This window comes from Cyclopterus lumpus, chromosome 9 (genome assembly GCF_009769545.1).
Source record: "Cyclopterus lumpus isolate fCycLum1 chromosome 9, fCycLum1.pri, whole genome shotgun sequence".
In the NCBI taxonomy this organism is placed as follows: domain Eukaryota; kingdom Metazoa; phylum Chordata; class Actinopteri; order Perciformes; family Cyclopteridae; genus Cyclopterus; species Cyclopterus lumpus.
In genome coordinates this window covers 26,530,366-26,594,806 of record NC_046974.1, presented here as the reverse complement: position 1 = coordinate 26,594,806, position 64,441 = coordinate 26,530,366, and the positions used below count along the sequence as shown (strand labels likewise).

Below are 64,441 nucleotides of genomic sequence, written 5' to 3'. Positions count from 1 at the left end.
TCCTGACCAAAGTCGATCTGAATCAGAAACAAAGCGACGGTACCCACCGAGCTGTTCGCCACACAGACCTCTCGTGCTTCATCTGGAGAAGTCATGCTCTACTTTGTGCCAACACGTTAACCTCAGAGAATGATCCGTATCATAGCAACCAGACACAAGCACAGCTCAGCTGCGCCTCCAAAGCACTCCCAGCTGGCAGTTTTCTGAAGAGAGTCTGCTGTTTACAGCTGGGAAAACAATACTCCTGTGGACACGGCCCTTTCAGCTCGGGATGTTGCTTCTTTGTTTGTTTGTTTGTTTTATCCAGGCAACCGATTTTTCATTTGCAGTAAAATGGAAAACAAATTCCAGAAAAGAGTCAAAGAAAATGTTGCTTAAATGGCTTTAGACATTTGTTTGATTAAAGGTAACTTTCATTGCATCTTGTTGATAGGCTGTTTCTCCTGACCCGTAACCAATCAGATAGCTCTGTGACTACAGACAGAGAGAGGCAGCTGCATTACCTCTATTTCTAAATATATCTGAATCAGCAATTGTAAATGTTTAATAATGTGAGATATTACAAAGGCTCAGTGTCATTTTGACTTTCTTTCCATAAAGAACATCAAATCTCGTCTTGCCTCTCTGCATCTCCTGGGCTCAGGAAGCAGCACTGAGAAGAGATCCTGCCCATCTGTGAATGAACATGAGTTGTATTGACTGAGATATCCATGAAATGGCAACAGACACATTTTACCACACAAACATAGTTGAGTATGCCAGTAACTACACCTACTAGTATTATTCCACTAGCACCCTCTGAAAACAGATGATATCAGTGGTGTTCATGTGAATACAGGAATAACCGACTGCCCAATAGAATGCATTGCAGATCGACAAAGAGAGGATCATGTGAACCTTCATTTCCAATTCCATCAAGGTATGTATTGACCTGAGGATCATGCAGGATAGTTTTTGCTCTCAGAGGGAAACAAAATCCATTCCAAATCAATATTCAATCGAAGAGAGTACAGAAGCACTTGTAATGCTCTTGGGACTTTGGGAACCCACGTGTGTTGCTGCAGCATCAGGCAGACAGACAGCACAGTGACAGACAGCACAGTGACAGACTGCACAGTGACAGACTGCACAGTGACAGACTGCACAGTGACAGACTGCACAGTGACAGACTGCGACTTCAATATGAACAAAAGCCCAGAGCGTGACTGGTCATTATGTCCATGGAACAGTGGGCTTTAGCCTCGGCGGTAGGGTCAATCAAGTCAGTGTAACACGAGCGAGGGATAAAGTCCAAAAGGGAATATACTGAACTGGAGTCTTTTACTTTAATTAATTTCCTGTTGCATTTTGCTGTTTCCTGCCTCTAGTGTGCTGTGTTTGGGCTTACTTCCTGCTGGTTTTACACCACACCTGTGTGTCATCAGTCGGTTAGCCCCTTGTGTATTCAGTGCTTCCCTGTTTCCCCGTGTCGGTGCCCGGCTGGCTGCTCCTGTTGGTGTCCACTGTTTGTCCCTCGTGGCCTTCGTTGGATACCCTGACCCTCCATCTGGTTCCTCTTCAGCTTGTACCAGCTTGTGCTCGTCAAGGCTCACTTTCCCTTCGATTCAAGCCGCCTGCCTCGAGTCCTGCGCCTCCTTTGATCGGACATACGGGACAACCAGGGTGAGGTAGGGTGGGGTCACATCTGGAAACCTTACCACCAAAATATGAATGAGCCGGGTCCAAGAGTTCAGGACATACTGTACGTTCTCATCGGCTTACAGAGTGCCGCACTTTGACTTAATATCCAAACTGCCGATGGTGAAAATAAAATTCAGCTCATTCATCTTCAAATATTCCCATTAAGACTCACATAAACTCCATATCCAACATGATGACAGACTGGGCTGTTAGTTGGTGCTAAAAGAGCTTTTGATGGTCCGTTGAGGTTTGGTTGGATCAATGTGATCTCACAGAAATGCTTTCAATGACCACGACGTCTGAACAGCGCAATCTAGGTTTAGGCAACACAACTACTTTATTAGGACTGCACCAGGAGGAGTCGCCCCCTGCCTGTCAGTAGTTCAGTAGTGCCTGTCACAAGTTCACGGACAGTCCAGCAGTCCATTCAGGATGTCCTTGTCAGATTTAATGTAGAAGCCCTTAATAAAATAAATAATACATTAATAAAAGCTTTAATTAATAAAAGCTTTAATTTTAATTAAAGCTGTACACGTACAGTGAAACCATTCTATTTTATTCGTGCCAAGGATTTGGACCACCTTCACAGGCTGCTGCATACAAATGTAACTGCTATGTTTTATTTGAGTGATAAATCACCGAAGTGCAGGGCCGTAGATTTGAGCTTTCTTCATCTCATTCACCAACGCTGCTGCCAGAAAGCCAACCGGATATAGTTCCAGACCAAAGTCAGAGGGGAGAGAGCTTCCCCCCCCCCCCCCCCCCCCCCCCCCCCCCCCTTTAAACGTGTTCATGCTGCTTGATGTGTACAACGTAGACCCATTCGTGGCTGGACTTTGAAGTGATGGGTTCTTCGTGAAGGTATGACTCCGATATCACTGTTTTCATTGTAAGTGAGACGTTTTTTTTTACTGCTGCTGTGGGGCTCCCACGCTCGTCCACGGTGACAGTTCCACACCACCCAGTGCCAACACAGTCACACGCAGGGATTTCAACGCAGAACACACAGAATCCACTATGCCGCTAAAAGGTGTGAGCAGCGCGCAGAAGAAACTCTGCAGAGGCGATGCAGGATTCCGCTCGTGTGGCTGCAGCTGAAGTCCTACACGCTCTGCAGGAACGGTCGCAGCACATTGATATGCCCCCAAGATCAATGTGATCTTTTCAGATCTTTATTAAAAGGTGGGATAGTTTTGTTTATGTCTGAGGATGCTAATGAGTGCCGCTTGTGATTTAGCAGTGGAGTGCACTTTTCAAATGCTGATGGACAGTAGCGTGATGCTGCTGATCAGCTGCTACTTAAGGAGTCCAGATCACCCACTCTCAGGAGAATAATGAGGAGATGGAGTTATAGCAGACAGACTGGGCACAGCAGGCAACTTAACACAGGTGTCCAGGGATGGAGAGGAGAGAAAAGGCCAACAGAAGCACTCCTTTGCACCTCCCAGGAAAGCTGCATACTTTTCCTCCACTGGCAGACGCTCATTCAAACCCTAACCCACCGGAGGAACTCCGTGCTATGATGCTAATTGTACATGTGGAATCGCAGCATCCGAGGTCCGTCACCGGAGGTCATTGACCTTCGGAAAGAGTGGCCTGTAAAACTGCAGATCATTATTCTGAATTGAACATTACTGCGACAACGCGTTCCTGTAGGTACATGCTGCACAACATCAGGAGAATGCGTCCTCTTCTTATGCTGCGTTCACACCAAAAGTGTTAAGAATTTTTCGCGCGAGTAGATCCCATGCAAAGTCAATGCACAGAGGTGAAGGGTTGCGAATTCTGCAAATTGTCATGCAGGATAGTTTTTGCTCTCAGAGGGAAACAAAATCCATTCCAAATCAATATGCAATCGAAGAGAGTACAGAAGCACTTGTAATGCTCTTGGGACTTTGGGAACCCACGTGTGTCTGACTGTCTTATCCATCTATTCCACTTCATCCTCTTCCAGTTCCTATGTACTGAACATGATTACTATGATATTGTGAAATATTAATTAGAGACTGTTCATTAAAACACTTATTTTTAATTAAAAATAACTGCAATTATTCTGCATATTTCCTGTCATTACTAATGTTGTCAGGTGGCACGTTTGATGTGCGACCGGGTAACATATGAATTTAAAGAAATGAATAACAGGTTAATGTGAACAAGTGGTTGATAACTGATACTGTGTGAAACAGGTAGAACAGGAGGTGTTCCTGTTCTTTCCATTCTGCACATGTTGTAGGAACAAATTACAACATCAGCATTGGAAACTACTCCAGCAAGAATCCCAGACAGGCAATAACAACGTGGATTAACCAGGGCACAATAATGATATACATGGAAATATGTGTATGTGTGTAGTGCAGGGGAGTAAGCATTGGCATGATGGTGCTCTGTGGCCATGAACAACTCTCCCATGATAAAACAAGTTTATGGCTGTAATCTACCATGCTGCTCTGGAAGTATGGGGCTGTAAAATGCAACGGGGCAGTAATGGAAAGCGCCTGTGAATGTACGGCTGAGTGTGCCTTCGAAATCAGGCCGGAACATACTGGAATAAGACTGGGGAAGCATTCCATTCTGCAACAATATGGCATGTTGCCATTTGACCAATGATTGGCGTAATTCTAAAAGTTTGAAGTTTCTGATGTAGGTTAACTAGTTCTAAGGGCAACGTAAACATATTTCATTAAGGGCAGCATTAAGGGCCTTCCCTTCTCTGCTTTCTGTTCAGGTACTGACATTAGTTTCTGATAAATTCTTTGAAAATATATTTTATTTGGAGTTTTTCTCCATATGCAAAATAAAAGAAGAGAACAACAAAGACCCGAAGCCCCTCCACGCAAACTAAGCCATAATATATGAAGTACTTTACAATAATGTAATGCACCAGAAAATAAAGGAAGAGAGAAACACCTCGAGTCCGTTAGCGGTAGATGGATGAAGCAAGTGTGTGTTACTCAACGACATAGACATGCATGTTTTAACACCCCACCGAGTATAAATCTGCAGAGGGTTTTCACATCCTCACGGACTCAGAGTGAGACAGAGAGTACCTTATCTTTTCCAGAAAATCATTTCATGCAGCCATATTTTTACACTCGGAGGTGATGAATATTATTTCCATTCCCTCAAAATCACCCAGTAGAGAGAATGCACTTCCACTTTGGCGTCACTGGGGTTGTCTGCGCCTGCTCGGTGCCCTCGTCACCACTGCTATTGGTGGAGTGTAACCCCTGCACGGGTTGGTCCAAAAGGCCGAGCTGAAGCCTGAACCACGGTACTGCCGGAGAGGCTGCAGCATGTCCCCTGTTTGGTACTCCACCGTGATCCAGCCCCGCGTCTCAATGTTCCAGAAGCATTCCAATAAACTGGGCTGACCGATCTGTGCTCTCGATGTAACACCGTCCCTGCCGACATGCATTCACTGTCATTCTGAGTTTGGTAATGTTAACACTCCTGTGCTTGTTGGACTGAGAGCACAGCAAGCCCCAAGGGAAGTGCCCGCTATAGAGATGTGTCACACGGATATCTGTTATGGAAGCGCAGCACACTGGGTTGCTGCCAAAAAATTAAAAGCTTGTTCCCAAAAGGACTAGAGAGGCTGGAAAGCAATAAAGTGGCAAGTCTTGTGAAAACACAGCAGGAAACAATGATAGTTTAATGAAATATTGTAACTATACCTACATTATTACTTTGATACAATACCCTGCCTAAATAGCTAGTTACGGATACTAATATGACACTACGGCAAAAACCTAAAACATCAAAACAAATAATGAACTAATAGAATAACTGACACTGACATTTATTTTATGAATTAAAAGTTTAATAAAATGTATTTATTTAAAAAGTATAACATTCTTTAAACAAGTGTCTCATTATAATTTAACCTGTTTTTGAAAAACTTGAATTATTTTATTTAATAATTTTTTTATTTACTTATCTTATACATGCTCACTGGATGATTGCTGGTCTTGATTATTCCGATTTGTTTTTTTTATGTCTCAATATGTGACTGTTTTAATTTGTGCTTTCTTATATCCAATGTTTTTTCTTAACACTATCAATAATGTTAAGACCTCAACCTTGTTGATTCCTCACCGGTTATGCAGCACGTTATGCTTCCAACTGGTATGAAATGTGCAATATCAATAAAGTTTGCTGTGCTTGTCTTTCTCCATGCCAACTGCACACCGCTGTGCTAAATATAAAACACTACTATTGACACTGGTTTTCATTTGGATCATGCTGTAAATAAAGAACACAAATGCAATGTGCTTGCTTTTTCTCAAAACTCATAACAGTGTCTGGCACACAAATATGATTTCAGGGTGTTCAATGCAAAGTGTTCTACCTGGAAAAGAACTCGCTGGTCCTTTCCTGGATCAGCTCGATTCAGCCTCCAGATTTATTTCATCCTCCGTTGACAAGGTCACTAGGGGTCGTCACTACAGTCACGTCATTCAAAGCTAAAAGCCTGTGCGTGTTGTGCATACATAGAACCACCATACTGCCCCCAGAACTACTGGAACCAATCACATCTCTTAGAGATCAGAGCGTGATCACTGTACGGGACTCGGGTTGCTCTTTGCAGGATTGCTTCTACTCTTCATCCCTGCAGTAAAAGTGGACTTGTTTTATTGAATAGCCGCTCACAAAAGTTTGAATAATTTGGTAATAACCAGGTTTCATTTAATTTATTCCCAATAAAAGTCCTCTGTCATTTTGTTATTACCAGTAATAGCGTTCCTTGTGAAGCAGCTAAAACAGGAGATATTGGGTATATTGAGCAGTAACTTACCCTGACTCCTTTACGGCTGAAAGACTAACAGTAAAATACAAGGTGATAACAGGGGCGCAGAGAGAAACTTCAAACCACAGAGATCCGGTCCGGAGCTACAAAAGTACTGAAGGCTGAACACACACACCTTCTGTCTTCCTGTTCTCCCACACAGACATGAGTCTCACGGCGCATGCTCCAATGGGGGTCGCCACGGGTCAGCCACGGACGCCACGGGTCTGGGGGGGCTGAGACTGGTACTGTAAACGCAAATCAGGACCCGTGGTTTGAGTGCCGATGGAAACTGTATCAGATTTGTGATTGCCTGGTGACCCGTACCCCCCAGCATGGGCCCCCTGTGACCCTGGAAAGGAAAAGCGTTTACGGATAATGGATTACAGATGGGTCATTTTACTTTTATCTATTCATTTCATACAGCCGTTTTTATATTTATCATCCACTTTGTCAAATAAGAATATCAATGTCAGAACTGATGTTTTAATCATTTAATGCACTCTGTTAAGTGTACTGTCTTGTACTACATTTTTCCCTCCATGCGGTTGGTCCCAAACGATCACTCATTCGCTCCAACACCCGGTGTTTTCTCAGGCCACACCATTTATCTGGCTCCACATCTCGCTGATGGATCCACGTCTTCTCATCTGCACATTAAAGCTGCTTTTATATTCTGGCTCATTACGATTCTGACCTTCCTCAAGGACAACACCGTCCAATCCAATCTCCATAACTCAGCGGCTTGGGAGTGTACACCACGGGCAACCATTTAAATACAACCTCACACCCCATCCCCTTCCTTGTCGAACCCCTCCCCCTTCTCATCCACCACCACCAACACCACTGAGCCAACCCCTCCCAGGTGATGGATTGGACCCCTACTGACTTTCCCGACGCTCCTAACACCCACAGTTTGTTGCCATTTGACAGTCACGGCGAGCGATGTGATTGGAGGGCGACCGGATGGGGAGGGGACCAAGGAGGACGGTTGGGGGGTGGGAGAGGATCATGAGTGGGCTGAAGAACAACACGTGCACAGGCGGATAGGAACTGAGATGCAGGATGCCACCAGTGTGTGCTGATGGTGTTCAGTGCTGTCTGGATAATTGGGAAAGCCTACTGGCATGCATGGAAGTCAGTGAGCCGTCAATGTCAACACAACAATCTCTCTGTCTCTCGCTCTCTCTCTGTGTGTTGAAGAATTCTTCAACAGTAATTACATTTAGCAGTGTGCCCTTCTCTTTAAGTTAACCATCGTGAGTCACAACGCTTAAAACTGCTAAGTTGAAGTACTCTACCTCCTCGGTTCCGAGTGTATCCAGAGACAGAACACGAGCACACGCTGAGTCCTCGTGATTGGGAATAATGACAGTTCGAATTCATTTACCAAACTTATTGATGTGATTTAAATTAGGTCCGTTATCTGTTTGATAAATGTTTAGTTAATTGCCCGGCCTACTTGTAAGTCTTGAACAAGGCTATGTTTCTCTACTTTTAGTGTAACATGACTCTAATAACTCTATAACTGCGGTGAACTTTCCGACGTGTTGTGGCTATTTCTTGCAGTGTCCCTGCCGTCTCCGTCAATCTCCCCGTATGACGGATATTTGCCAAGAGAATTAGGCAGGCCTCCCATTAGCAAGTGTTGAGTCTCCTCCTGCCTGTCTCTCAAGAGACACTCACTAGATCATGCTGACCTAAATATCCAGACATACTGAATAGCTGCCAGCAAACACAGCCAACAGAGCAGATGTGTGTACCGCCTGGGTTATACAGCAAGAAACAGGAGATGAAATTTGCACTTAATTCAATGCACAGAATCCAACCTTGGGACTTCGACAGGTGAAAAAAGGGTCAGAGGGAGAAGTGAAGAACCCATTATGTCATTGATAACCATTCAGGATTTGGTTGTGGCCTCTAAGGCTGCACATAAAGGCAAAATATGTAATTAAGTTTGTGGTTTATTCTCACTCCCAACTTGTCAAATACCGATGCTTTGCCAATGCCCCTCGGCATCTTGTATTGACACACCAAAGCCCCGTTCAGTGCCTGTATGAGACGCTGAACTCACTCCAATGTCAACCCATCCAACATAGTGTAAAGAGCGAGAAAGTCCTCTTTTGGATTGGTGAACGTGTTACTTTCAACCATAGACCGTATATATAAAGTGGACGTAGTCATAGTGATGTCACACATATTTAGAAGTGCTCCAGTCCTAAACACACTCAATATGTAATATACAAGATTTCATGTTTGCATGCCAAGGCAACAATTTGCACACAGATCACTGAGGTTTATATCGTTAACAATAAGGCCACTCCCTCAAACCCGACGTCTCGACTCGGCTTCTTTTCATTGCCATCCTGGTATCCAAGAAGAGGAGAAACTGTGTCCTGCTTTAATTCAGGTTCTCACTAACAGGCGCTGGATCAAGGGGGTCCTTCTAGGTCCACATGCAGACGTGAAGACAGGCTTCAGTTTGTTGCACACTGCATTGTTGGTGTTAATCATTCTTAAAGTCTTGCTATCAGCTTTTGGATGATTTGATTGTTGGTAATAGCACCTATGTTTTTTTCTTTACTTAAATCCCATAATCTTGATGTTGTGGTTGAGACGCTAGGTTAAACCAATCACCACACAGAAAATAAAAAAGCTGGCCGTCTCCTTTCATGCGAGATTGATATCTTATATTATATTAGATCAATTAAGTTACTGCTTGACATCTAAAGTTACATGACAGTTCACCCACAAAATCCAGAATATGTTTTTTTTTTTTTTTTACCCTCACCTGTAATACTATTCATTATCTGGATTGTGCTGGGTGGCTTTGAAGATACCGGCCATAGAGATGCCTGACTTCTCTAATTGGATAATACGGCACTCGTCTTGTGGTGCTCAAAGCAGCATAACAAATACATTTGAGAAAAAGAAATCACCACCCGGTTAGATAACCCACAGACCTCGTTGTGAGCAGTTTTTCTTTCAACCATAGTTCCTGCTTTCATAAAAAATAATAATTCTGGAATCAAAAGATTCTGGAAGGTAAATGACTTGTTTGAAGAGTTTTCTTCGCCTGCCAATCCGACCCAGGCGGCAACCTCCGGTTCTGACAACTGAGGCCAATGCCAAGTGTCTCAAAGCTGCATTCCCTCTACTGACCAGCAGGGCGAGACTCCTCTGGTTGTATAGAAGTCTATATAAATCTTAAAGTGGAATATGCTTTAGTGCGGGCTGACTGTGATTGACAGGCCGCTGCCGCCAACAGTCACTCTTCCGCATTCCAAATATTGGCACTTCTGATCACTGGTTGCAAAAAATCCAAGATGGCGACGGCCAAATTGCCAAACTAAAGGCTTCAAAACAGCAACCCACAAACCAAGACATGCAGTCTATAGTTCAAACCCCCTGATTTAGGTAAATGCACTGGAGTGTCAAACCGTGTTGAATGAATAAGTGCAGATTCATTCTATGTATCACTGGATAATTCTTAAATTGTGATTATTTACTGCTGCTCGGCGTTCGATAATGGTAATTTTTAGTGATTAAGCACCTGAAATCTGTTCGCCCTTCATTGATTTAAAAGAAATAATCCAACCTTGGATCCTCTCGTACTAATGCGTGTAGACATCAACTATATGTAATGTTGAATGCATGCCAGGAATGAAGTTGTGATTAAGTAATATCTGGTTTAATGGTGTACGCTTGAGCAGGTGCCTAAAGGTCCTAGTGACTTTAAACAACCTCTAAACAACTGCAGGGAAGTGGTTCACTTCAGCTGTTTGCTGTCTTTAATATTTAATAGAATTTAACAACAGTTCCTTATGCTTAATGACAACACAGGCCAGATGTCAGTGACATCCAAACAGGACTAAGAGTCTACCTCCAGGACCTGGACTCACAAAATCACTATGAACATTCAGTTCATTCATTTGCAATCACTGTCTATTGGAAATGAATGCAAATTTGTATTATTTCATTTTATATTGTATATATGTTTCATGTCTTAGATTTACTGTAAAGTCCTTGAAAATGCTTTGAAAGACCATTCCTTTCTCAAGTAAACCAGTGTGATTGGAAAGATACACAATTATTATTATTAATAAACAAACAGTGTCATTCTGATCAATAACAGTCAGTAATCGTTTACTATGCAGCGGCAGCCCTAAAGTTCACATGAACTCTCTCAGTCAGTTTTTTTTAGGTTAAATAACAAAAGCAGGTCAGAAAATAGAAATCTGTGTTCCTAAAAACCACTGGGGCAGAGTGACATCATGACATCAAATAACAATGTCTAACAATGTCTATTATCTCGGGTGTGATGTCTTGAGAGGTGGGGATCGGCTTGTGAGGCGTGGGTGAACAAAAGAGGACGACAAGCAGTGGTTTCCAACTCAAAATGATTTAGAAAAAGGATCAACTTAACTCGGAAAAGCCATACACAAAACACACATAAGTATTCTTTGTCTTCAACGTAACATAAAACACTCTCTTTCATCTCCTCTGCTCCTCTCCTTTGTTCTCCCTCATGTCAGCCCCTTCCGGGTAATCAGCCGCTCTCTTTCAGCTGGGCAGCAGCCTTGGCTCCGCCTGCCCTGCTGACTGGGAATTGTAGTTCATTACCCAGCTGCCATGATGGGTTGTAGTCTCTGCTGCAACCACAGGGAGGGTATATATCTCCCATTGATCACCCTTCCTCTCATGACATCACACGGAGCAGAAACTGATGACAGCGGGACTTCTCTGCTTCTCCACAATGAGAACGATGAGATGAGCGATGGAGGAAGGCAGACAGACGTACAGTAATATGGATGGATGTCACCTGATCTGAAAACACTGATTGGAACTTTACTGAATAAATTGTCTCTTCAACTTGTAAAGATGATAAAGTCAGTCTGTTCGCTACTGTACAAAACAGGGACATGAAGGTAGGTTGCATTTGGAGACATACCTAAGTGTTTAACGTATCCTTGTGTGTTCTTTTACAGACATTCAACAACAAGCTCCAATTCCAAATTTATTTTCAAAATAAAGTTTTGTCTTGACAAGAAACAACTTGGTTAGGTTTAGTAAATAATGCTAACAATCTCACTTATAATCAGAAGTTACGTGACAAATAGGTTGACTTCTGATTTCATGGGAGTCCCGTGTTATTGGACCCACCTGGACCTCGTTCCTATGCCAAGTTTGTCGCTTTATACTTCCTGGTTTGCAAATATGTGGATTACATGAATATTGGTTTGGTGGGATATACCGTACATACCAATTACATGACTTTATTTCGGTATTGCTACAAGCCCCTCAAAGTATTTCTTAATAGAATGAAGGGGGGGGAAAAGCACTAATCAAAGTTAAAAACATTTTCAGGTATATCTTTTTAACAGTAAATAATCCTAAACTCAGTGAATGTGCTTCACCAGGACTGTGTGGGTGTCGTATTTGACAGTTTGCGTTAACAGTCGCCTGGAAACATGAGCAAATACCCAAACAAATCTAAAAGGTTCCTTTTTCTCCAACAGCCCACTTCAACGCAGCGAGAGAAGCCGGCTGAGGTGTCGGGTGTTCGGACCGGACAGTCTCAGACCTACAGAACCCAAAGCTTCAGAGGCCAACGTCAAGATAAGCAGCGCACTTTCAAATCAATACTCTGGGACTTTTGGTAGGTGTACAACATCCCAGTTGGGAGGAGCTCAGTTTATACTACCGAGCACCTTGAATCCAAACTTGAATTCATCACAGCTGTCTGCGGCCATTCAAACAATCCGTCCTCCATCCTGAGGGCTCCGTGTGAAACCTGAACAACACTGAACATGTGAGGCGTTTCCATCGTGATGAGCTGGACTGCTGAGGGTGTCACTTCACGGGCGTCGTTCACGCGCTCGCAGGTTGCTGTTTTTAGACGTCTGACGAGACGGTGACGCACATGGAGAGCACCCCCCCACCCCCAGGCCCCTCCTCCACCCTCTCTCGACTCACCCTGCAAGCCCCGTTGAACTAAAATAGACTCAGATCTGTGCAGATGCTGCTATGAGTCAATAACTCTGATTTGGTTTTGATGTTTTCCCTATAATAGCATTGAAGTATCCCGATTCCCTGGTTATCTGAAATGCTCCCTGAGACAAAAGGAAATGCCCCAGCCCAAAAAATATGGATACAACCGCTTATAAAATCCAAGGCAATATTTACTAGTTTGAATTATTCTATTATTATTATTATTCTGTGCATGGAAAACAACTTCTTACAATCAAGGCTTTTAGTGTTTCCACAATATGTACAGTATGAGAGATCCAGTAAATGACAGCATCAGATTATCCATAACTCATAATCTCCAGAGGGATTATTCCTGTGAAAACTGTTTGTAGTTGTCACATCATTATTTCCCCTGGATTTAAAATTCAGGGCTCTGTTTAAAAAATGGTCGGACTTAAAATACTCTTATCATTTGACGTGATCCAGCTCCACAACCTCGATCAACAGGGGCTCAACTGTTTACTTCTCTTCCATCCACCTGTCAATCACTTGGCTGAACTGCCCTGGGGTCTAGAGAGGGAGGGTTGGCCTATTATTATGTAAATCATGCCAAATTACCATACATTCCCATCAGCGTGGTGCAGCTGGAACCTGCACCAATCACAGAGCTTCATATTCCACTGCGGCTTGCAGTTTATTATTTCCTTAAAAAAACAACTGAATGCTCCCAATGGATTCATACAGAGTTCTCTTCACTCTGTTGCTGCAATACATCAGAATTTACCATCAGAGGATTTGTACACTATTACAAAATTGAGTATTAGTAAGTATAACTGGTATAAGTGGATATCTTGAGTTGAGATGATTAAACTGTACCTACACACGGCAATGTTAAAGTCAAAGTTATGCTAGATTTTATTTTAGCATGAGGACTGGAAGCAGGGGAACACATATATGAATGCCAGCATCCCTGAAGCAAAGCCACTGTGCCTGGGAAGGAAAAAGCTCTAAACCCCTGTAAAACCAAGTTGTCATTCTGCAATTCGGGCTGTGCATCCATCCATCCATCTATATATCTATATATCCATCCATCCATATATCCATCCATCCGTATATCCATCCATCCGTATATCGATCCATCGATCCATCCGTATATCGATTCATCCATATATCCATCCATCCAACTATCCATATATCCATCCATCCATGCATCTATCTATCCATCCATCTATCCATATATCCATATATCCATCCATCCGTATATCCATCCATCGATCCATTCGTATATCGATCCATCCATCGATTTTTTTTTTCAATTTAGTTTATTTTGTATAGCCCAATATCACAAATTACAAATTTACCTCAGAGGGCTTTACAATCTGTACACATACGACATCCCTGACCTTTGACCTCACATCGGATCAGGAAAAACTCCCCAAAAATAACCTTTGACAGGGAAAAAAGTGAAGAAACCTTCAGGAGAGCAAAAGACGAGGATCCCTCTCCCCGGATGGACAGAAGCAATAGATGTCATGTGTACAGAATGAACAGCATTTACAAAGTTACATAAACACATTACATGAATATGACAATGTATGAATGGAACTCCAATCCATGAAACAGAAGGAGGTAGAGAGGAGGGGGGGCGGGGCGCATCAGCAGGGCCAACGCGAGACCGGCTCACCAGGCATCAGACACCTCCAGGTCCAATGGACCCTATGAGATGTGAAGTCACAACGACTCTGGGGAGGAAGCAGAGTTAATAAGGTGCAATGGAGAGATGTAAATTCATCCATAAGGAGAGAGAGAAGAGGAGATAGGTGCTCAGTGTATCCTAAAACATCCCCCAGCAGCCTATAAGCCTATAGCAGCATATCAAGGGGCTGGACCAGGGCAAACCTGATTCAGCCCTAACTATAAGCACTATCAAACAGGAAAGTCTTAAGTCTATTCTTGAATGAGGTGACTGTGTCTGCCTCCCGGACTGAAAGTGGAAGCTGGTTCCATAAAAGAGGAGCTTGATAACTGAAGGCTCTTGCTCCCATCCTACTTTTTAGGACTCTATGAACCACAAGTAGCCCCGCATTTAGTGAGCGCAGCTCTCTAGTGGGGAAATATGGTACTACAAGCTCCTTAAGATATGATGGTGCATCACCAATCAAGGCTTTGTAGGTGAGGAGAAGAATTTTAAATGTGATTCTTGATTTTACAGGGAGCCAGTGCAGAGCAGCTAATACAGGAGTAATGTGATCTCTTTTCTTAGTTTTTGTAAGTACACGAGCTGCAGCATTCTGGATCAACTGGAGGGATTTAAGAGACTTATTAGAGCAGCCTGATAATAAGGAGTTGCAGTAATCTAGTCTGGAAGGAACAAACGCGTGAACCAGCTTTTCTGCATCTTTTTGAGACAAGATGTGCCTGATTTTTGAAATGTTACGTAGTTGAAAAAATGCAATCCTTGAGATCTGCTTAACGTGGGAGTTAAAGGACAAGTCTCGGTCAGAGATAACTAGAGATTCTTTACAGTGGTGTTGGATGCCAGGGAAATGCCATCTACAGAAACCACATCACCAGATAATTGATCTCTGAGGTGTTCAGGGCCCAGTAAAATAACTTCAGTTTTGTCTGAGTTTAACATCAGGAAGTTGCAGGTCATCCATGTTTTTATGTCTTTAAGATATTCTTGAATTTTAGCGAGCTGGTTGGTCTCCTCTGGTTTGATCGATAGATATAATTGAGTATCGTCTGCATAGCAATGAAAGTTTATGCAGTGTTTCCTGATAATGTTGCCCAAAAGAAGCATATATAAGGTAAATAAAATTGGTCCAAGCACAGAACCTTGTGGAACTCCGTGATTAATGTTGGTGGTTGAGGCTTCATCGTTTACAAATACAAATTGAGATCGATCTGATAAATAGGATTTAAACCAACTTAGTGCGGTACCTGAAATGCCAATCGACTGATCCAGTCTCTGTAATAGGATGTCATGGTCAATGGTGTCGAACGCAGCACTAAGGTCTAACAAGACCAGTACAGAGATGAGTCCTTTATCTGATGCAATTAGGAGGTCATTTGTAATCCTCACCAGAGCTGTCTCTGTGCTGTGGTGTTTTCTAAATCCTGACTGAAACTCCTCAAATAAACTATTCTGATGTAGGAAGTCGCACAACTGATTTGCGACTACTTTCTCAAGGATCTTAGAGAGGAAGGGAAGGTTAGAGATCGGTCTGTAGTTAGCCAACACCTCTGGATTAAGAGTGGGCTTTTTCAGGAGAGGTTTAATTACAGCTACTTTGAAGGAATGTGGTACATGGCCTGTTAGCAAAGACACATTAACAATATCCAACAGAGAGGTGCCAATTAAAGGCAACACGTCTTTAAGCAGCCTCGTTGGGATGGGGTCTAAGAGACAGGTAGACGGTTTAGAAGTAGAAACCATTGAAGACGATTGGTCAAGGTTAATGGGAGAAAAGCTATCCAAATATACACCAGGGCATACAGCCGTTTCCAAGGCCACTCCTCTTGATGACAGATCGGCAGTAGTTGAGGGCAAGAGATCATCAATCTAGACTCTAATAGTTAAAATCTTTTCATTGAAGAAGTCCATGAAGTTCATGAAGTTATTACTACTGAGGTCTATTGGAATCCATCCCTCCATCCATCCATCTATCCATATATTCAACCATCCATATATTCAACCATCTATATATCCATCCATCCATCCATCCATCTATCCATCCATATATTCAACCATCCATATATCCATCCATCCATCCATCCATCCATCTATCCATATATCCATCCATCCATATATTCAACCATCCATATATCCATCGATCCATCTATCCATATATCCCTCTATCCATCCATACATTCAACCATCCATCCTTCCATCTATCCATATATCCATCCATCAGTCCATATAGCCATCCATCCATATAGTCAACCATCCACATATCCATCCATCCATCCATCTATCTATATATCCATCCATTCATATATCCCTCCATCCCTCCATCCACATTTTCTGCATCCAACTACTCAGCTGAACCGAGGATGCTTGGTTGTATAAACGCTGAGAGACCCACGTACTCCCTTCTTTGTCTTCCCAAGTAGAGCATTGAGACACCAAGACCACACAGGTCTCTTGTGCTCCAGCTTCAGCCTTTCTCCTCACACTTGTGTGAACTCGTGAAGCATCATGTATCTTCTGCTTTTGTATGGTTTTTGTGCTTGAGGTGAAAGGTCAAGGGACCCCTCTGAAAATCAACTTGGAGCTTTCCCTCGCCAAAAGGTGGTTTAACTTTAAAGCGTTATTCAGCCCCTTCCTAACAAATCAGCATGACATGGCTGGTCCTCAGGTTTCATACGGCACCATCACTCTAGCTTTAGAGACCGCATGTGGGCGGGTCTCAGATTGCAAATACACACTCTGGAAAGTACATACATAAACACTAATGAAAATACTGTGCAGCCTCTGCAGTTTGCAATGAAAGCAGCCAACGTGATTGAGACCAATGGAGCTAAGAGTGATGGCCAAGTAGAAGAAAGGTCTTACAGACGGGACTCGAGCAACGCAGCCAGATAAGTAATATAATGACATAAATGATTGATAGTAAAAAGTCCTCCATCAAGCGAGACACTATTTTTTTCCCTGTGACGATTGAATCATCAGGACGTGATGGTGGTGGAGAAAGAACAGGTCACTCGGCACACTGATCCTGTTTCCTGTTGAAGCAACGGGCCTCGTCTGCACATGCCTGACGTCTCAGAGGAGCGACTGGCAGGGCGGCAACATAACCAAACCATGAGGGACGCGCAGCTTCAGCTGTGCAATGACCTACTTACCTGTGTGTGACCCGCTTCACTTCAAGGCCCTGAGAAAGCTGGAGAGAAAGGAGGAGGAGGAGGAGTGCTGAGATGGAGATGAGCAACATAACTCACAGACAGAGGTCGGCCACTATTACGAATCAAATGGATGTGGTGTATGTGTGGTGGGCGTAGCTACAGCACTAAGTATCTGTCTGGCTTTCATCCGTCTTCATGTGCAGTGACAAGTAACACTGTGGACGTGTGATGTGAACACGCTGGCAAAAACAGTACCTTTCCATATGAGCATTACTTTACGTAAGCGCAGTAAATAATTAGCCCTGGTTTGAGTCATGGCCAAAGTTTGTTATGGGAAGATAAACAATGACACGTGTTAGCTTTGTGCTAACCGTTCCCTCTGTTTGGAGCTACACAGGGATGCGTGATGACATTGTGGTGACATTGTGGTGCCATTGTGATGATATTGTGATGACATTGTGGTGACATTGTGATGATATTGTGATGATATTGTGATGACATTGTGGTGACATTGTGATGATATTGTGATGATATTGTGATGACATTGTGGTGACATTGTGATGACATTGTGATGACATTGTGCTGGTTTTGTACTGGTTGGCAGGACCCAAGGTCTTTTAAAATACAAAACCCTGCCAGGTGGCAGCCACTCGCTGTCTTAAAAGCATCATTAAGGGACAGTTCACCCCGAAATTATTTTCACCTGTAAGACTATTTATCAATCGAGATTGATTTTGGTGTGAGTTGCCTAGTTTTGGAGATGTTGTCCCGGAGAGAGGTTCATCTTCTGTCCAATAAGATGGAAGTAGATCCAGAACGGACGACTTCTCCAAAACATCACACCAAAACGACCTAGATTGATAAATAGCACTACAGGTAAGTGGGAAAATATATATATTTTTTATTTGGGATTAACTGTTTGTTATTTAACTATGTTGACGTTGAAAATATATCCTCGAGCAAGCCAAAAAGCAAAACTTTATATACATCATCTCACTTATTGAGATATAGTTTTTGCAGTGTATATTGGTGTGAAATGAAAAGCATTTTTCTCCTTTTTAAACATTTGTCCTTGTGCTCTTTTCCACATGCCTGTTGGTCTCCCTCCACTCCACAGCCTCTCTCCTGGCAACGCCTCGTCTCCACAGAAAAGAAGTCACATCCTGCCCTAGATCCAGTCTGATGGCCGCAGTGCACACTGCATAACGTGTGTGTTCACCAGCATCCAAACCTCATTTCTCTAAAGTACATTATGTGTACACAACAAACCCAGTAAACTGAAGAGTCGTGTTTCTGCATTCAGGCCACCGCTAACACTTTGTTTCCCAGACTTACAGGAGTTTGCTGGGACTTCAATGGGACGCCACTGGTTTTAATTATTCACATGTTTTTAACAACCCAAACCCTGATTTCAGCCTCCCATGATTTCATGACTTTGTAGCTAGACAACAAAACGTCTCTGTGTCTGACAGTATCTCATATTTATTGGGATTCATCTTGTTTCAGGCAGCTCTTCATTAAAGTTAGGCTATTTGATGTCAATACGTTTTCATCATGGAGACCTTATTCTAGAGCCTTATTTTCCAGAAAAACATTCAAACCATCAAGCAAGTGGAGTGTGTCAGTGGTTTCTACAACCCAGCCGTAGTAGTTCTCTGCTGCAACTTGTTAACCTGACCCAGGTCTACTCCAGTCCTTCATCAGGTGGATGTAGTCATGGGTCAGCATGCAGAGGCTGAGAAATCACCACCACCAGCCAATCCATCACGTTTCTTTAAGGGAACTGTCTATCGATAAAAGTATTGCTGTATTGTCTTGAATAAAAGATAACTTTGTATTCACTGCCAAGTCAGAATGTAGGAATTACTGTGACGTCACGTCATCACCCATATACATGTAGCTCATATGCAGATGTGAGTGAAATACAGTTATCAGCCGTACAGCAGGTCCGGCCCAGACAACATCTGCTCAGCATGTTAATATGCTGGCTCCATCACCTCCAGTTCAGCTAGGAGTGAGTCCAGTCTAAGTCTTTCCCCCAGTTAGATAAACCTGCCTCTCTGAATGGGCAACACAATGCTCCCACCTAGCGGTCAGATAGCTGCTCTGCGCTTTTAAGGTCTTTGTGCCTTGCTTACAGCTATCCACATTGAGACTGTAAAACCAGAAATAATTTGCATTAATTTCAGTTTGATTGAATTCACTTTAAAAAACGAATCACTCTTTACAGAAAACACTGTTCCAGTTATTCAGTCTGGAATATATATATAGTCCAGAATGTCAGGATCTGTGTCTTGTTTCTGTTTTATTTTGAAGTCCTCTGTTTCCCTGCACTTCCTGTCCCTGTGATTGTCTGCCCTGTCCCTGATTGTTTCCTCCTGCGTCCAATGACCTGCACCTTCTCTGTGTATTTAAACCCTGTTTGTCTCCTTCCCCAGGGTTGGTTCCTACCTGGTTAGATCTCTAGAGACTGCTTGGTGCAGACCTGTTGTTATCTGGTTAAGTGAAGAATAAAGTTTCTTTTCAACGTTGTCGGTGTTTGGGTCCTGTCTCTCGGTGGCTACACGTGACACAGAAAATCAAACAACCAGTGAACCACAGCAGAGGCGTCCTGCTGCCCTCCTTTATTCCATTAGCCGGATCAAACCCGCTGTGAGGTCTCCCTCAAGGACTTCTTCTGCCGCTCACACTCGACCCGCCCGTCTGTGAGACAGAGACAATGCGTCAGGACGTGGGAACCATTCCCATAGCTTAAAATAAAGTAATTTCCAGTTTTAACCGCCCCCGCCTCTACTGTGCTCCATCAGCTGCTGAAGCATCGCCGAGGCCTTCACAGGGGGGATGCCCACCTGTGTGAACTTGCTAAACCACATGATTCACGGTTTACTACGCCTGCAGACGCGGTTCTACTGGGGTAGAAGCATGCGCCGACTGCCAGTTTCATATTTGTTCCCCTGGGGTGAAATCTAAATAATAAAGGCAAAGTGCCAGCTGGTAGGCAGGAGCACAGACTGTGGGCGTCTACCCTCAATATGTGCATCCAAGGTGAATATAGATCAGTGGGTGTTTTAATTATTTAATGCTCTCACATCGCTGGTGTCATAGCTCAGAAACAGCTGTTTCTATTACAGTTAAACCAGATGACGACAGCTCAGCAGATGGAAATTGTTTCTTGGTATTTTATAGCATTTCAGCATAGTTGCCTATTTATAGCGCCCTTTCCCTCTACCCTTGTGTTTTCCTCGGTCCTTACGACCAGATTAAGCAGAAAACAGGCCTTTTGGACGCACCTATAAAAAACAGTATTAATAACATGAAGAAAAATGGAACATATAATTTAAATATTTATATACATATTTTTTCTTCTTCTTATAGACAATGGACAGGGAATTTAAACCAAATTTGGTTTCCATCTTATGGGAGCGATCTGGAATACACACTTTTAAAAATACTGCAAATCAATCTTCTCATGTAACTGCGGTTCAGACAAAAAAAAAGATAAAGGTGAGAGTCCGTGCAAAATCTGGGTATTAGTTATTAATATTAGTGTTAGTGTTAAAGGACCGACCTGTGAAACACTATAACAGTAACATCAGCACACAATATCATATAGGACACAGTAAGCTGCCCCGCCCTTTAGGCTTTAGTTCAGGCCTAAATGAAAAGCGTAGGAAAGGCACCTTCTCCTGGTCCAGGCCGCTGCTCTCAGCTTCCTGCTCCGATGCTCTTCTCAGTAATGTTGGCATGCGCGCCCTGACGTCCCCCAGTCGGTCGGGGCAGTCCACGCTGGGCGCGCTGGGCAGCCCCTGAAGGAGTGTGACACAGATCTGTGAACAGAGTGGTGAACACTGCGCCTGCTCAAACATCAGCGCTGTGAACGGGTCCCGATGCGCGGGAATCGCACGCCGTTTGTAGCCGGCTCACGCCGAGAACGTGGCGAGTAAAGCGTTCTCTAACATTGCATTGTTTCATAAAGGATTATGTTATCTTATCTTCATGACTAGTGCATACGCCATGTGAGCCATCTGGATCGGTCCTTTCAAAGACATGAATACACCAAGAAGCACAGGACAGGACAGTGACGGGAAAGGTTTTAGTCCACACCTCCACGGAGACGCAGCTCATCCTGATGTAGAGGTTGTTGACCTGCAACTCCACAGTGTCCAACAGGTCCTGGGACTGCTTCAGCTCGGCCTGCAGTCGCTGAACACGGACCACTTCCTGCTTCAGCTCGGCCTGCATTTCAACCCTAAACAAAAACACAAGACTTTGAATCCACTGAATCTTTTTGATATTTTTGCTGAGAGAATTAGCTAAACAACGAATCCACTACCAAATCAAATCCACTACCAATTGCTTCAATATTCAAATTAATTTTCAGTCAATCCGATACTCAATCAATTTAGTCAGTCAACTAACTGATTCAGCTCAGTTTAAATTGCACTGTAATGGGATGGAAGGTGGGTTTCCAAGTTAAAACCGGATGTGTGATCCAACTGCGCTTCACATTTTTGGATCTCAACCAACACACATATCTTACGGTTATGGTGATTGAAGATTCAAGGCGACACTGAGGACCGTTGGACCAGGTGTCTGTGTAGATACCTTGTCGCTGCGGGTTGGGCACTGAACTGGAGTTCGGCGTACTGGAGCTCCAGCTCAGCCACGGTCTTGGCCTCCTGCCTGGAAAAGTCCTCGTACTGGGCTATCTCAGCGAAGAGCTGCTCCATGGAGGCTGTCTGTGACGGCACTTTGTCCACGAGTTCCTATTAAAGGAGCAGTGTGTAGAAATGAGTGTCATCTAGTGGTGAGCTTGCAGACTGCATCCAACTGAACACCCCAACGCTCACACCGCCCCTTCACCGCCCCTTTCGGAGAACTAAGGTGGCCTTCGGGTTAACGTGAAGAAGAAAAAAAACACTAGCTTTAGGCTCTACCTAGAGCTAGCAAATTACAAATGTTTGTTTTTGCCCTTTCTGGGCTACCGTAGGGAAACATGAATACATGAGGACATATTATGTTACATTTCTGCCAGTGATGGATGGATAGACTCATTTGCATAAATAGGAAATAAGATTATTATGCATATTTTCTTTTGCTAATAATGACCTGAAAATAAGAATCATTATGTTTTTGCTACCTTAGATGAAGCTGTTTCTATGTAGCCCAGAAGGAACAAACCGAACTCCTGACAGGACCATTCACATGTTCACGTCGGTCATCGTAGTTTCAGTTGGATGCGATCTGCCACCTTGCCAGCAGATCGCTCACACTAGAGGTCTTTGCTGTCATTTTGTGTGCATGTAGCGTACAACACTTTGATTAATAACACAATATGGGACTTGAATTGTCAACCTGCACTTCTTCAATGGAGCCCAGAGCTTCTTTCAGAGCCTCCATGTCCTCCACCAGCTTCACGTCAGACTGGGAAGCACCGCAGGCGTCAACGCACTGATGATCTGCAGAGGCACAGAGAGCACACGTCAACACTTGAGCTACTCAATGACATCACTTGATGCTCACAGTATTGTCATACCCGGTGGCTCATATTGCTCCATGACAGATGGACAAGGATTAGTGTTGATAATGTACTCTTATCAGGCGGCAACCTCCGCCGAGTAAAGCCTCTTGCATTCTCTCTAATAACCAGCAGGGGGCGACTCCTCCGGTTGCAAAAAGAAGTCTAATTGTATAGAAGTCTATATAAATGACTCTACTTCTCTTGATGTATTCCTTCAGTAAACATTGTAAACATGAGTTTATGGTCTCAATCTCTAGTTTCAAGTCTTCTTCAATACAGCGTGATGTTCATTTAGTAAATGATGGTCCATTTAGAGTCACACAGACCATAAAGCAGAGTATATTGACACATACATTGTGATTGACGGGTCGCTGCCTCTACCAGAGCCATCTATGGCATCTCTACGTCACCCCTCCACATTTCCAATACGCTAACTTGAGACCATGAATTATGGTTGCAAGTTCAGAAAAAAAGCTTGAAAATGGCTCTTCAAGTAAGAGTTTGAGTACTGATAATTATTTTGGAGATTTTCATCCCACTTGACGCCCATGTTCATGTTGTCACATTCCCATAATAACTTATACACGGTATCCAGATGCCGGCTGACATGTTTGTCCCACACATTTTCAGATTTAGTTGCATTGGCTCTTATAGTAAATTGCTCTGATGTCATTTAAGAGTGATATGATTGTCGATTGGAGATAAAAGGAGGTGAAGACACACATCCCTGTCTACATCTATGGATCTGAGGTGGAGCAGGTTGAATCAGCATCAACAAAACCTGACATCCTCACACATCTCCATCCTGGTGAAGAAAGATCATAACCGGCTGGATTTATTAGTATTATTAGTGCGCCAAGTTATTGTTAACTTCTACATTGGATGGATAGAAAGCATCCTGACTGGAAACATTACAAACTGACACCAGGACAGGAGGGATTCAAACCAGAACATCACTGGTACCCATCTACTGAGCATCAGTGATGCTGGCGAGAAGAGGAGCCTGAGAAGAACTCAAGGACACCAGAAGACTGAACCCACCACAGCTACAACCTGTTCACCTGCTGCCGTCTGGAAAGAGAGGCAGAAGTATGAGCTGCTGAACCAGCTTCTTCCCTCTGGCTGTGAGACTCCTTAATTGTACAATTAAAAACCTGTTTAACCGTTTAGATTCTTCTCAATGGCAGAGACCCTTAAACTGTGTAAGACACGACCGTTGCATAAAGGTGAGTTGTGTTGCTCTACAGTACACAGTACCTGTGACTGGAACTGAGTGTGGATCTCCTTCTTTAATTTGCTGCATGAGAAAAACAACAACACAAGAACCAGAAACAATGACTTCTTTTTCACAAATGGATTCATCTCATTTGAGTGTCTTTTCCCTTCTTACCCGCTCCTTCTGCCGGCTTTGCCCCGCTGGGTTGAGATGCTTGGATGACTCCATTTGCCTTTTCAGTTCCTTTTCTTCTGCACTCAGTTTGAAAAGCTCACTCTCCATTTCTCTTTTCCTCCTCATTGTCCCATCCTCCATGCTGCTCTGAAGGGTCAGAGAGAAAGATAAGAACAAAGAGGATCGCATTTTAAATCTTTGAAAGGGTTGATTTGAGGACATGACAGGTTGGCAGAACTGTCAGCTGGCTGGTTGGAAATGGCATCGAAATGTGCTGGACGGAAGAACCAGAGGATCCTGGGTAATAGAACAAATATTTTCTGTGTGGATCCGTCGCATCCTAATTCAATTCCTACAACGAAAAAACATCCTTTTGTTCAGCACGACATCAGTGCTAACAAGTATGTTGGATAGATTGCTTAGGGTAAATAATGTGACGTCATAAACCAGCATTAGTTTACCGCTGATTAGATCCTCATGTGAACATGTAGGGTTTCTTTTGTTTTTCCTGAGGCTTTAGGATGTGGTATTCCTGTCAACACGTGTCAGAAACAGGCTCTCAACTGTACTCCATGTCAACACACACACAAATAAACACACTTCTTAGGGCCAAACAGTGCTGGAGACCCAGTGGAGCTTCTGAAAGACTCCTGCCAGCAGTGGACCTCCCGTCAGACTTGCTGTAGGGAGGTCAAGCTGGGTCTTGTGGTGGTGAAGTCTTACCAGGGCGCTGTCAGCTGCTGCTGCTGCTGACCGGAACTGTTTGGTTGCTCTGTCCACCTCCGCCTGTCCAGCAGCAACGGCCTGCTGTTTCTGGTCCAGGACCATGAATGCCCCCCGGACCTCCTGACCACATGACAAACGAGAAGCATCGGCTGATGAAGCTGCTTCTGTTACGCAGCTGCTCGTCATGCGGCTGCCGTCTCTCGCGTGGAAGTAGACGACTCACGGCTGTGCTGTAGTTCGCATTCATGCGTCTTTCTTAAAGCTTCTCTCGTTTACTCATGAAGGTAAATTGTCTTATTTCGCAACATTAGATTAAATATTCTTTTTTTTTATGTCAAGTTTGACTTCATAATGGCTCCTTTTATTTCATGTTTTCATGACAGCGAGGTTGTCCCCACCCCCCTTAATTAAAGATGCTGCTAGATGATCGAACAAGTTGTACAATTATATGGTTACTCTCAGGTTGACACTTCAAATACACAACTAACGTGCATGTGCATAGAAGTTAAACGTTACCATGCCAACCCCACAAGACAGCATGGAAACAGCAGCAAATGTATTTCAGTTTAATGTATTTTTAATGTGCGTAGGATATATTTATTTTTGCTGTGCACTGGTTCGTTTAAATTTGTATGCCCTTTTTTGAATGATAGTTTTCAATGATGTATTATTGTTAGCTATAATGCAATCTCATTTCAGTTCAGTGTACTTGTAGTGAAGAAGCAATACAATGTTCCCAACATGATGTCCCCTCTTTTCAGTATATATTGAAAAAGAATCTGTATTGATAAGCTGCTATTGGTATAATCCTTCTACAACCTCCTGCTTGGTTGACAGTGGAGCTGCTCACCTGCTGCAGGCGTTCACGGATGTGTTGAAAGGCCATCTGGATCTCTGTAGCCGGTATGATCTTAATCTTCATCTTGTCTTTGTCGTTCTCCAGCTGCCGCATGCGCTGGCATAGAAAATGAAGCAAACAAAGTTATAGTATTTGATCAATGTCAGGATGATAGAAGATATGCTACATATTGAAATGTAAATGAATACATGCAGTTTTCCTCTGCAGTTTTAGTGGATGCATTTATTGACACATTTTCAACGGCTCGGGAAACATTTTTGTGTAAGAAAGAATATATATATATATATAATTACTGTACATCAAAGCCGGAGAGCGTAACTTTTGTCCCCGCCCTCAAACAGTGAGGGTAATTATGGCCGAGGCCATAGCGACGGAGCTGCAGCCATCTGGAGAGGATGCTCAAGATAAAAAAAGAAACCCCTGTACTCCAGCTTAAAGCGCCTCATTTAAACTGGCACACATGTATCAGTACCATTTACAAATACACTGGTAACTGGGAAATAACACTGGCACGACAATGAACACAAACATGTATTTTTGGGGAGTTTTTCCTGATCCGATGTGAGGTCAAAGGTCAGGGATGTCGTATGTGTACAGATTGTAAAGCCCTCTGAGGATCATTTGTAATTTGTGATATTGGGCTATACAAAATAAACTGAATTGAATTGAACTGAAATTGAACATACATGAAAGTGCATTTAGCTGACATTTGCCTGAGCCACGGTGAAGCGACTGCAGCCTCAGAGGGAGTGAGTGTGGGTGTCTGGGGTGCTGTCAGATGCAGTCATTATGTTGGACTATGTGTACGCACTCGAGAGTGCTAGTTGTTTGCATATATTTGTGATGGACCAAAAGAATGCTTTTCAAGTCCGCCACTTGTCAAATGTGTTTTCAGCAGCATGTCCTCCGCTGACCTGCTTGCGTGCGTCTTCATTGTTGTGGTTCGTCGGCTGGACGCTCATTGCTTTCAGGGACTCCTGCAGCTGCTTCAACTTGGCCTCCTCTTCATTCACAGCAAACGTGAGTCGGTTGTGCTCGTTGGCGAGGACGTGCCGCCTCCGCTCCTCTTGTTCCATTCTCTTCTTAACGACAGGAAAATAAACAGAATAACATGACATTCGACGTCCATGTTTGCCAGTTTGAAGAGCCTTCTTCACTAAAGGCAGTCTGCAGTATCGTTCAGCAAAAACGGGCAAACGACAAAGCAAGCTTCACCTCCAGAGACAGTCCAGGCTTGGACGGCGGCTGTTGTCCTGCAGGAGGTTGGCCATAGCTGGCCTTCGCCTGCTTTGCGGCACTTTCCTCAGTCCGTTTCTCTGGAAACGTAAACGGAGCTCTTTTGAAGATTAATGCTATTTAGTGTACTCATAAAGTGTGCTGCTGCAATTTGGCAACTATTAGCAAGACTTAACGTTCATGGCTCCATCTCAATATGTTTTTTTATGGAGGACTTTATTTTACTTGATGGTCATAGGATGGGATGATAGAGTAGTTTAAATGCGTATTATTATAATAGTGCAAAAAATATTTTCTGCAAAGACTGACCTCGTGGAAGATGAGCTAACATGTCATTTTGATAACGTTAACGTATAGTTAAGTTTGGTGAGCTAGAGTAACACAGCTAGCAACAGGAGCGTCAGCGACAAAGGGGGGCTTGTTTCTGATCTTTTGTGATAGGTTAACCAGCTAGGTTAGCCAAGTTAACGCTAACCTAGCTAACTAGTTAACCTTTCACAGTATTTCACAGTCATCCAAAGATGAATAAAAAACAAGCTGGTGGTTATTTATGCTACCTAACCTAGTAACTTAACTGATACATTTTTACATACCTGAGGTTTTGATGCCAGGCAGAGTCCTTGAATCTTTCATCTTTGTAATGTCAGCTGAATTACAATGCATTTGTAATTGTTATGTCAGATAATTTGTCTAGCTGTTACCTTGAGGCCTAACGCTACTTAACCTAAGGGAATACAATTGTATTCTAATGTAATCAATGTTTCAATAGTAGACGTTATGGTTTCAGGACCGTTGCCTCCCTCCAGCCCCCTTGGTTACTGTTGCTATGCCTGTCATATTTTTCATTCAGGTACTTTTTCACCATCTCTTGGAAACATTGGGTCCTGGCCTTGGATTGAGTGGGTCGATACTTTCACAGCATTTAAAAAGCACTTAGACCTCATCTATAACAACACAAACATGTAACGCTCACGTGTTACAATGTATGGTACATTTAATGTTCAGTTATTGCACAACTAAATGCAGTACTAGTCCTACATCCTACATGTGCTACACACACAAACAGTTATAGTATCAGGAGGAAGATAAATAACAAAAACTGGTGAATCCTCTGGGCAGACAAAATGGTGGACATTTGAGAATTAAGCATTATTGCTGCTCTAAAACTTTTTACATTTTTTTATTCAACATTCACTAAAAGTTACATGATAACTAAAACATGGTTTTGCAAACACGTACTTTTCTAAATGATTTTGAAGAAGATAGTTAAATATATAAACATGTTTTCCGGCACGTTTTAGGTCGATCTTACACAAACAAGTCAATCTAAATATCGCCAGCAGCTCATTGACTTTTGTATTACAAATTGTGAAAATCTAAAAAAAAACTACAAAAGCAGCAGTGGGCAGAATAAATGCTAGTTAACCTACCTCACACATATAGCATATAACTCATTCATAATTTGTTTTTGAAAACATTTCTAAATATGAACATAAGCTTGACAGTGTGTACAAAAACAATCTCTGCAGCCCTTCAGATATGAACTGTCGGACCCAACAGTTACTGTACATGTTACGCATAATATCAAGGATTCTAGTTGTAGTTTCCTTGCACAACATCAGGAATCACTCATTATGTTTTCAATAATCAGAATCAACCGAAACTGAACACAGAAAAAAACAAAAACATCGGACAAATAGAAAGAAAGCTGGGTTTTAATTAGCAAAGTATTTACAAGTTTAACGGACTATTTATTTCCAGTTGCTCAAAACACGTGAAAGCACAAAATTAAATAAAAAGGGGCGGAAAATATTGAAAAACAAAAAGTGAATAATGATTACTGGCAAAGTTATCCATGTGGGATTTGTTTAGCTCTAGTTTGTCCAAGTTCAAAATGTTTTTAATGTCCAACAAACTGGGAAGGGCGGGCGTCCGCAGCACTGCCCGTCATCCAGCCGAGCCCTCATTGGGGGAACAGACCTCGTGGGCTCTTTGTAGACTAGGGCAGCATGTCATGCCCCATCTAATGAAATGTCTCCTTTGTCCCACCGCTCGTTCTCCTGTTGGCTCACCGTTTATCATTGGGTACTTGAACAGATTAATTCAAAGTTGATACAGAAAAAGCAACCTGTTGACATACAGAAAGTCTGTTTCATCGGCCCTTCGTCACTGGTAACCCAGTCCATGTCGACTGAAGTAGCAAAAGAGAGGGACGGTGATGGACAGACAAATGAACTGAAACGAAAGAAAAGAAAACAAGAGTCAAATGTTACTTAAAATATTAGAAACAATGTTTTTTCAAGGACACAATATATAAACGCTGATTCGACAAACTAACAAAAGTTGCAAAACTAACTAATGCCAGCTGCGATCTAAGTCTTATCTTTTATGCTCTTATCAATTTTCTTTAATTTATTAGGGACACAGGTAACATGGTTTATACTTTACGTGAATATAATCCATTTCATATATTATTTATTTTGTATATACAGTCCATCGCTAGTTCTCCCCGTCAGCTTGATCTGGGCCAATGAATATATTTACCAGAAATGTCACAATTTATTTGTGACTAATTGCAAGTTTTGTTTTACTTTACAATCAAAGAGAATATCAGAGTTTTTGCTGTAGATTTACCACTTTAATCTAAAAAAAAGATCCACATTTTTTTCCCTCATACATTTACAACTAAGTTTTGTTTCTCTGACCTACGACGGCCCTAATGCGCCCCTCGTCCCAAACACAGCTGAATAGAGGGTGAATATTGGATTAGTATGATAGATAGAAACATCACTCCGAATGCTAATGTTTTAACTGTTTGCTAACATGGTCGCCGTAGCAACAGTGATGGATGGCTCAGAGGATGTAGTCATTAGCTAGCCTACTTTAAATGAACCGTTCTCTCAAGCTCGTGGCCTCCAATCCGGCGTTCATCGGAACTACCGAGCTGAGGGGTAGAAACTTCCCTTAGAGAAACCAGATGTACCGTATACCTGCAGGATGAACATCGTGACGACGCCTGCGCCCGTGCTGCGATAGTTTCTGGAAAACCAGTCCCTCAGTTTCACGAGACAACCCTGGAAGACAAACTTCTACGGTTATCCTGTTTACAGCGTTTAGAGTTACAGCAAGAAATAAAAGAATAGACAGGAGTCCTGGAGAGAACAGAATAATGGAGGACAATTATTAAAAAGAATGTTTGACTGCACATTATTCATTCTAGTTGTTTATGCCGTGATGATACAGTAGAAGTCACCTCTTGCCAGTCTGTGTGGATTAGGGGGTCACAGGGGTCCTCCCTACAGCAGGAGATTGGGACGTTACCCTTCCAGTCTGCTACACCATGAACTCCACAGCACTTAAACTGTGAAAAAAACAAAAACACCCTACTTCAGTGGAATGAACATGCATTTCAGTGAATTACTCTTTACTAGTGGCGGGGTTCATTTTAAGATGATGAAGATGAGTGGCAGATCGTTTACCAGGTGCTGGACAGCGTCCAAGTCGTCTCTAATGGTCGAGTTGCTTTCCGGACCGAGCTGTCTGTAGATCTCCAGGCTTCGCATCAGGTCATCCTCAAAGTATGTGTCAATCTGCACGACAGACAGGGCGAGACACGTTATCTGCAATGCACTGCTGCCTGATGGCCTCTAGTTTCACGGCAGCGTGCAGCGAGGCCAGCGGTGGCCGGCGGTGAGGAGATTGACCAATGGTGTCGCGTGGGTTTCCCCTCTTCCAGTCCACGTTCGTTTGGAGAATTTCACTTTTTGCACAATTCTGATTACCCAGCTGCTGGAGGTGAAAATGTTCCCATCAATCACATCAACACCTACAGTATAAATCAGCCTCTATGAACGTATTGTGCATAACGTGTCCTACCTCTCTGCTGTACACCAGGAACACGCAGGCCATGGCCAACTCCACCAGCATCAGGATGAACAGCAGCACGAAAAACTGCAAATCAGATTCAAACACAAGTGAGTTTGGAGTCAAACATGCCGGATCGGGTACCGCCGAGTATCCGAGTCGATCCTATATCACCGTATCATATCATTTATCATATAATGGGTTGAAGAACATAACGTTGACTTTTGGTTTCACACAGAACACAAACACTGGTCTCCTGGGTGAACTTACCCATTTCTGTTAAACTGTGGAACTTGTGTGTCCTCCACTACAAAGGATCCTAGTCACAATGGTAATATAAGAAGTAGATATAGTTGTTGTGACGTCACCCATGGGTCTTTGTACACTGCGGTTTTGAAGCCTCGAGTTCATCATGTTGGCCGTCGCCATCTTGTATTTTGGCTGTTGCCATGTTGGATTTTTGCAACCAGTGAATAGAAGGCTCTGGTAGCAACCTGTCAATCACAAGGTTGCCCCGCCCTAAAGCATGGCCTGTCTATTTGACTCTAATTGGAACATAATTTACTAAATGAACGTCATGCTGTAGACCATAAACCCATGTTTACAATGTTTACTGAGGGAATAGTAGTCATGTTCTCATAGACTTCTATACAATCTGACTTCTCTTTGCCCCCTGATGGTCAGTACAGAGAATGCACGTTTTAAGAAACTTCCTCATTGGCTTGGCTTTGCAGAACCTGAAGTTGATACTCATAGGCCAGGAGCTTGGTTGAACCTGAGCCAGGCCATAAAACAGTGACATGGATTTAGTAGTTTACAGTAAGCATTTGTTTATATATTGTTTACATAATTAAAAAAATTGGATTGGTACTAGGTATTGGCACAGGTTCCAGTATTGGCAAAAATAAATAGCGGAACATCTCTGGTTTCTATGTTTGTGCATACAGGCTCATGTCTTTAGAATAATTAAACACATGTTAACACCATAAACTAAACAGCCTATTCAATCCCACCTCATACTCACATTGATGAGCATGCAGCGGTTCTCCTTCATGCCGCCGAACACTCCCAGGTAACACACGCAGGTCACGATGGTGCCGGTGACCACCAAGGTGTTGGCGGGGAAGATGGGCCAGAAGGAGGTGACGAGGGAGGCGAACTTGGAGTGAATCACCTGGAACTCCCCGAGGGCCACCACAAAGGCACCGCACAGCTTCAGGAGAGAAACCTCACGTTATTATTCTGGTTCGACGGCACAATGAAACGTTCAAACCTCCAAATGAAATCCACGACATAACCTCAGAGTCATTTTCTGTTGGAGTCGGGTCGGCGTGGGCTTCCTCCCACAGTCCAAAGACATGCAGAGACTCTAGACTGCCCGTAGGTGTGAATGTGAGCGTGAATGGTTGTTTGTCTATGTGAGCCCTGCAATAGACCCGCAACCCTAAATAGGATACGCTGCTATAGGCCTAGACTGCTGGGGGACATCCTAGGATACACTGAGCTCCTCTCTCCTCCAGCTCCTCTATGAATTCATGTCCCATCAATGCATATTACTAACTCTGCTTCTCCCCAGAGTCTTTGTGCTTTCTTGCCTCACAGGTTACCATGGACACATGTCCTGATTCCTGCCTGAGACCCAGTGCTATTATTATGATCACTCACTATACTATTCCTATTAGCGATAATATTAATATTTGTATTATTATTCTATTATAGCCACTGCTGCCGTTATTTTTGGTGGTCATTTTTCCATCATTACCCTGCTTACTTCTCGCATATCATGCATTGAATGTGTTACAACTCTTTTCTGTACACATGCCATCAATTGCACTTCTGTCCTTGACAGAGGGATCCTCCTCTTTTGCTCTTCCAGAGGTTTTTTAAAGGTTAAAGGTTTTCTTTGTGGGGGGGTTCCTGTTCCGATGAGGGTCCCGGGACAAAGGATGTCGTGTGTTTTACATTGCAGATTGTAAATTAGCCCCCTGAGGCAAATGTGGGGTTTTGTGCTACACAAAATAAAAGGAATTGAACCAGGGGCCGTTACAACTACCTCACGCCACTGCTTGAACCACCTACCCAGCACAGGAAGTTGAGACCGATCACCAACGTTTTCAAGTAGTTCACACAGGAGCGGTTCATCCTTCCTGTGTCTGTCCGTCTTCCTCTGTGAACGAAATAGAAATAAAATCTACAAGAGTCCACAAACTGGAGCTGATTAAAAACACTACAGTTAGTTACATAGAGAATCACATATTTGAGATGCTATCCTACTTGTGAAGCAGAACATGTGATGCTGTTTACAGGACACCACTGTTTGATATGGCAACACTGAGCCACCGGTGACCTATTCAGGCTGCAGTTAATCATTGCTCTTATCTCCACGTTAACCATTTGTTGCAAGTTTGTAGCTAAACATCTGAGAAAGGGTTTGGTTAAAGCGGGTGGGCACAACCTCCAGTGACCTATTCATTACAGATGGTCAGTTTACTTTCACATGTTCTCTTCAGCGCTTTTATAACATTTGCAATATTGTGTAGACTTTTATCACTTCAATTATTTAGGTTTTTTTGGTCGTTTTTTCTTTTACAAATCAAGCTCATTTTAAACAAACATCTATGTTTAGTTTGTATTTATTGAGATTGAATCAGCCGTCATAATAAAAGTGATTAAATATCCGAGTACTTACCTTGAACTGTATCCAGCAGTATTTCCAGTGAGCGGTACGTTGGTGTTGCTCCTAACATTCCCGATGCCATGTGACGACAGACAGGTATGAGGAGGAAGAGGAAGAGGAGGAAGACCAAGGCTTCTGTCTACGCCCCGGCCGCTAGAAACATCTATGATGACTCTAAAGAGGAGGAGCCTCCGCGCTGGAGTCAGGTTTGTCTTCAGGACGCATCAGTGACAGGTCGAGTTGTTCACTCCTCTCAAAAACTTTTTTAGAAATAAAATGCACATGAGGATAAATATTCCTATTTTTCATATCAATAGTTTCCTCTTTACACCAGTTTCTAATGTATTTTTACCTTTGTCAAGTGAGAGTGAGAGGGAGGGACACAGAGACTTGAAATGCACCACAAGTCTAAAGATCGGAGCTCATGCTTTGACAATCTGAATTTAGAATGTAACGTCTAATAATAATAATAATAATAATAACATTTATGATGTATTCATATAAAACAGTCACGGAAAGAGACCAAAAGAAAAATCCAGTACAACAGAAGTGAAACCAAATTAGAATTTCTTTACTGAGAAAAAGAAAGAAAATAACCCGACACAGGAGCACGATCACAAGCGCTTTTGTCACAACGGGTTATGTTTTGATCTGAACATTGAAATTGGCTTAACAATATTTAAATAATTCACTACATGAATGGTGAAATGATCGACGACAACAAAGAGCTTGACATTCAGAACACAAGAGAAAGGGCAGTACAGCTGCTTGTGTGAACTTTACGTCAGCGCACGTTAACGATGCTTCGACATACAGAACAGGAGCTTCTTTTTTTTGTAATTAAACAAGTTTAAAAAAAATTAAAGCTCACATCAGAGAAGCCAGAAAACACATTAGCTATCGTCCAAGTTGCATCGTGGGTAATATTAACACATTGAACCAATATGTAGTAGGACTTTCTTCTTCCAGCTGTTTGTCTGTTCAGTGCCAGCTTGACTGTTTACGTCGATTAGATAGCAGCGCCCTCTAGAGCTGACGTCTAACGTAACATGATCACAAGTGAATTCATTGACTAAATTAAAACATGTTGTCCTAATCAACAGGTCTGATTAAAAGGCAGTGCCACAAAAAGGTTGGTTCTTGTGAACATTAAAAATAAGAAAATAAAAAACTGGTGCCAAGTGGCAACAGATGTTGGATAAACCTTTACATTAACATGTCACAACTGAGAACTGTAAAGGAAATGAACCGAGCGCCTCGCGATGCCAAACAGGAAATAAGGACAGGACAGGAACGCAGGGAGTCTTGAACGGGACTAGCGAGGCCCTGAAAACTCTTCATGGAGCACACAGCCATGTCTCCCTGGCTTGCGACAGCTCGACTCTTCGTCAGTGCGGACGAGATGGCGTCTACAGGGATCCACGGGTTGATCGGTCCTCACAGCTGCTCCCATCCAAATGAACAACAGCTACACAACAGCAGCACCAAGTGGCAGTGAGAGGGAACCACACCACAAAATCCCGGGACAAGAAGTCAGTGAACTACACACAGCAGCTGGGATTTCCTTTGTGGAGTCGACTCGAGGCTTTTAGTTTGTCTATTCTTGTTGGCGATTATTTGATATCTACAGTGGCTCAGTTAGTGCAGACCCACTGTACTTTCAGTTGATGAGCATTATCATAATTCATTTTTCTTTCATAGGAAATTACATTTGAGCATCTCATCTACCTTCCATCACACACACTCACACACACACACACACACACAGAAAAAAGAATGCTTCACATCTGGCTCACCATTCATGGCTCTGGGCTTCAGACCCCTGAGGTTTGTTTGTTCGATTGTATGGTTCAGTAAAGCTACGGCAGTCTGTGCGTTGTTGTGATGCATGTTGATTAAGAAGCAACGCATTCTAAAAAAAGAAGAAAAACAGGTGGAAGCGGCCACTCTCTCGTCAATAGAAGCGCTTGCGTCTGTTTTCTTTCCAGCGGCCGTACACGGACAGCGCCACCACGGACAGCACGCCGAGGCCCACGATGGAGAAGACGATGGTGATGAAGTACTGCACTCCGCTCATCCCCTCCTCCTGGACTTCCACTGCAGAGCAAGAGGGAGTCGTCAGCAGACACATCTGGGGAACCGTGTGCATTTTATTTTGACACCAATATTTAACAATAAACGTTTGGTCACGCTTACTGAGCACCAGACGCTGAACAAAGGGCTCCTTTCCTGTAGAAACAGCGTCAAATGGTATTTCAAATGCAACGCGGCCGACCGGTTAGCGAAGCCGGGCTGCTAGCTGTAGAATGTAGCTTAAGTGCTAGCTGGCTAATTTCAGTGTGCTGCCGGCCAACAAAGAGAACCAGACACAGGCAGACGGGGAGAGAGTGATGAGGTGAGTCAGGAGAGGCTGACGGGTTCAGATCAAAGGCCCTCCACAAAGACCGCGTACGTCATCATGCAATTTAAACGTGCACATTATTGAAATGATATGTACAACCGGCTGGGATTACTGGTGCAGACCCGCGAGGGCAGCACATTAGAACAACCAGACGTGCTGTATTTTATCAACATATAAACTCTATCACATTCTTTTACTCGTGATGGGTAATACTTGCATCACCATACTTACATAAGGGTTTTTTCAGTTTTTTTGGGACAGCAGTGTTTCCCCTACCATTATATCACAGTGGCGGCCCGCCCCCCTGAAATCACCCTCGCCCCCCCCTGTAATTTTCTCTATAGCGCCAGATTAATTTGTGATTTTGGACTATACAAAATAAACTGAACTGAATTGAAACTACTTATCTAGCACCGCAGTGGCCTAACACGGGTTTATCTTTATTGGGACTTACACACAGACATAAATGCAACTGAGCAATGTTTACGGTTTTATGGTTTTCAGAAGTCTTCCAAAGAAAGAGGAAGCTTAATAAAAAAAATGCTGGGAATTAAGAGAGACGGTAATATTCAAGTGCAACACTATTGAATTGAGCCGTTTATGAGCCCCTAAAATAAGTCAATACTCTGAGAGAACTGATGACTTCAGAGGCAGCAGTGTGTGTGTGTGTGTGTGTGTGTGTGTGTGTGTGTGTGTGTGTGTGTGTGTGTGTGTGTGTGTGTGTGTGTGTGTGTGTGTGTGTGTGTGTGTGTGTGTGTGTGTGTGTGTGTGTGTGTGTGTGTGTGTGTGTGTGTGTGTGTGTGTGTGTGTGTGTGTGTGTGTGTGTGTGTGTGTTCTACCTTGGAACTGCTCCATGTTGTCAACTGTGGGGATGGTGACCTCCTCTTTATCGTCCTCCTCCTCCTCGGGAGTCCTCTCTACTGTCAGCTGGAACAGCTTCATGGAGATGAGGTCATGGTTATCTAGAGCCACATGTAGAAGAAGGCGATTAACACTTGAAGAAACAATGCAACGTTTCTTCTCTCTTGGGCATCAGAGCTAATTGTTAAATGTCTCGTACATAATTCTGGTCTTCTGCTTTAACAGTACAGGTGTTTACTGCTGCATGTCATTCACCCATTCATGCGATTTTGGAGTTAAGGGTGGAGCCCATTGACACGATTCGGAGGACCGGGGAATCGAACCGCCGGTGTCGGGACTGAAAGTTTTGGATCTCATCTGCCAACTCCATGCAACCATTGTTGTGGTTTCTAAATCCACATAACCGGCCTGAAAATGAAGGGGAACTGATACGGTCCCATGAGGGTCCACGAAGAAGAGCCGGGTGGGCGTCGAACCCTGGTCGGAGGTGGCAGATGCTACGCTATGATTGACGTCTGAGGGCGGGACTTAGCGAAGGGTCTATTTGTCAAAAGATATCTTATCAAGTTGAATTCACTGAACAGAATCAAACAGAGGCTCCCAATTCAAGTGACCCGTGAGAGTCCATACCCGACAGGTCTCCGGTGGCCGAGGAAGCACCGAAGAAGTAGCCCGAAGGCAGCCGCAGCCCGGTGATGTCAGCGCAGTCTTTCCATTCCTGCTTGCCATCTACGTCCACCCTGAGCTGGAGGGCAGAGGGAGGCTCGGTGTGAGTCACTGACGACGAATACACTAAAACTACAACACTTTTGAAACTTTGACATTTTCATGATTTATATCAATGGGAAGATTTTTCAACATTTAATATAATCATCATCATCATCATCATCGCCCTGGTTTTAAATCCTGCCTTTTTATTGTATAAAAGTAATTTCATTTTTCCGCCTTTAGCACACGACTATGTATATGAAAAGACATCATGAAAATAAACTGCATCAATCCCACCATAAGAGTTTCATACCGTGAGTCTGTTTTTGGAGTATCTGACGAGGAGAAACGTGTCGTAGATTGAGTTTCGTATCGCGGCCGAGCATCCTCCGAGGTCAGTGGGCCGCCCGTCGTACTCCTGGTCGTAGGACAGAGACCCGTTCCCCAGCATCACGGACACGTACGGGAACATCCTCTGTGAGGAAGACGGGGGGGGGGGGGAAGGTGAACACACAACACTGTGGCTACAGCACAGACACCTCCATCTGCTCAGCCACAAAGTGCACCGTCAGCGGTTGTCTCTGTTGCACCAGACAGCATGTGAAATGAAAACACATGCATGAGATGAGACAGCGGATGAAGGTAATAGAAGAACATTCGGCGCCTGTGGGACAAACAGCTGTTTCTGATGCTACCTGAGTTCCGGACTTTGTCTTCTGCGCATTCCACAGGGTTGCAGAGAGAAAAACATGACACACTTTTGAGATAACTTTTCACACTGAAAACTGGAGGCCACTCACGCTACCGACTGTCACTCACGTCAAGGCTATGTTCGGAATTGGGGTACGTGTCCACAAATATTCCGAGTCCAGTGAACTGGTTCATGTTTCCAAACACAGGACCTGGGAAGACAGAGCGAGGTGCATCAGGGCGTTTCCTCACAGCAGACAGCCCAGAATGTTTGGAGTTACACCACCAACACGAGGCTCATATGTGTAAATAATTATTCAACTAGAGAAAGTTTTGTCTTGGTTATTTGGGCATTATCTAGATTAATTATGAGGGTGCAAAGTTGTGTACAATGACATAGTTTTAAGACCATTTGGTTTTCTTTCTTAGACCCTCTCCCGAGTCATTGTACAGGATATACAGAGATGAAATGCACAAATCATATCATCCGAACTTTGCAGAAGCACACATCACTCAACCGCTATGTTGAGCACAAAAATTAGCCGGCTCTTAACACTAGGTTGTCAAATATGCTGCTCCCCTCCACATCACAACAAATGATTTGTAGCACCGGTTCCTCGTCAGTGTACGACACTCCCGGGCGGTCCGCCGTCTACCTACCATTCTGCATGCGTTCTTTGGTTAACCAGAAAGCCATGCCGTCACCGTTCAAATTTTTCTTCCCCAGACCGTGGATTTTAAATTGCACCTGGAGCTCCCAATCCCGCACGAGAAGTGGCTGGAAAGCAACAAGGCAGGTTATTCTGGCGCCATTTGGACGTAAGCGTTTGAGGAACAGACCGAACTTGAAACAGGCTGAACTCGTGGAAAATATCAAGGTCACGGTGAGAGGGCAGGCGGATGTGTAATGCACCGATAGTTTTAGAGGATGCGAAAGGTTATGGTAGGACTGGGCACTCTATCCATACTCTATTGATGATGTGATACCATCATATAGCATGAGTTATATCCGTTACTGGTTTTAAAAGGCTACGTTAGAATAAAATTATTAAATGATCGTTTCTGTAACATACCAGTCCGTTTTAACTCACATAACCAATAACAACTTATCAAACACAAAAACAGCAATGGTCAACCATATAATAATCACGTTGGAATGACGATAGGAGTTATTTAGTAGAAAACACCAATATACTTGACGTTCTCCATGGCTCCCAGCCCACGGGTTAAGGTGTGGACTGTCTGGGAACCATGGAGGGGGGTTTTGAATCCGACTGAAGTGGACTTACCATTCGACTCCACACTGCCCCCTGTCTGCTCTGCAGGTCCGGGGTCAGCCTCACGTGGTCAGGTGTAATCATGGCAGTGCCCATCAGATGCCACTGTGAAGAAGTGGAGAAACCCAAGCCTGCAAAGCAGTGACGGCTCTGTGAGACCACAGCATCGTATGTATACACAAGTGGAGCTGCTCTATGGACATTTCTTTCAAGAATTTGTGAATTGAACTTTATTTTACTTACCGGGAGAATACACACAAACTACAGACTTTTGTTTAAATATTGGCTATCTATCTTATCCTGTCTATGGCTTTAAGCAAAATCCAACAATGTATGTAATATGTAAGACACTGAACCCCCAGTTGCTCCCCACACGCTTCACAGCAGCGCACTGCCCCATAATAACTAAGAATGGGACAATGCAGAGAAGAATGTACCCACTGTGGGATTAATAAAAGTGTAGATTATTATTAATTGTATCATATTATAATACATTCCCTTGTATAATATTTGGAGATGTATGAGGGGGTGGGCATCGCCAACAGTGTGTGTGTATGTATATATATATATATATATATATATATATATATATATATATATATATATATATATATATATATATATATATATATATCCCCTCGAGTTGCCTGTGATACCTCCCGAGGGATATCCCCTCGGGAGGTGATGCTATGGTATCACTCAGAGACAGACAAAGTATCACAGTAATGCAGGCAACTCGAGGGGTGAGATATATATATATATATATATAATTTCTCACCGTTCTTGTTAAACTAGCTGGTTGACGTTCAGCGCCCGAGGGGGCAACGAGTTAATCTCAGTTAATGATTATACTCTGTGGCTAATGCAGCGTCACGTAGCTAATGCTCGTTAACGACAGCAACCGCTAGTCAGTCGGCTGGTATTAGCTAACTAGCTAGCTAGCTAGCTCGGTTGAGCTTAGTTACGGTCGCGTGAACGTCAGGTTGACAGCGAACTTACCCCGGTACGGCTTCACCAGAGAATATTCCCTCTTCATGAAATCCTCTACAAAGTCCTGGCCGTCCGCCGCCGACCGGCTCACCAGAACGCAAGCGGCAACAAACAAACATGTTAATTCACGGATGTTTTTAAAGCGAAACATGGGCCATAAAAAACAGAAACTTCGGAATCTATCCAGATTTGTTACGGTCACAGCGGCAACCATCTTTACGCTCCCACTTCAAACCCAGCTGGTCACATGGTTTCGAGTAAGCGAGCGAGCAGGAAACAACTACACTTCCGGTAATTACTTTCCAAATTAAAAGCCCTGTCGCGAACGCGTTTCAATGCTTTTAAATAAAACGGAATACACTTTATGTTTAAATTTGATTTTGCGCATTGCCCTCCTTCAGGATGTTATCTTATCCAATCTTATTGTTTCATTATAATTGATGTCCAAACACAGAATCAGAAATGAATATGCGGATTTGGAATCTATGTTGTAGCATATGTAAAATATGTTTTTGCAACCCTTTCTTAAAACATTTTCACAACTATCCAGGTCTAGTCCTGTTGACATTATATTACTTTTTGAAGAATCTCACACTTAACATGTAAATGCCATAAAATCAGTTTAAGGTTTATATGGAACGGCCAAAGGCCAAGAGTCAAATATGGAACCATCACAAGATGGATGGTTGAAAGTCGTGACTGATATGTATAATGTATGATATGGAAGTGTTAACTCACAGAATAAGAGCTCAAGAGGAGCGATGTCGTGAGAAGTGGGAGAAATGAACGGTGTTTACACATCAACGAAAACACAAGATAAGAACACTTTATCATGCTTTTGAGAGGAAACCAGACCCCTTTTTCTTTTTTTTATTACTCTTGCTGTATATTATATATACTTTTGTTTTAATTTCTGTATATATGTGTTCTATCTGTGGTGAAAAGACAACAAAAAAAGTGTACAAAAATAAATAAATGTAAATGCCATAAAGAATCAAAATAGCCATCCTTATCGAATCACGTAAACACATATTTAGCATCGCAGCAAAACAAATTCCCAGAATGCAAAGTATAGTGATGATTATACAGATCTCATGACATGTTTATGACCCAGATCGGAGGTGGATTTTTCTCGTGGCCTCTGAGTTATTTGGTGGAAAAGTCCTCCATCTTCTGGCAGGGGGGCCTCATGTTTACAATACTCACCTCAATATGCTGAAAACCATATAGTACTTAAATAGATATGACTATATGATTTTAAACTGGGTTCATTATCACTTGTGGAGTAATGTCTTTGAATAATAAAGTACACTCTATTTACTTATTATTGTAATCTGGATAACTGTAAACACTTTCTAATGAGACAATGATCCTCCACTCAGTAATACTTTTTATGGAGGACATAAATGGTTATATTAGCTTATATTATTGGTTAGATTACAAAAAAGGAATTTGGAAGGCTGATGCAACATTTTGTGCAAACAAAATCCAGAGCTTAAATATTAAGATGAGAATTGCATGCATTTACAACATTTCAATATTCTAATGAAGAATAAATAAATCTGTTCCCAACTATTGTAGCACTTCAACTGCATACATTTTGTTCTGATGAGTGATGCGTTTAGTTCCACGTGTTTGTGCATGCATGTTAAATCAGATGTATTATTCAATATTTTTTTCACACCTGACAGTTCTTTGGTTGCACCACCTGAAAGTCAAATAAAGATTTTACAATTTCAAAATGTTGTCAAAAGGGGGGAAAGCTGAATTAGCTCTTTAATCCCTAATTGAGAGGGGAAAAAGAGATTTAGAGCGACTAAAACGTACATCTGGTATGTGAGTAATGTTCTAAAAATGCAAACCTTTACTTTAATAAGACATGGAAATGTGTAATGCAGCCCTGTTACAACAAATCCAGCTTGTATAAATGTTGTTTCTGTGCAGGAGGCCGTGTGAGTTCAGCGGTCCGTGCCCTCAGCGGGCACCACCCCCTCCCCCGCAGCCCAGGTTGCCAAGCGACCCCCTCAGTCACCCTCCGAGCCCATATGTCTGGATTCCCTTGATGAGGATCTGACGGCCCCCTCCCTGGACTCCATCTCCCAGGCCCTGGCCATCCTCGGCAACGCAGCCAAGGGCCTGGCCCACGGGGACAACCCCCCGTCCCCCGATGGACCCAAGGCTGCCGCCAAGCCCTCCTCGCTCCATGTCTCGCCGCTCATACAGCAGCAGCAGAAGAAAAACCCCGTCAGCTCGCCCAGCTCTAACGCACCACACTACATCTCTACCTCTTCGTCCATTTCCACCTCTCTGTCTCGGCCTCTCTCCATCACCTCCACCTCTCTGTCTCGGCCTCTCTCCGTCACCTCCACCTCTCTGTCTCGGCCTCTCTCCGTCACCTCCACCTCTCTGTCTCGGCCTCTCTCCATCACCTCCACCTCTCTGTCTCGGCCTCTCTCCATCACCTCCACCTCTCTGTCTCGGCCTCTCTCCGTCACCTCCACCTCTCTGTCTCGGCCTCTCTCCGTCACCTCCACCTCTCTGTCTCGGCCTCTCTCCGTCACCTCCACCTCTCTGTCTCGGCCTCTCTCCGTCACCTCCACCTCTCTGTCTCGGCCTCTCTCCGTCACCTCCACCTCTCTGTCTCGGCCTCTCTCCGTCACCTCCTACTCTCTGTCTCCAGCTGTATCAATGAGTGTTATTTAAATTAGATATGAGTTCCATACTCACTGTTAACTGAATGACACATTTATTACAAACAATTACCAAATGTAGCTAAAGTCTCTCTCTCTGTCTCTCTCTCTCTCTCTCTGTTCTTGTGCCGTGACCCCCGGAGGTCGACAGAGTGGAGCAGAGAGTGAAACTTAAAGGGGACCAGTTCTCCAGAGCTGCATCTTTTCTAGCCTTCGGTTGCGCTCACTCTCCCTCTGCTCCGTACGCGCCCCAACCGGGCCGCTCGTTTGATTCCCCTCCTGAATCACAGGATGGGAAATATAAGCGGGGGAGCTAACTCAGAGTAAAAAAAATAAAAAATAAGTATCTTTAGCCACATAGCGTTCGGTCCCACTTTAGCAGAAGTGTTGCTTTCTCATTTAGTTGGGCTGGTAGCTGCTCCATGGCATTGAGGTGCAGCCAGCATTGTTTTCTTAAAAAAGCATGAAATCAGCTGTGTGCTGTTGCTGGAAATGAGGTTGATGAAAGTGCTGAGAACGAGGAGCAAACAGCAGATGACTTGTGCTTCCTAAACCCTGCATTTGTCTCTGATCCGCCTCACCCCAGAAAACCTCTCCAGTGATGGCGTCCGGATCAACAGTGAATTAAATTTGACTCCGGCCTTTGCCGAGTCAGCTCGCTCACTCGCCCCACGCTGTGTCTCACAATAAGAACGGCGCTCGGGTTCGATTAATGGACGGAGCCAAGTATTGACCCGTCGTGGTGGACGCCAGGCTCGCGTCAGGATCCCGGGAGGTATCACAGTAATGCAGGCAACTCGAGGGGTGATGCTATGGCTCCTCAGAGACAGACAAAGACACAAGAGTGGGAATAAGAGAGCAAACTCGGAGGTGTTTATGATCCAGTGGTGACTTTGGGGGGTGTAGGGGGCCTTTAGTATTTCCTGTATACGTCCCCTGGGTAGATATCGTTCACTTCCATTGAGGAGGCTGCGGAATTCCAGTTGAAACATTGAAACCTGAAACATCAGCGTCTAGCACCTCTCCTGACACCCACGCATCACCATTTGTGTATCCCGTAATCCGTGGCGGAGACTAACACATAGGGCGCAGGAGGCTGTCTGCCTGGGCCATAAATCCTGCCCCGGCCTATTGAGTGGAGAGAGGATCGCGGGGCACGCCGCATGCAGTCGCCCTCCCGCCGTGGCAGACTTGCACCGCAAATCCCCCGCTTGCAAGGTCAAGAGATATTTTAATATCCATTGGTCACACAGTCGGATTCGGCGCTCATCCTTATGAAAGCCGTCCACACCTGTTCCAGTGTAAACAATCGAGAGTGAAATGTTTCCCAGGGGAAGCGGAGGCATCCCTTTTACAGGAGCACATGCTCTGTGTCTTCATCAATGCAGCCCTGTGTGTGTGGTACACAGGTCTGGGAATATTTATACCCCTTCACAGCTGGTGTCATCAGAAATATGCACGCGGGATGCAAAGTGGCAGTCAGCAAGCTTTAAAGATGACTTTTTTCTTTTTTAATATGGTTACAACATCAAAATATCTGGTTGTTCCATGCATATGCCGGTGGTCAAAAACGAGAATTCCAAGAGCCGAGTGAAGCTCTGCAGAATCCGGACCGGGATCACAACCGCTTCAGAGAAACAGGTGTTTCAGTTTAACAAGTGGCCGTGTTAACTAGTGACTTTCAGCCCAATGCGTCCGTGGTCACATGAATGCATGGCGTCCATAATACACACCGATGAGTGTTTAGATTTGACTGTCGATCAGCAACAGAGACGATCAATACCTGTGACCACTTTAGAGTCATCTGGAATGAAACCTTTCCCACTAGAGACAAAAGGCAGATGAGTGCGGGTTTCTTTGGTCCAGTGGGAAAGGGGCATGATGGTCTGTTGTGGCCGTCGTGGTTACTATGTAGTAAGAGCAGATACTGACGGTTGTGTCGACGGTCTGTTACAATGACATCACCTGGATGTGAGCTATTGTCATTAATCATACGGCAGTTCCCTTGACGGATGACTGTGTGGGTTGAGTTTACACAGTGCACGGCTCACCCGTGGTGTCCAGCCCCCGGTGTGATGAAGGGAATGATTAAATAATGAGGAGACCTTAATGCTTCTTCTGGCAGGACATGCCTCTGGTTATATATATATATATATATGAGCACTTACGGCAGACAATAACTGTCCTCTTCGTCTGCCTCAAAGAGAGCAGGCCAACACCTCTGGACATAAATATTCACACAATTCAAACCAACAGTCCTGAGAGAATATTGTCAGGGCGGTCGGCGAGGTGAAATATGGTCAGACGCACTTCAATGAGCTTCTCATCCTCTTTGCGCTGACAGAAAGGAAAACACATCTTCCTAATTGAAATGCTCATTTTCTCTTCAGGATGTGTTAAACAAAGTCCACATTTCATAGCCGTGGTGACGATAAGCGGAGGGTTATTTATGTATGATATTTAGATTTGTGACATTATGATATACAGAAATAGTGTTTCTCAAACAAACATTTCAGCCACTCTATACAGTTTGCATAGATATTACAATGGCAGGAGGCATCAATGGGGCACCGTTTTCCACACTGTGGCGCAACTGGCTGGGGTAAGACCAAGAGCACGAAGTTTGAGCAAATTTGTACACTTCAACACTTCTTCCTCTTAAAAAGATTGACTTCCTCACGCAGTGAAAAGCTACTCCAGAAAATTAGTGACAGTCTGCCAGCTTCCGTAAATTATCCTGAAAAGTGCACTGGTGCTCAACTCAGGGCAGTGAACCTGGAAGCAAGCGGAGGGAAAAGACAGGAGATCGAATGGTCTTGAGATAGAGAGCTGACAGGTGTCAGTCACAAGATCTGGAAATAATGTTTGTTTTTAAAACGTTCCAAAAAAAGAAGTAACATTAACAAGAATATGGAAAGGTCACAGTGTTGACGTTGTTGCAGAAATATCTACTGAAAGGAACATGGGAACCACCTCTCCCCGGCCCGGTCTTGATTCTGGAGAAGTTAGTGAGTCACTGTTCCCTCCTCCGCCCTATGTTCCCTCAGCCCTATGTTTCCACAAACCTATGTTCCCTCAGCCCTATGTTCCCTCAGCCCTATGTTTCCACAAACCTATGTTCCCTCAGCCCTATGTTCCCTCAGCCCTATGTTTCCACAAACCTATGTTCCCTCAGCCCTATGTTTCCACAAACCTATGTTCCCTCAGCCCTATGTTTCCACAAACCTATGTTCCCTCAGCCCTATGTTCCCTCAACCTTATGTTCCCTCCTCCGCCCTATGTTCCCTCAGCCCTATGTTCCCTCAGCCCTATGTTTCCACAAACCTATGTTCCCTCAGCCCTATGTTTCCACAAACCTATGTTCCCTCAGCCCTATGTTCCCTCAACCTTATGTTCCCTCCTCCGCCCTATGTTCCCTCTGCCCTATGTTCCCTCAGCCCTATGTTTCCATAACCTTATGTTCCCTCCGCCCTATGTTCCCTCAACCTTATGTTCCCTCCTCCGCCCTATGTTCCCTCAGCTCTATGTTTCCATAACCTTATGTTCCCTCCGCCCTATGTTCCCTCAACCTTATGTTCCCTCCTCCGCCCTATGTTCCCTCAGCCCTATGTTCCCTCCGCCCTATGTTTCCATAACCTTATGTTCCCTCCGCCCTATGTTCCCTCAGCCCTATGTTCCCTCAACCTTATGTTCCCTCCTCCGCCCTATGTTCCGTCAACCTTATGTTCGCTCCTCTGCCCTATGTTCCCTCAGCCCTATGTTCCCTCAGCCCTATGTTCCCTCCTCCGCCCTATGTTCCCTCAGCCCTATGTTTCCACAACCTTATGTTCCCTCAGCCCTATGTTTCCATAACCTTATGTTCCCTCCGCCCTATGTTCCCTCAGCCCTATGTTTCCACAACCTTATGTTCCCTCAGCCCTATGTTTCCATAACCTTATGTTCCCTCTGCCCTATGTTCCCTCAGCCCTATGTTTCCATAACCTTATGTTCCCTCCGCCCTATGTTCCCTCAGCCCTATGTTTCCACAACCTTATGTTCCCTCAGCCCTATGTTTCCATAACCTTATGTTCCCTCTGCCCTATGTTCCCTCAGCCCTATGTTCCCTCAGCCCTATGTTTCCATAACCTTATGTTCCCTCCGCCCTATGTTCCCTCAGCCCTATGTTTCCACAACCTTATGTTCCCTCAGCCCTATGTTTCCACAACCTTATGTTCCCTCAGCCCTATGTTTCCATAACCTTATGTTCCCTCCGCCCTATGTTCCCTCAGCCCTATGTTTCCTCCACCTTATTTTCCCTCAGCCCTATGTTTCCTCCACCTTATTTTCCCTCAGCCCTATGTTTCCACAACCTTATGTTCCCTCAGCCCTATGTTTCCATAACCTTATGTTCCCTCCGCCCTATGTTCCCTCAGCCCTATGTTTCCTCCACCTTATTTTCCCTCAGCCCTATGTTTCCTCCACCTTATTTTCCCTCAGCCCTATGTTTCCACAACCTTATGTTCCCTCAGCCCCATGTTTTCCTCAACATTATGTTCCCTCCGCCCTATGTTCCCTCAGCCCTATGTTTCCACAACCTTATGTTCCCTCAGCCCTATGTTTCCACAACCTTATGTTCCCTCCGCCCTATGTTTTCCTCAACATTATTTTCCCTCAGCCCTATGTTTCCTCCACCTTATTTTCCCTCAGCCCTATGTTTCCACAACCTTATGTTCCCTCCGCCCTATGTTTTCCTCAACATTATTTTCCCTCAGCCCTATGTTTCCTCCACCTTATTTTCCCTCAGCCCTATGTTTCCACAACCTTATGTTCCCTCCGCCCTATGTTTTCCTCAACATTATTTTCCCTCAGCCCTATGTTTCCTCCACCTTATTTTCCCTCAGCCCTATGTTTCCACAACCTTATTTTCCCTCAGCCCTATGTTTTCCTCAACCTTATGTTCCCTCAGCCCTATGTTTTCCTCAACATTATGTTCCCTCCGCCCTATGTTCCCTCAGCTTTATGTTATTCTCTCCCCCTGCTCAGAAACTGCAACAAACACACATACAGGACATCATTCAAACCCATTCATACTCTGATGGGAGGAGCTAAGGTGCCACCTGCCTATCAGGAGTAACTAACATTCATACACCGTAGAACAGTTACGGAGAGATTTGGGGTGTCTTACCCAAAAACACATCAACATGGACTAGTAGAGCGGGGGATCGAACCACCGATGCTCTGATTGAAGGACGACCCTGCTCACCACTGAGCCGTGGCTCATTACTAAGCAGATATCATCAGAACCTCCCCATAGCAATCTTTCCTACTGGTGACCTACTATGGTGAGGGCATGCCCCGCCCTGATATTCTAACCCTGACCCTAACCAATCTCACTCTTCATGTCCAAACCTAGCTAACCCAGCCAACGAAGGCAAAAAGAACTGATCTGTGTGTTGTCGGATATTGTGTGTGCGATATCTCAAAAAGGTTATAAAACTTGAGTTGAGTGAACATAGAGCTGAGTGAACATAGAGCTGAGTGAACGTAGAGTTGAGTGAACATAGAGCTGAGTGAACATAGAGCTGAGTGAACGTAGAGTTGAGTGAACATAGAGCTGAGTGAGCGTAGAGTTGGGTGAACATAGAGCTGACTGAACATAGAGCTGAGTGAGCGTAGAGTTGGGTGAACATAGAGCTGACTGAACATAGAGCTGAGTGAGCGTAGAGTTGAGTGAACATAGAGGTGAGTGAACATAGAGCTGAGTGAACATAGAGTTGAGTGAACATAGAGCTGAGTGAACATAGAGTTGAGTGAACATAGAGCTGAGTGAGCGTAGAGTTGAGTGAACATAGAGCTGAGTGAACGTAGAGTTGAGTGAACATAGAGTTGAGTGAGCGTAGAGTTGAGTGAACATAGAGTTGAGTGAACGTAGAGTTGAGTGAACATAGAGCTGAGTGAACATAGAGCTGAGTGAACGTAGAGTTGAGTGAACGTAGAGTTGAGTGAACGTAGAGTTGAGTGAGCATAGAGTTGAGTGAACATAGAGCTGAGTGAACATAGAGTTGAGTGAACATAGAGCTGAGTGAACATAGAGTTGAGTGAACATAGAGTTGAGTGAACATAGAGCTGAGTGAACATAGAGTTGAGTGAACATAGAGCTGAGTGAACATAGAGTTGAGTGAACATAGAGCTGAGTGAACATAGAGCTGAGTGAACATAGAGTTGAGTGAACATAGAGTTGAGTGAACATAGAGTTGAGTGAACATAGAGCTGAGTGAACATAGAGCTGAGTGAACGTCTTACATCATAGAATATCATACAGCATCATACATCATCATAGAATATCATACAGCATGATACAGCATCATATAACATCACACAGCTTCATATAACAACAAATAACATCATATAACATCATACAGCAACATATAACATCATATAACATCATACAGCATCATATAACATCATACAGCATCATATAACATCATACAGCAACATATAACATCATATAACATCATATAACATCATATAACATCATACAACATCATATAACATCATACAGCATCATACAACATCATATAACATCATATAACATCATATAACATCATACAACATCATATAACATCATATAACATCATATAACATCATACAACATCATACAACATCATATAACATCATATAACATCATATAACATCATATAACATCATATAACATCATATAACATCATACAGCATCATATAACATCATACAGCATAATATAACATCATATAACATCATACAGCATAATATAACATCATATAACATCATACAGCATCATACAGCATCATATAACATCATACAGCATCATATAACATCATATAACATCATACAGCATAATATAACATCATATAACATCATACAGCATCATACAGCATCATATAACATCATACAGCATCATACAGCATCATATAACATCATACAGCATAATATAACATCATATAACATCATACAGCATCATATAACATCATACAGCATAATATAACATCATATAACATCATACATCATCATACAGCATCATATAACATCATATAACATCATATAACATCATATAACATCATACAACATCATACATCATCATACAGCATCATATAACATCATACAACATCATATAACATCATATAACATCATATAACATCATACATCATCATACAACATCATATAACATCATATAACATCATACAACATCATATAACATCATATAACATCATACAGCATCACACAGCATCATATAATATCATATAACATCATACAGCATCATATAACATCATATAACATCATATAACATCATATAACATCATACAGCATCACACAGCATCATATAACATCATATAACATCATACAGCATCACACAGCATCATATAATATCATATAACATCATACAGCATCATATAACATCATATAACATCATATAACATCATATAACATCATACAGCATCACACAGCATCATATAACATCATATAACATCATACAGCATCATATAACATCATATAACATCATACAGCATCACACAGCATCATATAATATCATATAACATCATACAGCATCATATAACATCATATAACATCATATAACATCATACAGCATCATATAACATCATATAACATCATACAACATCATACAGCATCATATAACATCATACAGCATAATATAACATCATACAGCATCATATAACATCATATAACATCATACAGCATCATATAACATCATATAACATCATATAACATCATACAGCATCATACAACATCATATAACATCATATAACATCATACAACATCATATAACATCATATAACATCATACAGCATCATACAACATCATACAGCATCATATAACATCATACAGCATCATATAACATCATACAGCATCATACAGCATCATATAACATCATACAGCATCATATAACATCATATAACATCATACAGCATCATATAACATCATATAACATTATATAACATCATATAACATCATACAGCATCATACAGCATCATATAACATCATACAGCATCATATAACATCATACAGCATCATATAACATCATACAACATCATACAGCATCATATAACATCAAATAACATCATATAACATCAAATAACATCATACAACATCATACAACATCATATAACATCATACAACATCATATAACATCATACAGCATCATATAACATCATATAACATCAAATAACATCATATAACATCATATAACATCATATAACATCATACAGCATCATATAACATCATATAACATCAAATAACATCATATAGCATCATATAACATCATATAACATCATACAGCATCATATAACATCATACAGCATCATATAACATCATACAGCATCATATAACATCATATAACATCATATAACATCATACAGCATCATATAACATCATATAACATCATATAACATCATACAGCATCATATAACATCATACAGCATCATATAACATCATATAACATCATACAGCATCATATAACATCATATAACATCATATAACATCATATAACATCATATAACATCATATAACATCAAATAACATCATATAACATCATATAACATCATACAGCATCATATAACATCATACAGCATCATATAACATCATACAGCATCATATAACATCATATAACATCATATAACATCATACAACATCATATAACATCATATAACATCATATAACATCATTCAGCATCATATAACATCATATAACATCATATAACATCATATAACATCATATAACATCATATAACATCATATAACATCAAATAACATCATATAACATCATATAACATCAAATAACATCATATAGCATCATATAACATCATATAACATCATACAGCATCATATAACATCATATAACATCATACAACATCATATAACATCATACAGCATCATATAACATCATACAGCATCATATAACATCATATAACATCATACAACATCATATAACATCATATAACATCATATAACATCATACAGCATCATATAACATCATACAGCATCATATAACATCATATAACATCATACAGCATCATATAACATCATATAACATCAAATAACATCATATAACATCATATAACATCATATAACATCATACAGCATCATATAACATCATACAGCATCATATAACATCATACAGCATCATATAACATCATATAACATCATATAACATCATACAACATCATATAACATCATATAACATCATATAACATCATACAGCATCATATAACATCATACAGCATCATATAACATCATATAACATCATACAGCATCATATAACATCATATAACATCAAATAACATCATATAACATCATATAACATCATATAACATCATACAGCATCATATAACATCATACAGCATCATATAACATCATACAGCATCATATAACATCATATAACATCATATAACATCATACAACATCATATAACATCATATAACATCATATAACATCATACAGCATCATATAACATCATACAGCATCATATAACATCATATAACATCATACAGCATCATATAACATCATATAACATCATATAACATCATATAACATCATACAGCATCATACAACATCATACAGCATCATATAACATCAAATAACATCATATAACATCATATAACATCAAATAACATCATATAACATCATATAACATCATACAGCATCATATAACATCATACAGCTTCATATAACAACAAATAACATCATATAACATCATACAACATCATATAACATCATACAGCATCATATAACATCATATAACATCATACAGCATCATACAACATCAAATAACATCATATAACATCATACAACATCATATAACATCATACAGCATCATACATCATCATAGAATATCATACAGCATCATACAGCATCATACATCATCATAGAATATCATACAGCATCATACAGCATCATATAACATCATACAGCATCATACAGCATCATATAACATCATACAGCATCATATAACATCATACAGCATCATACATCATCATAGAATATCATACAGCATCATACAGCATCATATAACATCATACAGCATCATATAACAACAAATAACATCATATAACATCATACAGCATCATACAACATCATATAACATCATATAACATCATACAGCATCATATAACATCATATAACATCAAATAACATCATATAACATCATATAACATCATATAACATCATACAGCATCATACAACATCATATAACATCATATAACATCATACAGCATCATATAACATCATATAACATCATATAACATCATACATCATCATATAACATCATATAACATCATATAACATCATACAGCATCATACAACATCATATAACATCATACAGCATCATACAACATCATATAACATCATACAGCATCATACAACATCATATAACATAATATAACATCATACAGCATCATATAACATCATACAACATCATATAACATCATATAACATCATACAACATCATACAGCATCATATAACATCATATAACATCATACAACATCATACAGCATCATATAACATCATACAACATCATATAACATCATATAACATCATATAACATCATATAACATCATACAGCATCATACAACATCATATAACATCATATAACATCATACAGCATCATACAACATCATATAACATCATATAACATCATACAGCATCATATAACATCATACAACATCATATAACATCATATAACATCATATAACATCATACAACATCATATAACATCAAATAACATCATATAACATCATACAACATCATATAACATCATTTAACATCATATAACATCATACAACATCATATAACATCATACAACATCATATAACATCATATAACATCATATAACATCATACAGCATCATATAACATCATACAACATCATATAACATCATATAACATCATATAACATCATACAGCATCATATAACATCATACAACATCATATAACATCATACAACATCATATAACATCATATAACATCATATAACATCATACATCATCATACAGCATCATACAACATCATATAACATCATATAACATCATACAGCATCATATAACATCATACAGCATCATATAACATCATATAACATTATACAGCATCATATAACATCATACAACATCATATAAAATCATATAACATCATACAGCATCATATAACATCATACAACATCATATAACATCATATAACATCATACAACATCATATAACATCATACAGCATCTTATAACATCATACAACATCATATAACATCAAAAAACATCATATAACATCATACAGCATCATATAACATCATATAACATCATATAACATCATATAACATCATACAGCATCATATAACATCATATAACATCATACATCATCATATAACATCATACAACATCATATAACATCATATAACATCATACAGCATCATATAACATCATATAACATCATATAACATCATACAACATCATACATCATCATATAACATCATACAACATCATATAACATCATATAACATCATACAGCATCATATAACATCATATAACATCATACATCATCATACAGCATCATACAACATCATATAACATCATATAACATCATACAGCATCATATAACATCATATAACATCATACAACATCATATAACATCATATATCATCATATAACATCATACAGCATCATATAACATCATATAACATCATACATCATCATACAGCATCATACAACATCATATAACATCATATAACATCATACAGCATCATATAACATCATATAACATCATACAACATCATATAACATCATATATCATCATATAACATCATACAGCATCATACAACATCATATAACATCATACAGCATCTTATAACATCATACAACATCATATAACATCAAAAAACATCATATAACATCATACAGCATCATATAACATCATACAGCAACATACAACATCATATAACATCATATAACATCATATAACATCATATAACATCATACAACATCATATAACATCATACAACATCATATAACATCATATAACATCATACAGCATCATATAACATCATATAACATCATACAACATCATATAACATCATATATCATCATATAACATCATACAGCATCATATAACATCATATAACATCATACATCATCATACAGCATCATACAACATCATATAACATCATATAACATCATACAGCATCATATAACATCATATAACATCATACAACATCATATAACATCATATATCATCATATAACATCATACAGCATCATACAACATCATATAACATCATACAGCATCTTATAACATCATACAACATCATATAACATCAAAAAACATCATATAACATCATACAGCATCATATAACATCATACAGCAACATACAACATCATATAACATCATATAACATCATATAACATCATATAACATCATACAACATCATACATCATCATACAGCATCATACAACATCATATAACATCATACAACATCATACATCATCATACAGCATCATATAACATCATATAACATCATATAACATCATACATCATATAACATCATACAGCATCATACAACATCACACAGCAGCATATAACATCATACAGAATCATATAACATTATACAGCAGCATATTCAATTCAGTTTTCAATACAGTTTATTTTGTATAGCCCAATATCACAAATTACAAATTTCCCTCAGAGGGCTTTACAATCTGTACACATACGACATCCCTGACCTTTGACCTCACATCGGATCAGGAAAAAGTCCCCAAAAATAACCTTTCACAAGGAAAAAAGGGAAGAACCCTTCAGGAGAGCAACAGAGGAGGATCCCTCTCCCCGGATGGACAGAAGAATAGATGTCATGTGACCAGATGAACAGCATTTACAAAGTTACATAAACACATTACATGAATATGACAATGTATGAATGGAACTCCAATCCATGAAACAGAAGGAGGTAGAGAGGAGGGGGGGCGGGGCATCAGCAGGGCCAATGGGAGGCCGGCTCACCAGCATCAGACACCTCCAGGTCCAATGGACCCTATGAGACGTGAAGTCACAACGACTCCGGGGAGGAAGCAGAGTTAATAAGGTGCAATGGAGAGATGTAAATTCATCCATAAGGAGAGAGAGAAGAGGAGATAGGTGCTCAGTGTATCCTAAAACATCCCCCAGCAGCCTATAAGCCTATAGCAGCATATCAAGGGGCTGGACCAGGGCAAACCTGATTCAGCCCTAACTATAAGGGCTATTAAAGAGGAAAGTCTTAAGTCTATTCTGGAATGAGGTGACTGTGTCTGCCTCCCGGACTGAAAGTGGAAGCTGGTTCCATAAAAGAGGATATAACATCATATAACATCATATAACATCATACAGCATCATATAACATCATACAGCATCATATAACATCATACAGCATCATATAACATCATATAACATCATACAGCATCATATAACATCATATAACATCATACAGCATCATATAACATCATACAGCATCATATAACATCATACAGCATCATATAACATCATATAACATCATACAACATCATATAACATCATATAACATCATACAACATCATACAACATCATATAACATCATATAACATCATACAACATCATATCAGAATCAGAATCAGAATCAGAATCCGTTTATTGCCAGGAATGTTTACACAAACGAGGAATTTTTTTTGGCAGAAGGTGCAACATTAGACATGACAAACAACAATCAACGCGACAGCAACAGTGCAATGTATTAAGTATAAGATAAAGATAAAGATAAAGTGCTCAGACAACAAATAACGATAAAGTGTTTAGGTGTGTGTTTCAAGTGACATGTATGTTTAAGTTAAAGTGTATGTTACATGACGTGTGTTTAAGTTAAAGTGCATGTTAAAGTGACATGTGTGTGGAGGAGGAGGAGGAGGAGGAGGAAGAGGAGGAGGAAGAAGAAGAAGAAGAAGAAGAAGAAGAAGAAGAAGGAGGAGGAGGAGGAGGAGGAGAGAGGAAGGAGGAGGAGGAGGAGGAGGAAGAAGAAGGAGAAGGAGGAGGAGGAGGAGGAGGAAGAAGAAGAAGGAGAAGGAGAAGGAGGAGGAGGAAGAGGAAGGAGGAGGAAGAAGGAGGAGAGAGGAAGGAGGAAGAAGAGGAGGTAGTCCTGGGGGTGACAGAGTCAGTCAGTGGGGGACTGGGCTCCTTTGATGAGCCCGACTGCCGACGGGAAAAAACTTTTGGTGTGGCGGGAGGTCCTTGTCCTGATGGACCGCAGCCTCCTACCAGGGGGAGGGACTCGAACAGGTTGTGTCCAGGGTGGGAGGGGTCAGTGACAATCTTTCTGGCCCGCTTCAGTGACCTAGAAGTGAACAGGACCTGGAGGGATGGCAGATTGTAGCCAATAACCCTCTCGGCCGAGCGGATGATGCGCTGCAGCCTGCACTTGTCTTTGGCCGTGGCTGCAGGGTGCCAGACGGTGATGGAGGAGCAGATGATGGACTCAACGATGGCAGTGTAGAAGTGCACCATCATTTTCCCTGGCATGTTGAATTTCCTCAGCTGCCTCAGGAAGAACATCCTCTGCTGGGCCTTCTTGGTGATGGAGCTGATGTTCAGCTCCCACTTGAGGTCCTGGGTAATGATGGAGCCCAGGAAGCGGAAGGACTCCACAGCGTCGACAGGGGAGTCACACAGGATGAGGGGGGGCGGGTGGGGCTGCATTCTTCCTGTAATCCACAACCATCTCCACTGTCTTCAGAGCGTTGAGCTCCAGGTTGTTCTGGCTGCACCAGGTCACCAGGTGGTCAGTCTCCCACCTGTAGGCGGTCTCGTCCCCACCAGAGATGAGTCCAATGAGGGTGGTGTCATCCGCAAACTTCAGGAGCTTGACGGACTGGTGACTGGAGGGGCAGCTGTTGGTATAAAGGGAGAAAAGCAGAGGGGAAAGAACACAGCCTCGGGGGGAACCTGTGCTGGTGGTCCGGGAACCTGAGACGTGTTTCCCCAGCCTCACGTGCTGCTTCCTGTGTCTGTGATCCACCTGCAGGTGGAGTCGGGCACGTGCAGCTGGGAGAGCTCGTCCTGCAGCAGGGACGGGATGATGGTGTTGAAAGCAGAGCTGAAGTCCACGAACAGTATCCTGGCGTAGGTTCCTGGGGAGTCCAGATGCTGGAGGATGTAGTGAAGGGCCATGTTGACTGCGTCGTCTGCAGACCTGTTGGCTCTGTAGGCGAACTGCAGGGGGTCCAGGAGTGGGTCGGTGATGGTCTTGAGGTGTGACAGGACCAAGCGTTCAAGGGACTTCATTACCACAGAGGTCAGGGCGACGGGCCGGTAGTCATTGAGTCCTGTGATCTTAGGTTTTTTGGGGACGGGGATGATGGTGGAGGCCTTGAAGCAGGCTGGAACAGGGCATGTTTCCAGGGAGGTGTTGAAGATGTCGGTGAACACCGGAGACAGCTGGTCAGCACAATGCTTCAGGGTGGAGGGGGAGACGGAGTCCAGGGCCGCTGCTGTTATGATGCTGTATGATGCTGTGTGATGTTATATGATGATGTATGATGCTGTATGATGATGTATGATGCTGTATGATGTTATATGATGATGTATGATGTTATATGATGTTATATGATGTTATATGATGATGTATGATGTTATATGATGTTATATGATGTTATATGATGCTGTGTGATGCTGTATGATGTTATATGATGTTATATGATGTTATATGATGATGTATGATGTTATATGATGTTATATGATGCTGTATGATGTTATATGATGTTATATGATGTTGTATGATGTTATATGATGCTGTATGATGCTGTATGATGTTATATGATGTTGTATGATGTTATATGATGCTGTATGATGCTGTGTGATGTTATATGATGATGTATGATGTTATATGATGTTATATGATGCTGTATGATGTTATATGATGTTATATGATGTTGTATGATGTTATATGATGCTGTATGATGCTGTATGATGTTATATGATGATGTATGATGTTATATGATGTTATATGATGTTATATGATGATGTATGATGTTATATGATGTTATATGATGTTATATGATGCTGTATGATGTTATATGATGTTATATGATGTTGTATGATGTTATATGATGCTGTATGATGCTGTGTGATGTTATATGATGATGTATGATGTTATATGATGTTATATGATGTTATATGATGATGTATGATGTTATATGATGTTATATGATGTTATATGATGCTGTGTGATGCTGTATGATGTTATATGATGTTATATGATGTTATATGATGTTATATGATGTTATATGATGATGTATGATGTTATATGATGTTATATGATGTTATATGATGATGTATGATGTTATATGATGCTGTATGATGTTATATGATGTTATATGATGTTATATGATGTTATATGATGTTATATGATGTTATATGATGTTGTATGATGTTATATGATGCTGTATGATGTTATATGATGCTGTATGATGCTGTATGATGTTATATGATGATGTATGATGTTATATGATGTTATATGATGATGTATGATGTTATATGATGCTGTATGATGTTATATGATGTTATATGATGTTATATGATGTTGTATGATGTTATATGATGCTGTATGATGTTATATGATGTTATATGATGTTATATGATGTTGTATGATGCTGTATGATGTTATATGATGTTATATGATGTTGTATGATGCTGTATGATGTTATATGATGTTATATGATGTTATATGATGTTGTATGATGTTATATGATGCTGTATGATGTTATATGATGCTGTATGATGTTATATGATGTTATATGATGTTATATGATGTTATATGATGTTGTATGATGCTGTATGATGTTGTATGATGTTATATGATGATGTATGATGTTATATGATGTTATATGATGCTGTATGATGTTATATGATGTTATATGATGTTATATGATGCTGTATGATGATGTATGATGTTATATGATGCTGTATGATGATGTATGATGTTATATGATGTTGTATGATGCTGTATGATGTTATATGATGTTATATGATGATGTATGATGTTATATGATGCTGTATGATGTTATATGATGTTGTATGATGTTATATGATGTTGTATGATGTTGTATGATGTTATATGATGTTATATGATGCTGTATGATGTTATATGATGTTGTATGATGTTATATGATGTTGTATGATGTTGTATGATGTTATATGATGTTATATGATGTTATATGATGTTGTATGATGTTATATGATGTTATATGATGTTATATGATGCTGTATGATGTTATATGATGTTATATGATGCTGTATGATGTTGTATGATGCTGTGTGATGTTATATGATGTTATATGATGTTGTATGATGCTGTATGATGTTATATGATGTTGTATGATGTTATATGATGTTATATGATGTTATATGATGTTGTATGATGTTGTATGATGTTATATGATGTTATATGATGTTATATGATGTTGAATGATGTTATATGATGTTATATGATGTTATATGATGTTGTATGATGTTATATGATGTTATATGATGTTATATGATGTTGAATGATGTTATATGATGTTATATGATGTTATATGATGTTGAATGATGTTATATGATGTTATATGATGTTATATGATGTTGTATGATGTTATATGATGCTGTATGATGTTATATGATGCTGTATGATGTTGTATGATGCTGTATGATGTTATATGATGTTATATGATGTTATATGATGTTATATGATGTTATATGATGTTATATGATGTTGTATGATGTTATATGATGCTGTATGATGTTATATGATGCTGTATGATGTTGTATGATGCTGTATGATGTTATATGATGTTGTATGATGTTATATGATGCTGTATGATGTTGTATGATGCTGTATGATGTTATATGATGTTATATGATGTTATATGATGTTGTATGATGCTGTATGATGTTGTATGATGTTATATGATGTTGTATGATGCTGTATGATGTTATATGATGTTATATGATGTTATATGATGCTGTATGATGTTGTATGATGTTATATGATGCTGTATGATGTTGTATGATGTTGTATGATGTTGTATGTTTTATGATGTTATATGATGTTATATAATGTTATATGATGCTGTATGATGTTGTATGATGTTATATGATGCTGTATGATGTTATATGATGTTATATGATGTTATATGATGCTGTATGATGTTGTATGATGTTGTATGTTTTATGATGTTATATGATGTTATATGATGCTGTATGATGTTATATGATGTTGTATGATGTTATATGATGTTATATGATGCTGTATGATGTTGTATGATGTTATATGATGTTATATGATGTTGTATGATGCTGTATGATGTTATATGATGCTGTATGTTTTATGATGTTGTATGATGTTATATGATGTTATATGATGCCGTATGATGTTGTATGATGTTGTATGTTTTATGATGTTATATGATGTTGTATGATGCTGTATGATGTTGTATGATGTTATATGATGATGTATGATGTTATATGATGATGTATGATGTTATATGATGTTGTATGATGTTGTATGATGTTATATGATGCTGTATGATGTTATATGACGCTGTATGATGTTATATGATGTATGATGTTATATGATGCTGTATGATGTTATATGATGTTATATGATGTTATATGACGCTGTATGATGTTATATGATGTATGATGTTGTATGATGCTGTATGATGTTATATGATGTTATATGATGTTATATGATGTTGTATGATGTTGTATGATGTTATATGATGCTGTATGATGTTATATGACGCTGTATGATGTTATATGATGTATGATGTTATATGATGCTGTATGATGTTATATGACGCTGTATGATGTTATATGATGTATGATGTTATATGATGCTGTATGATGCTGTATGATGTTATATGATGTTATTTGACGCTGTATGATGTTATATGATGTATGATGTTGTATGATGCTGTATGATGTTATATGATGTTATATGATGTTATATGATGTTGTATGATGTTATATGATGCTGTATGATGTTGTATGATGCTGTATGATGTTGTATGATGTTATATGATGTTGTATGATGCTGTATGATGTTATATGATGTTATATGATGTTGTATGATGCTGTATGATGTTATATGATGCTGTATGTTTTATGATGTTATATGATGTTATATAATGTTATATGATGCTGTATGATGTTATATGATGTTATATGATGCTGTATGATGTTATATGATGTTATATGATGTTATATGATGCTGTATGATGTTGTATGATGTTGTATGTTTTATGATGTTATATGATGTTGTATGATGCTGTATGATGTTATATGATGCTGTATGATGCTGTATGATGTTATATGATGTTGTATGATGTTATATGATGTTATATGATGTTATATGATGCTGTATGATGTTGTATGATGTTATATGATGTTATATGATGTTGTATGATGCTGTATGATGTTATATGATGCTGTATGTTTTATGATGTTGTATGATGTTATATGATGTTATATGATGCCGTATGATGTTGTATGATGTTGTATGTTTTATGATGTTATATGATGTTGTATGATGCTGTATGATGTTGTATGATGTTATATGATGATGTATGATGTTATATGATGATGTATGATGTTATATGATGTTGTATGATGTTGTATGATGTTATATGATGCTGTATGATGTTATATGACGCTGTATGATGTTATATGATGTATGATGTTATATGATGCTGTATGATGTTATATGATGATGTATCATCATATGTCATGTTTTTTAAATAATTGACATTTTATCAAGCATTTAAAGTGTTATGGCGGCCTTTAAACACAAATGTAAAAGATTGTTTTACATTTCCGGCTGACTCTTCTTCTTTGGACATGAACTAATGAGTGAGCTCCTTCCTTTCCACACAGCTCATCAGGGGAGAAGCCGTCTTACAGTTACAGCTCTCTTCCATCCATCTTTCACCTCTCAATAAGCTAATAGGTCTAATGTGTCAAGATTGATTTCTAGGGGCCTTCTGCCTCCTCCCACAGCTCTTTCCCATCCCCTTCCTCTGCTCCCCTTCTTATATCACTGACTTATGGCCATGTTGGTGCTGGAAAAACTATATTGATTTGTTTTTGTTTTGTTATTCTGCGTAAAACTTTGTTTTGTGTGAATGATCTGGAAAAGAAAGATCACTCAAAAGCTTGAGATACTTTAAAATATATTTTATAACAACAATGTAATACAATTGGCACTAACAGATATGAATAAAGAGCATAAAGAGAGTCTCTAAAGTGGGTCACCTTCACAATCACTACAATGTGAACATTGTAAACTGGGTTTCCATGGCGAAGCCGCGGGCCTGGATGGCGTCATCAGCTGTAATCAACGCATGAGCGTAGCCAATGAGCTGTCCAGTGCACACACACTGGGACTCACGTGCACTAACATGCACGCACAGCCAGACCACAGTGAAGCTCGGATTACAACACACAGAGGGAGAGTTATTGCACCATATCTTTACAGAGTTGTTTAATGCGAGGTCAATGCTCATCATTTTGGATATTATCTACAAACTTAACAAATAAAGATTGGAAATGATCATGTTAGATCCTGGATCCGGTATTTTAGAGGTCTGAATCTTTTCTTTAAAATAACTCTAACCCCCGAGGATGTGTATCAGAAGTGGAAATAAGAAACGTCTCCTAAATCTTATAAAATACAACAACTTTTAATACGGTTTGACCTATTTTGTTATTATTGCATTTTGGAACTTGGGGTTTTAATTTAGAAATGTAAAGCAGCTGTAATCTATAGATATGACAACATGAAGATGATGTGCCCATGTGAAATGTGTCGCTTGTATCGATGAACGTTCACACAATCCACGGCTGAATCCGCGGCTTTTGGAAACTTTAAAGCCATTTCACAACAAGCAGGAATTTTAATCAGAAAAAATATGGAGGGAAATGTATGAAAACAGATTTGATGGTTTTTGATAAACACTCGCACACGTCTGCAGAACATGCATGCCTTGAATATGGGATTGACCAATGAAATCCTTTCTTCCAATTGTTACTTACTTAACCGTAAATACTTGTTCCAAGTAAATGGTAAATGGACTTTAACACTACACGTCATTCATCCATTCATACACTCATGACAGCCATCAGGTTAAGTGTCTTGCCCAAGGACACATCGACATGGATTTCCGAACCGCCGATCCTCCCATTTAAGTACGACCCGCTCCTCCACTGGTCCCTAGTAGCCC

The 64,441-nt window shown here is 41.1% G+C and overlaps 3 protein-coding genes across 8 annotated transcripts; all 3 read right to left on the bottom strand.

The window, feature by feature from the left end:
- Positions 1-19,869: 19,869 nt before the first annotated feature.
- On the bottom strand, positions 19,870-27,783 carry LOC117736819 (nuclease SbcCD subunit C-like). Of its 3 annotated transcripts, none has more exons than XM_034542396.1 (12): positions 27,610-27,783; positions 26,996-27,096; positions 26,695-26,862; positions 25,772-25,876; positions 24,919-25,041; positions 24,196-24,342; positions 24,063-24,102; positions 22,640-22,743; positions 21,890-22,050; positions 21,389-21,533; positions 20,965-21,111; positions 19,870-19,987 (listed from the first exon to the last, which is right to left on the bottom strand). In XM_034542396.1, exons 1-12 carry the CDS (start codon positions 27,677-27,679, stop codon positions 19,949-19,951), a joined length of 1,350 nt encoding a protein of 449 aa, XP_034398287.1. In that variant the 5' UTR covers positions 27,680-27,783; the 3' UTR covers positions 19,870-19,948. The 3 variants fall into 3 exon arrangements, with proteins under 3 accessions (XP_034398287.1, XP_034398288.1, XP_034398289.1); XM_034542397.1 differs by having other exon boundaries at positions 20,965-21,090; positions 27,610-27,742; XM_034542398.1 differs by lacking the exon at positions 26,996-27,096 and having other exon boundaries at positions 19,871-19,987; positions 20,965-21,090; positions 27,610-27,763.
- Positions 27,784-27,995: 212 nt separating this feature from the next.
- On the bottom strand, positions 27,996-33,694 carry LOC117736480 (leukocyte surface antigen CD53-like). The gene is made up of 8 exons (XM_034541844.1): positions 33,570-33,694; positions 32,960-33,047; positions 31,905-32,093; positions 30,893-30,967; positions 30,496-30,606; positions 30,270-30,377; positions 30,007-30,090; positions 27,996-29,251 (listed from the first exon to the last, which is right to left on the bottom strand). The coding sequence occupies exons 2-8, from the start codon at positions 33,020-33,022 to the stop codon at positions 29,183-29,185; spliced, it is 699 nt and encodes a 232-aa protein (XP_034397735.1). The 5' UTR covers positions 33,023-33,047; positions 33,570-33,694; the 3' UTR covers positions 27,996-29,182.
- Positions 33,695-34,107: 413 nt separating this feature from the next.
- Positions 34,108-40,758, bottom strand: lman2lb (lectin, mannose-binding 2-like b). Of its 4 annotated transcripts, none has more exons than XM_034542140.1 (9): positions 40,494-40,758; positions 39,507-39,625; positions 38,878-38,995; positions 38,347-38,429; positions 38,223-38,243; positions 37,841-38,002; positions 37,450-37,564; positions 36,798-36,920; positions 34,108-35,688 (listed from the first exon to the last, which is right to left on the bottom strand). In XM_034542140.1, exons 1-9 carry the CDS (start codon positions 40,696-40,698, stop codon positions 35,453-35,455), a joined length of 1,182 nt encoding a protein of 393 aa, XP_034398031.1. In that variant the 5' UTR covers positions 40,699-40,758; the 3' UTR covers positions 34,108-35,452. The 4 variants fall into 4 exon arrangements, with proteins under 4 accessions (XP_034398031.1, XP_034398032.1, XP_034398034.1 ...); XM_034542142.1 differs by having other exon boundaries at positions 34,109-35,654; positions 40,494-40,756; XM_034542141.1 differs by lacking the exon at positions 38,223-38,243 and having other exon boundaries at positions 40,494-40,757.
- Between the last annotated feature and the right edge of the window lie 23,683 nt (positions 40,759-64,441).

Excerpts from the sequence above, each read along its gene's own strand:
- LOC117736819 (XM_034542396.1), bottom strand. The coding sequence starts at position 27,679 with ATGCATTGTAATTCAGCTGACATTACAAAGATGAAAGATTCAAGGACT. Across the intron at positions 25,042-25,771 it reads TCCGTGAACGCCTGCAGCAG|GAGGTCCGGGGGGCATTCAT; the intron begins GTGAGCAGCTCC and ends TCATGTGGTCAG. Across the intron at positions 21,112-21,388 it reads TGAGCTGCGTCTCCGTGGAG|ATCTGTGTCACACTCCTTCA; the intron begins GTGTGGACTAAA and ends CTCTGTTCACAG.
- LOC117736480 (XM_034541844.1), bottom strand. The coding sequence starts at position 33,022 with ATGAACCGCTCCTGTGTGAACTACTTGAAAACGTTGGTGATCGGTCTC. Across the intron at positions 30,968-31,904 it reads ACCGCTGCATGCTCATCAAT|TTTTTCGTGCTGCTGTTCAT; the intron begins GTGAGTATGAGG and ends TCTGATTTGCAG. Across the intron at positions 29,252-30,006 it reads TCACGATGTTCATCCTGCAG|TTCATTTGTCTGTCCATCAC; the intron begins GTATACGGTACA and ends CTTTCGTTTCAG.
- lman2lb (XM_034542140.1), bottom strand. The coding sequence starts at position 40,698 with ATGGTTGCCGCTGTGACCGTAACAAATCTGGATAGATTCCGAAGTTTC. Across the intron at positions 39,626-40,493 it reads TCTGGTGAAGCCGTACCGGG|GCTTGGGTTTCTCCACTTCT; the intron begins GTAAGTTCGCTG and ends ACTGCTTTGCAG. Across the intron at positions 38,430-38,877 it reads CAAAGAACGCATGCAGAATG|GTCCTGTGTTTGGAAACATG; the intron begins GTAGGTAGACGG and ends CTGTCTTCCCAG.